The sequence below is a fragment of the Myotis yumanensis genome, unplaced genomic scaffold (genome assembly GCF_028538775.1).
Source record: "Myotis yumanensis isolate MYYU_CA2020_CCGP unplaced genomic scaffold, mMyoYum1.0.hap1 SCAF_13, whole genome shotgun sequence".
Classification (NCBI taxonomy): Eukaryota; Metazoa; Chordata; class Mammalia; order Chiroptera; family Vespertilionidae; genus Myotis; species Myotis yumanensis.
In genome coordinates, this window is record NW_027223764.1 from 53,591,488 (window position 1) to 53,663,151 (window position 71,664).

The 71,664-nt window shown below is 44.0% G+C and overlaps 2 protein-coding genes and 1 non-coding gene across 10 annotated transcripts; 1 reads left to right on the forward strand and 2 right to left on the reverse strand.

The window, feature by feature from the left end:
- Window positions 1-21,222: 21,222 nt before the first annotated feature.
- On the forward strand, window positions 21,223-21,326 carry LOC139022270 (U6 spliceosomal RNA). Its single transcript, XR_011473653.1, has one exon. It is a non-coding gene; the product is annotated as a U6 spliceosomal RNA (small nuclear RNA).
- A 3,806-nt stretch (window positions 21,327-25,132) lies between these two features.
- ZNF239 (zinc finger protein 239) lies at window positions 25,133-41,556 on the reverse strand. Its single transcript, XM_070433130.1, has 3 exons — window positions 41,431-41,556; window positions 32,739-32,915; window positions 25,133-27,863 (listed from the first exon to the last, which is right to left on the reverse strand). The coding sequence occupies exon 3, from the start codon at window positions 27,712-27,714 to the stop codon at window positions 26,371-26,373; it is 1,344 nt and encodes a 447-aa protein (XP_070289231.1). The 5' UTR covers window positions 27,715-27,863; window positions 32,739-32,915; window positions 41,431-41,556; the 3' UTR covers window positions 25,133-26,370.
- A 3,775-nt stretch (window positions 41,557-45,331) lies between these two features.
- On the reverse strand, window positions 45,332-50,699 carry ZNF32 (zinc finger protein 32). Of its 8 annotated transcripts, none has more exons than XM_070433142.1 (3): window positions 50,678-50,699; window positions 48,231-48,370; window positions 45,332-46,269 (listed from the first exon to the last, which is right to left on the reverse strand). In XM_070433142.1, exons 2-3 carry the CDS (start codon window positions 48,298-48,300, stop codon window positions 45,518-45,520), a joined length of 822 nt encoding a protein of 273 aa, XP_070289243.1. In that variant the 5' UTR covers window positions 48,301-48,370; window positions 50,678-50,699; the 3' UTR covers window positions 45,332-45,517. The 8 variants fall into 8 exon arrangements, with proteins under 8 accessions (XP_070289243.1, XP_070289241.1, XP_070289237.1 ...); XM_070433140.1 differs by lacking the exon at window positions 50,678-50,699 and adding an exon at window positions 50,498-50,670; XM_070433136.1 differs by lacking the exon at window positions 50,678-50,699 and adding an exon at window positions 50,498-50,670 and having other exon boundaries at window positions 48,231-50,186.
- Between the last annotated feature and the right edge of the window lie 20,965 nt (window positions 50,700-71,664).

Here is a 71,664-nt window from a genome sequence, read left to right on the forward strand (position 1 = left end):
TTTGATTATATTTCTGTTACTCCTTCCAGGGTCACTCAAGATGCAATAACCACCACGATCCCAGTTAAAAGCAAAAATTACCCTCCTCCCTGGCAGATAAATTGTGCATAAGTTTTAAAAAATAAAGTGATTTGGAATAATTTTAATCTATGGAAAAGTTGCAAAAATACAGGGAGCTCCTGTATACCCTTCACCATTTCTTCTATACTTAATGTCTATATAACCATGACATGTCTGTTAAACTATGAAATTCACATTGGCACAATACTGTTAAACTATAGACTTTAATCTGATTTTACCATTAATGTCCTACTGTTTAAAATTCAACACACTCAACATTATGTTTACCATACAATTTTTAAAATATTAAAAAAGAATATGTTACTGGTTTTTAGTGAGAGAGGGAGAGAGAAAAAAATACAAACCATTGTTGTTTGAGAGTAACATTGATTGGTTGCCTCCCATAGGAACCCACAACCTGGGTGTGTGCCCTGATCTGCAACCTTTTGGTGCAGGGGATGATGCTCACAGAGAGACACACCGGCCAGGGCAGCAAACAAGCTTTTTATACACCAAGGTGTTGCTCTAGTTTACTATTCACATTGCTTGCTTTGATCTATTAGGTGATGGGCGCTAAGATTTTATTTTGTGCATGGTTAGGTATAATTCAAATCTATAAATCCATCCACACTGGTGATGCCCACCAGACTACCCCGGACATAGCTACGGTCAAATAATGGTTACCGGTGGCTATAGTTGTCCAGGGGAGAGGGTGTTAAAGAGGGATGGCAGCACCTGCGCTTGTGTTGGTGATTTGGGGAGGATCCGAGGAAAGGCATCTGCCTGGTGCTGTGAGGAAGCGGGGCGGTTCCGTCAGTAACTAGTAAGTTGTATTTGGAAAGCAGGCACAATTTACCCGCCAGGGAGGAGGGTGATTTTTGCTTTTAACTGGGATCGTGGTGGTTATTGCATCTTGAGTGACCCTGGAAGGAGTCAGGTTGGCTGGGGAAGGGGTATTGGGTATCTTTTCTGATTGGGCTGTTCAGGCATGATTATTTCCTTCTCCCTCCACCCGTCAGAGGGACCTCGTGTCAGTATTTCATGACATTGCTTATGCTCCTGGGGCACCGGAGGCGGCGCCAACCGTGCCTCTCAGGGCTGCTTTTCTTCCTAGAGCTGCACCTGATCGTAATCGGGCTGGGAAGCAAAAGGAGGCGCCTACCAGCTTTGCTACTGAAATATGACAACTCCTGGTCCCTGATGCTGCTAACGCCTCACCAAGGGCGGGCAAGTTCAGTCTGTCTTTAGAGCAAAAACACAGGTGGCCTGCCCGGAGGTGGCAGGAACTCAGGACCCCGAACTGGTGCGTTTCCGCAGCGGTCACCCCCGCCGCCCCAGCACCTCGTCCCTCAGAACCACATGAGCCGAAGCCCAGACTCCCGGAGGGTCCGCGGGCGATGGGGGCGACTTCACGGTGCGGAGTGGCGACCCAAGGGCCGGAACACACCTCTGTCCGCCGCTCAAGCCACTGACGCCGTTGTCCGTCCCCCATCCCCTCTTCTCCTCGGCAGGAAACGGCTCTTCCTCCTCTCGCGCGGGTCTTCAGCCCGGCGTCCTTGGGGCTCGCCAGTCAGTATTTCAGGGACTCAGCGCTCCGGTTCGTCCGCCGCCCAATTCCCGTGGTTCTGCGGCCCGCCGCCCCCCTCCTCGCCCCGCCCCCGCCGCGGGCCCCGCCCCCAACTCCCGCTGTCCCGCTCACCCCGCTCCCTCCGCAGGGCCCGCCCCGCCCCCCACCCGCTGACCAATCCCCGGCTCCGCTTCGAGCGCGACAAAATGGCGACCAGGTGGTCCCGGTTCCCGGAAGCCCGCCGTGGAAGCCCCGCCCCTCTGCTTTTGCGTCCTTCCGGTTCCGTCGTGGAAATACGACTGCGTTGCGTCCTCCTGGAAAGCGGGGCAACCAGCAGGGTCCGCGCCGGCCGGCAGAAGCAGGGTGCGGGCGCGGGTTCCGGCGCTGCAGCTCCCGGGTGCCGGGCACTGGGCTCCCGGGTGCGGGTGCGGGCGCGGGGCCGCGCAGGGGCCAGCCCGCCTAGAGCAGCGGCTCCTGACGCGCCACGTGGGCAGATGGGCCGGACTCCGGGAAGCCCCGCCCGGGCCCGCAGCCGGGCGTTTCCAGACGTGAACAGCCTCCCTGCCTCGCGAACGGGTGCCAGGTCCTCACCGGCCGCTGGGGGCCCAGAGGCTGGTGCTGGACGGGCGAGGCCTGCGCGGGGACTCGAACCCCGAGCCAGGAGGGTTCTTGGCTTCCCTGGGGGAAGAATTCAAGCCCTGAGCCGCACACAGTGACAGTAGAAAAGCAGGTTTACCGAGCAGAGGATGAGCAAGAAACGCGCCCCTAGCGAAGCAGACACCCTCTCGAGAGACCCGGGCCTCCCGGAGCTGAGCTATTCCTGTTGGTAGTGTCTACGGGAAACCGCCGGGGTGGGGCCGTGGCGGGCGGGAGCCAGCGCTGGGGTTGTTCTAAGCTTCCCGAGGCGGCCATTTCGGCCGGAGGCTGTGTGGGGGCCCGCACCCTGGCCAGCCGAGTGGCGTGTCAAGGCTTGTAACCGGCGCCCGACTCGACTGTAGTTAATCTGTAGAGTCCCATCTCCCTCTGTGATCGCTCCTCGGAGGGCTCAGTCCCATCATCGCTGTTGAAGAGCGAAGGCTCGTTTTCTGTAACTGCTTTTGTCAACGTAAAAAACCATTGAAAGCTGTAAAGAATTTTTGTGAGTTTATTTGAGCCAAACTGTCGACATATGTCGGGAAGCAGAACCTCAACGAATTGAGATAGTGCTCCGGAGAATGGCAGGGTTACATCCGTATTTATACATGAAATTCATTGGTGACCGATTTAAGGAGGTGGGATTAAGCTAAACGGGGAAACCTCTAGGATAGGATAAAAAGTAAAATGATGGACACATACTTAGGTGGGCGCAGGAAAATTTAACATGATCTGCTGCATCTGTCCTGGGCCCAGCACACCTGGTTGTGCCCCAGGGGCTCCATAAAAAGGGAAGTCACAAGTTACCCAGATATCCCAAGGATATGTTATCTTAGATGCAAAAAGACAGATAGGCTCAGTTACGGTAAAGGTTGACCTTATCAGTGAAGATATCGGCTTAGAACGTAACTGCCCACCATAACTGCTTTTAGTTAAGGTTTAATTTCAGACCAACCTTTGTGGTTGTTACTTTAGGTCTCCGAGTCTGCAAAACTGCCATGCAGGCCTCCCCTGAGCTTGTCAGGTCAGCATGTGGCGCCTTTCGTCCACACTTTGAAGCGGAGAAAGGGTTGCAGTCCCTGCCTGTTTGGAAGAAACTCTCTGGGATGTTACAGGGTTGGGTTGTTACGGGGTTGGGGTTTTTCCGGGTTGGGGTGTTACGGGGTTGGGTGTTACCGGGTTGGGGTGCCTTGTGGCTGTGTCCAATAAGGAAGGCATGGCTGGGCCAGCCAACCCAGAAGGCAGGGTGCTTACAGGCATCAAACCCTGCCTCCCAGCACGATTCAGGGGACAGGATTCTAAAGGGGAGGGGGCTGGGGTGAGGAATGCAGCCAAGTGCAGGCCTGGGGTCCCTAGATGCCAGCTATTGTCCTTAGTCACCAGGCCATGAGATGATGGTGATGGGATGATGTGTTGACTCCTGGAGGGTGGGCCTGACCATGCTCATCGGTTCTGCTTGCTGGATTCACAGCTGAGTCACCTCCATCGTTTCCCACAGGCCTTGAAAAGAACACTTTAAGAAAAACAACCTGCCGTAACCGGTTTGGCTCAGTGGATAGAGCGTCGGCCTGCGGACTGAAAGGTCCCAGGTTCGATGCCAGTCAAGGGCATGTACCTTGGTTGCGGGCACATCTCCAGTGGGGAGTGTGCAGGAGGCAGCTGATCGATGTTTCTAACTCTCTCTCTCTCTTCCTCTCTGTAAAATGTCAATAAAATATATTTAAAAAAAAGAAAAACAACCTTCTATTCGCATCTGAGAAACTTAACCCCCTATTCACATGAGTATATGTGTTCTAAGGTTTAAAAAATGTGATTACTTTTCAGCTTAAGTCAGGTGTGCTACCTATCAGATTATAGGTCCCCCTATCAGAAGCCTGTTCTAGAGGCAGAGGAGGCTGGGGTGATGGGGTGGTTGAAAGTGGTTGGAAGCCTTCATGACCGTCATCTTAACATGGAACCTCTTCAGCTGTAGTCCCTGAGCCTTAGAGGGAGCCTCTAGGCCAGTGATGGTGAACCGTTTGAGCTTGGCGTGTCAGCATTTTGAAAAACCCTAACTTAACCTTGGTGCCGTGTCACATATAGAAATTTTTTGATATTTGCAACCATAGTAAAACAAAGATTTATATTTTTGATATTTATTTTATATATTTAAATAAATGCCATTTAACAAAGAAAAATCAACCAAAAAAATGAGTTTGCGTGTCACTTGTGACACACGTGTCATAGGTTCGCCATCACTGCTCTAGGCATTTAATTTACAAGCAGCAAACACATCAATGGCAGAGGCAGTAGAAGGCCAGGATATTTAAGTACTGATCAGAGCAAACCAGTTAGTCTGTGAGTCTTTAAGACTGTCAGTTCAGGAGATGTCCAGGTCAGCAATTTTCAACGCTTTCCTTCTCGTGGCAGACCAAAATTCTGTGGCACACCAAAAGTATATTTTTACTGATCTGACAAAAAAATTGGGTATCATTTTGATTCAGTCATATGATGTTGAACAGCGATTGTTATATTGGTTGTTATTCATTTATTTAAAATATATTTTTATTGATTTCAGAGAGGAAGGAAGAGGGAGAGAGAGATAGAAACATCAGTGATGAGAGAATCATTGACCAGCTGCCTCCTGCATGCCCCCTACCGGGGATGAAGCCCGAAACCCAGACATGTACCCTGACTGGAATCCAACTTGGGACCCTAAAGTCTACAGGTTCATGCTCTATCCACTGAGCCAAACAGGCTAGGGCCCTTATTTTTTATTTTTTAAATATATTTTATTGATTTTTTTTTTTTTTTTTTTTTTTTACAGAGAGGAAGGGAGAGGAATAGAGAGCAAGAAACATCGATGAGAGAGGAACACCAATCCGCTGCCTCCTGCACACCCCCCACTGGGGATGTGTCCACAACCAAGGTACATGCCCTTGACGGGAATCGAACCTGGGACCCTTCAGTCCACAGGCCGACGCTCTATCCACTGAGCCAAACTGGTCAGGGCAGGGCCGTTATTTTTTATTTGACAATCTAAGGGAAAAGAAAGAGGTGAGTGCTCCTGACTAAATAGGTATTGCATGCTTTAAAAATTCTTGTGGCACATGGTTAAAAATCTCTGCTGTAATTGAAAGGCTCAGAGCTTCATTTTTGCTGGAATGAAGGCAAGCAGTGACAATCCACAGAGTTCCCTGGTCAGAAGTCCCTAAGGAATGTCCTGACCCCAGCCAGCTCTCTGGGTGGCTTACACAGCGTCAGTCACTGGTACTGTCTAAGCATGAGCTATTGTGATGACTTCTCTAAAGTTTACATTATGTTGTCTAGCTGGGGTCTATAAGTGCAAGGCTTGAAAAGTAAACAAGCTAACCAGTTTTAGTTCTCAATAATTGCAAGGCAAAGAATGGGAGAAAAGTGAAACACTAGTTCAGAGGGCTGTAGCTGAACACTTGGATCCAGTCCAGACCACAGATGAGATTTTAAAGACAATTAACTGCTCTAGAATCTAATAACCACAATTGGACATTATGGTTTCTATTGAAACATTTTTTTCTCTAAAATCACCCTTATTTTATCAAAAGACTAGAGGCTCAATGCACAAAATTTGTGCAAGGGGCTTGGCCCTCGTAGCCCCATCTTTGTCCAGATGGCTCTTGTGCTGTTTGGTCTAATTAGCATATTAGCTCTTTATTATATAGGATAGCCAAGTTAACACTTAATTTATTGTATAAGTCCAGTTTCAATGAATTTGGTCTGTTATTTGTATAAGTATGACAAGGACAGTAATTTATCATATAGACTTTGCTGGAATTTCCTAAGGAATATTCAAATTGAATTTTACCCTTGCAGGGCTAAGAAGCCGAGCCACATGGTTGCCATCAGCATTTGCTTGCAATACCTATTGATTTGGGTGAATTTCTCAGGTACTCCAGATCCCCATAATGTCTTGAGTTTCTTCCTTTGCCATCTCTTGGGAAACCAACATTCATTCCAAACTTGGAAAGACTGCCACGGACCATGTAAATAAGGTATCAGGTAGTTTCTCCAAGGAACTTTTATTGGCTTCCAAAGTCAATCTTAATTCCTTAAAGCTTTCTGGTGACATCCAGAGTCTATGCATGCCCCTCACAAACATGACATTCAGTCAAAGTCTTGATAATAAACAATTTCCAGTTGTGTCCTGTTATAAAAACAACATAATCCTATTGAATTTATTGAAACAACCATATTGCCATGAAAATAATAATGCTCATTCAGAGTCTCCTAGAGGGATCAGGTAGGAAGAAAAATATAAGTGTTTTGCCCTGGCCAGCGTTGTTAAGTGGTTAGAGCAATGGCCTTCAAACCAGAGGGTCAAGGGTTCAATTCCGGTTAAGGGCATGTATCTGGGTTGCAGGTTCCCTGCCCTAGTTGGGGCATATGTAGGAAGCAACTGATTGATGTGACTCTCTCACATCAATGTTTTTCTCTTTCCTCTTTCCCCCTCTCCTCCCTTCCACTCTCTCTAAAATCAATGAAAAAAAAATCCAGTGGGAATTAAAAAAATAAAGTTTCAGTGTTTCTTACAAAGGTATAATTTACTTAATTGCCCAAGTCATAGGTAGTTTAAAAGAAAACAAGTTTTCTTATATTTGGAAAACAAAAGACTAAAAATTAGCAATATTTCCAACAAAAAGTTATAAAAATTATAATTATCCTCAGTTCATTTAGTCCCATATAACTAAGTCTTGTCTATTTTGATCCTTTGCCAGCAGTTCATGAATCCAGTTATTCCTTAGAGCTTTATAAGTTTTCATCCAGTTTAAAGGTATGATCTAAAAGTTTATTCTCTGAAAACTCTGTTTTAGAGTAAGTCAGAGTCCTTTTCCTGGATCTTTCTGAAAAATTCTTGCGAAAGCATCAGAGTAAAACAATGTCTGAGTAAAACAAAACTTAAAGTGACATGTTTATAGATCTGATTATAATGTAATTGACAATTTTTATTTTCTGTAATATAAAATGCAGGTTAGCAGAACTTCAGTTTTTAGGATTCAGAAAATTGTTTTCTTAAGTAATGAAGGACCTGATTAAGACAACAGATGATTATTTTTTTTTAAATATATATTTTATTGATTTTTTACAGAGAGGAAGGGAGAAGGATAGAGAGTTAGAAACATCGATGAGAAAGAAACATCAATCAGCTGATTCCTGCACACTCCCCACTGGGGATGTGCCCGCAACCAAGGTACATGCCCTTGACTGGAATCGAATCTGGGACCCTTGAGTCTGCAGGCCGACGCTCTATCCACTGAGCCAAACCGGTCAGGGCCTTACATTTTTTTATTCTTGTAATCTAATTGTAGGCTGTGTCAGGGCTTCACCTTTTATTAAAATACATTTTTATTGATTTCAGAGAGAAAGGGAGTCGGGGAGAGAGATAGGAACATCAACGATGAGAGAATCATTGATCGGCTGCCTCCTACCTGTGCCCCACTGGGGATTGACCTCGAAATCCCGGCGTGTGCCCTGATTGGGATCGATCCACAGGTCTACACTCACTACTGAGCTACACTGACTGGGCTTTATTTTTTTTCCCACCACATTTCAGGGATTTCCATATGAAGGAGTCCTGGACATTTATCTTTTATATTTTACTAGAGGCCTGGTGCACGAAATTCATACATGGGGGGCAGGGGGGAAAGGGTGTCCCTCAGCCCAGCTTGCACCCTCTCCAATCTGGGACCTCTCAGGGATGTCTGACTGCCAGTTTAGGCCTGATCCCCTAAACTGGCAGTCGGACATCCCTCTCACAATCCAGGACTGCTAGCTCCTAACAACTCGCCTGCCTGCCAGCCTGATTACCCCATAACTGCTCTCCTGCCAGCCCGATTGCCCCCAACTGCCCTACCCTGCTGGCCTGTTCACCCCCAACCGTCCTCCCCTGCCAGCCTGATCACCCACAACTGCCCTCCTGTGCAGGCCATCTTGTGCCGGCCATCTTGTAATGCCATCTTGTGATGATGTGGGGCGGTCATCTTGTGACGACATGGGGTGGCCATCTTTTGATGATGTGAGGGTGCGAGGGCCAGCTAGGCTTTTATTAGTATAGATGACCATTTTACCCACTTAAAAATTATATACTTGTTGAAGAGCCCATGTCTAGTTAGGGGATCAGCAAGACGGAAGTTTTTCCCAGGCAAGCAAAGTGTAGGTTCAAGACCTGTTATCCTCCCAGACCCCTTGTTTTCTTAAGAATGAAAGGAGTCCCCTAGCCAATTTAGCTCAGTGGATAGAGCATCGGCCCGCTGACTGAAGGGTCCTGAGTTTGATTCTGGTCAAGGGCACGTACCTTGATTGCAGGCTCAAGCCCCAACCCCAGTCGGGGTGTGTGTGGGAAGCAGCCAATCGATCTGTCTGTCTCACGTAAATGTTTCTCTCTCCCCTCTCACTCTCTCTAAGAATCAATGGAAAAATATCCTCGGGTGAGGATTAACAACAAAAAGAATGAAAGGAAGGAAATTGTAGCAAGAGGATTAAGGGAGGAAGAATGTGTGTAAGAATGAAAGGTTCTCTATAAATGAAGTATGCAGTACTGATGGCTAGGAATAAGATTTTTAAAAATATTTTTATTGATTTCACAGAGGAAGGAAGTGGGAGAGAGAGAGAGAGAGAGAAACATCAATGATGAGAGAGAATCATTGATTGGCTGCCTTCTGCTTGCCCCACACTGGGGATCAAGCCTGCAACCCAGGCATGTGCCCTGACCAGAATGGAACCCTGACCACCTGGTTCATAGGTTGACATTCAACCACTGAGTCACACCAGCTGGGCTGGAATAAGATTTTCACAAAAACAGCATTGAGACCTATACGGGCAATCCATCCCTTCTAATAAATGGAGCAAAGGCTTAATGTGTGATTTAGGGCAAAAAGCTTAGGTAGAGGAAAAACTGTCATTGGTACCAGAACCTTTGAGGGGAGAGTGTGGAGAGAGGCTGGTGGAAAATAAATAGGGAGTAGGGAACTATTCTGGCTGCTCTCCAAAGGAAGCTGAAAATAATGGAGGCCTTGGCCCTTAGCTTCTTCCTTACAAGTGCATCTTTAATAATAAAAGCATAATATGCTAATTAGACCGGACAGTCAAATGATCTTCTGGACGATCTTCCGGATGAAGCTGGGGCTGCGAGGCCTGAGGCCAGCCGCTCTAGCTGCGAGGGCCAAGTCCCTTGCACGAATTTCATGCATCGATCAGGTGTCTAGTATGGTGATAATAATAGAGGAGAAGATGGAGTTGATCCAGGCATTTCCAATGAGAGCAGTTTAAGGAATGGTGGAGAAAGCAGTCCAAAGGGCAAAACTCTTGGGGTTCTTCTGGGAAAGTAAAATATTGAACGTAGGGTCTGGCAAAGTTGGTGGGTCAGGCTTGGGTGCACTTACAGGGACAGTAGAACTTAGTCCAGCAGGTGGAGCAGGGGTGGAAGAAGTGCTGGGCAAGAGGGAAGAAGTTATGTCCAAAGGCGTAGAGCAGTGGTTCTCAACCTTTCTAATGCCGCAACCCTTTAATACAGTTCCTCATGTTGTGGTGACCCCCAACCATAAAATTATTTTCGTTGCTACTTCATAACTGTAATTTTGCTACTGTTATGAATCATAATGTAAATATCTGATATGCAGGATGTATTTTCATTGTTACAAATTGAACATAATTAAAGCATAGTGATTAATCACAAAAACAATATGTAATTATATATGTGTTTTCCGATGGTCTTAGGCGACCCCTGTGAAAGGGTTGTTTGACCCCCAGAGGGGTCGCGACCCACACGTTGAGAACCCCTGGCGTAGAGTAAGGGCTGTGGAAGTGTCCAGGATACAAAAGAAAGTTCTCTCTCTCTCTCTCTCTCTCTCTCTCTCTCAGTTCTGTAACTATAGGTAGAAAGATTTCAGGGAAGGGAAGATGTGTGTGCTTTTGCAGTGTTCCTGGTCCCACAGACATTGACTTGTGGGCAGGTGCCTAGTGCATATTTCCCCGGACTACGACTGACTTATTCTTTTTTAAAAATATTTATTGATTTGAGACAAATGAAAAGAGAGGAAGAAGGCTAGAGAAGGGACTTCTCCTTTATGTTGGAGGCCATTGATACATTTTTGTCGTCAGAGGTGATTGGGAAAGAAAGACAGGAGAGTGAGAGTTTAGGAGCACAATCAGGAAGGAGGAGGAGCTGTTTCCCTGGTAGCAAGAATTTTCTTTGACCAGAGGCTGTTTGTGGTCTGCACCTCTGGTCAGCCAAGCTGCATGTCAGGCAGCATGGAGTGGGCCCCTGACTTAACTTTGTTTGACTGTAGTAAATTTATGTAGTTCTTGTGACCTTCTCTTATATTAGGGTGACCGAGTTGCCGGATGTGAAGTAGAATGGGAGTGTGGAGACTCAGAGTCCAAGGTGAAGGGCAGAAGGGGTGGAAGGTCTGTGGCCGAGGGTCGCACACTCGAGACTGACCAGGGACTGACCATGGACTGGGCCTCCTGGGAGTGGGGACAGCAGTGTCACCGGAAAAGGACTGGGCCTGGAGCTGGCCTGTCTTGGGTTGGCCTGTAGTGTGTGGGTTCTTGACTTTGTGTGGGAAAGATTTCACAAAATAAGTCCAGATGATTTATTAAAGCTGGGGACAGTGAAACAAAAGAAGGGCTTAGCATAGAGGGAGACTGGAGAAACATTTGGCTGGGCTTCTTTGGCTCACTGAGAAGTAAAAATCCCAGGGACAGAAGTGAGCCAAGGCGGGGCTGCCGTCAGCTCATTGGAAAGTCAGAGGAAAGGGGGCCTTGGGGACAGGTGAGCCTGGACAAACTGTTGCTGCTTGCTGCTCCTCTGGTTGTAAGTCTCATGGGGACCCTTAGAGTTTAGGAGAAAGTTCACACCCAAGAAAGAAAAGGCATGGGCATAGTCCTGAGAGGGCCCACAGCTGGCATCCTTTGTCTTGAGGGCTTTTATTTTTCTTTTGTAGGCGGGAACCCTAGGGGACGTCTCTGGGAGGGTGACAGCAGAACATTCATGGGCTTTCTAGTTGTGTTTTTTAAATATGTTGATGCACCAAAATGAGTGCATAGAGCAGTGATGGCGAACCTTTTGAGCTTGGCGTGTCAGCATTTTGAAAAACCCTAACTTAACTCTGGTGCCGTGTCACATATAGAAATTTTTTGATATTTGCAACCATAGTAAAACAAAGACTTATATTTTTGATATTTATTTTATATATTTAAATGCCATTTAACAAAGAAAAATCAACCCAAAAAATGAGTTTGTGTGTCACCTGTGACACACGTGTCATAGGTTCGCCATCACTGGCATAGAGGGACCAGGATCATTTTTCTGGTCAGCTTTGCATCTATTTTGGATTTGTGTGGTTCAAATTGGATTTTGTGTTATTTAGTTCCATGACTTTATCTGTTTTTGTAATTGGCTGGCACTAATGGCAATAGTTGGGTCTCTGTTACTTATCTCTCAGACCAGGGTGATTTAAGCTCTTTACTCTCTGGTTAGGGAGGAGTTGTGTAAACCATTTACTCTCAAGTATTGCTGGAGGCCAGTCCATTCTTGCTGCTTGACACAGTCGCTGCAGGGAAGAAACATCTGCACAGCATATGTTTCAAGGTACCTGGCGTATATGGCATACTGTTCTTAATATGTTTGCTTCCCCTTTTTTTAGCGCTATGTGTTATAACCAGAACCACCTCCCTGAGAAAGGTTGTTTCCCCAGGTGGGGATTTTTCCCTGGAGTTAGGGATTAACAGGACTAAGGAAGAGAATAAATCAGTAAAACCCCCTAGTGTTATAGAAATACCATGTACTACTTATGAAGAACTTGGACTAAGACTGTTGGCAATAAATTTGGGACTTGTTGGACCCACATCCCCAGGGTTCTGCCCACCAGGGAAAGTACCAAAGCCTATACCCCTGGAGACCCACCGACACAGGGCAGTCCCAGGGAAGGCAAGCAGCGGGGCTGGGAGGACATAACCTTTACTGGGTAGGATAATCTTCTTCAGTCACTTCCTTGTAGCTTATCAGTAGAGTAATAGAATAGTGACCTTGGAATAGCCCTTATAATGGAACACAGAGATTAACCTAGATAAGATTAAAATCAACAGAACTAGATAGAGACAGGATTTTTGGCAAAGGTCAGATAAGAAACTATGGAAATGAAACAAGGAACTGTAGAAGGTTACCCAAAACATACCATGATGTGATTATAGAGGCATGCTTATAGGATCAAATGGTGTAAATATAGATGTAACAGGACAATAAAGAGGGAACCTGGCTATGCTGATCAACTGAACGCTGTCTCCATGTCATTCCTTCTTCGCCGACTCCGTCCACACCTTTGGGAACCCCTGGACCTGCTGGGGCTGGACCCCAACAAAGTATCCTTGGTTGGGAAAGACAAGATCTTGTGGTTAACTAGTTGGCTGTAAATTGCTTGGCTTGTTTGACCCTGTCTGTCTAACCAGTTTCAGTTTTCCTTTTCCCACTTGTCAAAAATTCTTCTAACAGCTGATTATACTACCTCAGCAGGCCTGAGATTTGGGATGGGGCGCGAGGAGTTGTAGTAGAGGGGAGCACGGAGTCAAGGGGAGCCAGAAGCAGCTGAATTTGAGGAATCCCTAAGGGCAGGGTTTCTGGATGGGTGGGTACTCCAGAGGTGTGAGGCTTCTGCACCAGCCTGCAGGGACACCTTCAGGGGTTTTGAGACTTGGTGGGAAAGAGGTTCTTTTTATTTTTAATTTGTCCTTCTATTTTAGTTTATTTTTTTTTAGGGCAGTACATTCACATATTTAGAGTCATAAACTTGCACAAGTCTTTATTACTCCCAAACTCTTTATTTCCTGCCCCCTGAGGAAATATTTTCAAACCTTTGAACTTTTCTCTGGAAGTTTTATTTTTTCCTTTTGTATCTGCATTTCCTCTATGTGTGCTTCCTTCATCAGCTTCGCTGTATTTGAATACGTTGATCTGAAATATTTCCTCACTGGTTTTCTTTGCCTCCTGGTCACACTTGGCTGCTGCATGTGTGCAGTCAGCCATTTGTTTTTCTTTCCCCTTTTCTGGTCATACCCTTGGCTACGTTTTGCACTGGCTGCTTTTTGACAACTCATCTGGGAATGAGGCTGAATTCAGCAGGTTTTGGGAGTAGGTCTAGGGCTTTGTCTCAGGCTCTCATATATTTTATTTATGACCAATATTTTTATGTGTAGTTATTCCCCCCCCCCCGGTTTTAAAAATAAGGAATATGACATATAAGAGGTATATTGTAAAACATCTCAAAGGTTTAAAGAATACTGCTCAACCCAAGACCTGTGTGTTCACCACTAATCTTTTTTTTAATTGACTGTATGGTTTTTATATTTTTATTTTTAAATATGTCTTTATTGATTTTACTGGAGAGAGAAGAAGGGAGAGGGAGAGAGAGACAGAAACATCGTTAAGAGAAACATCTTATTTTGGCTGCCTTCTGCATGCCCCCTACTGGGGATTGAACCTGGAAATCTGGGCATGTGCCCTGACAGGGAATCGAATCAGCAACCTTTGGTGCATACCTTTAATGCAGGGACGATGTGAAACCAACGGAGCCACACCAGCCAGGGCGTATTCACCACTAATCTTCAATAAACTATATATACCCTTAGCCTATAACTTTCTTTCCAAATCATCATAGCACCTTCCCCCAATCACTGTCTTGAATTTTATGCCTGTTACTTTCTTTTCTTTATAATTTGATTAAAATTGTATCCCAGAAAAAATGTATTGAATAGTTTTGCATGTCCTTGGGTTCTATATAAATTGTATACATACTATGTTTTCTTCAGTGCCTTTCTTTTTTTAAAAAATATTTTTATTGATTTCAGAGAGGAAGGGAGAGGAATAGATAGATAGAAACATCAATGATAAGAGAGAATCATTGATCGGTTGCCTCCTGCACATCCCCCACTAGGGATCGAGCCAGCAACCCAGGCATGTGCACCGGCCGGAATCGAACCTGAGACCTTTTAGTCTGCAGGCCAATGCTCTATCCACAGAGCCAAACTGGCTAGGGCTGTTAAACGATGTTTAGATTGTTTTCAGTTTTGGATATTACAGACAGTGGTGCTTTGAACCAGCACTTGTCTTCTGGGGCACAGGTGCCAGACTACCTTTGGGGTCTGTGATGGAATCCCTTGGTCATAAGATTTGTCCACATTCAACTTCATGACATAAGGACACATTCCCAACAGTTGAACCCATTTAACTCTATAACCCTAGGGGGATTGGTAGATTACATAGTATGTAAATATTTAACTTTATTTAACTCCAAACTTTTCCAGAGTGTCTCTACATTTTGCATTTCATTAGCAAGGTATGAGGGTTCCCATTGCTTTACATCTTCCCTAGCACTTGATATGGTCAATTTAAAATAAGTATTTTAGCCATTCTATAGAGGTATATGGCCACATCCTATATAATAAAAGCCCAGCAACCGAATGGCGGAATGACCAGAATGACTGGTCAACCAGTTGCTGTGATGCACACTGACCACCAGGGGGCAGACGCTTAATGCAGGAGCTACCCCCTAGTGGTCAGTGCGCTCCCACAGCAGGAGCAGCCACTCAGAGGGTGGGTCCACAGCCTCTCGACTGACTGGGATGAGGGGCACTCCCACAGCATTGATCCCCGCAGGCCATGGCCCCTATAGTGCACGAATCCCATGCACCAGGCCTCTAGTATACATATATTTTTTAATTGATCTTAGAGGAAGAGAGGGAGGGAGAGAGTGAAACACTGATGTGAAAGTAAAACATGGAACAGTTGCTTCACCCATGCGCCCTGACTGGGGATTGAACCCACAGCCTGGGTATGTGCCCTGACTGAGAATCAAACCTTCACCTTTTGGTGTTTAGGGATGCTCCAATCAATGGAGCCACATCAGCCAGGGCACCAGTGTTTTTTCATGGCTTCAATATTGAATTTCACTAATGGCAAATGTTGATTATCTCTCATGAGCTTATTTGTCATCCTATATCCTTTTGTAAAGTATATGGTTAAGTGTTTTGCCCACTCTAAAAGTTGGTTTCATTCCAGTTGAGTTTTTTTTTTATCTTTAAGTTCTTTATTAGTTAAGGTATTACAAATGTGTACTCATCCCCCCCATTAACCCCCATCCTCCCCGCCCCCCCACTCATGCTCTCATCCCCCTGTTGTCCATGTCCATTGGTTTGGCTTATATGTATGCATACAAGTCCTTTGGTTGATCTCTTCCCCTTGCCCCCTCCCTCCCCTACTTTCCCTCTGAGGATTAATAGTCTGATCGCTGTTTCTCTGTCTTTGGATCTGTCCCTGTTCATCAGTCTATGTTGTTCTCTATTTTCCACAAATGAGTGAGATCATGTGGTATTTATCTTTCTCTGACTGGCTTATTTCACTTAGCATAATGCTCTCCAGTTCCATCCATGCTGTTGCAAAAGGCAAGAGTTCCTTCTTTTTTACCACAGCGTAGTATTCCATTGTGTAGATGTACCACAGTTTTTTAATCCACTCATCTGCTGATGTGCACTTAGGCTGTTTCCAAATCTTAGCTATGGTGAATTGTGCTGCTATGAACATAGGGGTGCATTATATCCTTTCTGATTGGTGTTTCTGGTTTCTTGGGATATATTCCTAGAAGTGGGATCACTGGGTCAAATGGGAGTTCCATTTCCAGTTTTTTGAGGAAGCTCCATACTGTTCCCCACAGTGGCTGCACCAGTCTGCATTCCCACCAGCAATGCACAAGTGTTCCTTTTTCTCCACATCCTCTCCAGCACTTGTTGTTTGTTGATTTGTTGATGATAGCCATTCTGACAGGTGTGAGATGATACCGCATTGTCATTTTGATTTGCATCTCTTGTATAATTAGTGACTTTGAGCATGTTTTCATATGTCTTTCAGCCTTCTGTATGTTCTCTTTCAAAAAGTGTCTATCTAGGTCCGTTGCCCATTTTTTGATTGGATTGTTTATCTTCCTATTGTTTTTATTTTTTTTTTTATTTTTATTTTTATTTATTTTTATTGCTTAAAGCATTACAAAGGGTATTACATATGTGTCCTTTTTTCCCCCCCACCCTTGACAAGCCCCTGCCCTCCCTTACCCCCCAGTGTCTTATGTCCATTAGTTATGGTTATATGGATGCTATCTTCCTATTGTTAAGTTTCATGAGTTCCCTGTAAATGTTGGAGATTAAACCCTTATCGGTGATATCATTGGCAAATATGTTCTCCCATGCAGTGGGTCTTCTTGTTGTTTTGTTGATGGTTTCCTTTGCTGTGCAAAAGCTTTTTATTTTGATGTAGTCCCATTTGTTTATTTTCTCTTTAGTTTCCATTGCCCTAGGAGCAATATCAGAGAAGAAATTCCTTCGGCATATGTTTGCAATTTTGCTGCCTATGGATTACTCTAGTATTTTTATGGTTTCCCATCTTATGTTTAAGTCTTTTATCCATTTTGAGTTTATTTTTGTGTATGGTGTGAGTTGGTGGTCTAGTTTCATCTTTTTGCATGTATCTGTCCAATTTTCCCAACACCATTTATTTGAGGAGACTGTCTTTACTCCATTGTATGCTCTTGCCTCCTTTGTCGAGTATTAATTTGGCATAGTGGTTTGGGTCGATTTTTGGGTTCTCTATTCTATTCCATTGCTCTATATGTCTGTTCTTGTGCCAGTACCAAGCTGTTTTAAGAACAGTGGCTTTGTAATACAGTTTGATATCTGGTATTGAGATTCCACCTACTTTGTTCTTCTTTCTCAGGATTGCTGCAGCTATTTGAGGTCTTTTTTTATTCCAGATGAATTTTTGGAACGTTCGTTCTAGATCTGTGAAATATGCCATTGGTAATTTAATGGGGATTGCATTGAATCTATAGATTGCTTTGGGTAGTATTGGTTTCATTCCAGTTGAGTTTTAAAAATAATTTTTTAAAATTGATTTCAGAGAGGAAGGGAGAGGGAGAGAGAGAGATAAAAACATCAGCGATGAGAGAATCATTGATCGGCTGCCTCCTGCTTGCCCCCCCACTGGGGATCGTGCCCACAACCCAGACATGTGCCCTTGACTGGAATCGAACCCGGGACCCTTCAGTCTGATGCTTTATCCACTGAGCAAAACCGGCTAGGGCTCCAGTTGAGTTTTGACAGCTTTTTTCTAAATATAGGTCAGATATGTGATTTGCAAAATTTTCTTCCAGCTTGTAGTTTATCTTAACAGTATTGCAGAGCAAAAGTTTTAATTTTGATGAAGTTTGTCAACTTTTTATTTTATGGATTTTGCCTTTGGTGTTATCTAAGAACTCTTTGCACAACACTAGATCTTGAAAATTTTCATCTGTATTTTCTCGTAAAGATTTTACACTTTGACATGTTACATACAGATATAAGATTTATTTTTAGTGTTTTTTTTTTTTTAATGAGGTGTGAGGTTTAGGATCAAGGGTTTCTTCCTCCAAATGGCTATATAATTTTTCCAGCACTATTTGTTGACACTACTACTTTGTCCCAGTGTTAAAAATTGGCTTTGTTCCAGTGTTAAAAATTAGATGGCTATTTTCGTGTGTGTCTGGATCTGGACTCTGTTCCATTGATTTATATGTGTATCCTTTCATCAATACTGCACTGTATTCATTGTAACTCTTTTTAAAAAAATATATTTTATTGATTTTTTACAGAGAGGAAGGGAGAGGGATAGAGAGTTAGAAACATCAATGAGAGAGAAACATCGATCAGCTGCCTCCTGCACACCCCCCACTGGGGATGTGCCCGCAACCAAGGTACAAACCCTTGACTGGAATCAAACCTGGGACCTTTCAGTCCGCAGGCCGACGCTCTATCCACTGAGCCAAACCAGTCAGGGCTTCATTGTAACTCTTATGCTGATTCCTAAAATTGGGTAGTATGAGTTCAACTTTATTCACCTTTTTCAAATTTTTTGGCTATTCTAGCCCCTTTGCCTTTCCATAGAAATTTTACAATACATTTGTCTATAGTATAGACTCTATACATATAAAAATATTGGTGAGATTTTTGTATATTGATCTTGTAGTCTATGACTGTGCTTAATGTATTAGTTCTAGGAACTTTGGGGGCATGTTTCTTAGGATTTTCTATATAGCATATCATGCCATCAGCAAAAGGAATAGTTTTAATTCTTCTGTTTTAATTTGTATGCTTTAAATTTTTTTCTTGCCTTATTTCACTGAATTGAACCTAAAATAAGATGTTGAATTAGAGTGGTGAAGTGAACATCCTTACCTTGTTCCTGATCTTGGAGAGAAGCATGCACTGTTTCACTAAGTATGGATTGTAGATGCTCTTTATCAAGTTGAGATGGTTCCCCTCTATTTCTAACTTATTGAGAGTTTCTATCATGAATGTGTGGTGTTGTATTTCATTGAATGCTTTTTCTGTGTCAGTTCATATAATTATTATATAAAGTATTTCCTCGTTAGCCTGTTGATATGCTACATTACATTGATTGATTTGCAAATGTTGAAGTAGCCTTGCATATTCCAATCTCTACTTGGTCATGATGTATAATTATTTTTCAATAGTATTGGTTCTATTTGCTAACATTTTGAGAAGGATTTACATCTATATTTATGAGGAATACTGACCTCACTAAATGAATTGGGGGAAATGTTCCCTCTTCCATTTTTTGGACGAGTTTGTATAAAATTGGTTTTAACTCTTCTGTAAATATTTGCTATAATTTTTTAGGGAAACCATCTGGGTCTGGAGATTTTGGGGGGAGTCTTAATTACAAATTCAATTCCTTTAGTAAGTATAGGGCTGTTCAAATAATCTGTTTCATGTTGGGTGAGCTGTGGTAGTAGGCTTTTGAGGGATTGGTACATTTTATCTCAGTTCTCAAGCTTATGTGAGTAGAGTCTGTATAGTTTTCCCATATTGCCCTTTGTAATTGTTTTGCCCAAACTGGAATCTTTTCAGTCACTATTTCTTCAGATACTTTCTAGCTCCACATTCTTTATTCTTCCCTTCTGGGACCCTCATGACATGAAAGGTCGATCGTTTGTTGCAGTCCCACAGACCCTGAGGCTCTGTTCATTTTCTTGCTGCTATGTTTTCTCTGTCTTTCACATTGGGTAATTTCTATTATTTAACATTTAAGTTTACTGATACACCCCCCTCCCGCCCCCATTCTGATTTTGAGCCCATCTAGTGAGCCTTTTATTTTGGTAATTACATTTTTCAGTTCTAGAATTTCTTTTTTTAATTTTAAAGAGCAAATTTTATTTTATTTATTTTTTAAAAAAATATATTTTTATTGATTTTTTACAGACAGGAAGGGTGAGGGATAGAAAGTTAGAAACATTGATCAGCTGCCTCCCGCGCACCCCCCACTGGGGACGTGCCCGCAACCAAGGTACATGCCCTTGACCAGAACCGAACCTGGGACCCTTCAGTCCGCAGGCCGACACTCCACCCACTGAGCCAAACCAGTCAGGGCTAAAGAGCAAATTTTAATAATACTTAATAAGCAAGATCTTTCACAAGAATTTTAGATATGAATCCTTATTATTTCAGTTAACGTCAAAAGTTGTTTCAGATTATGCTTTCCAAGTTAAGAATAATATACCAAATAGGACAATCAGTAAATTTTTACTGGCTAAGAATAATTTCTGCTCAAGGTTTTTATTGAGTTGTAAATAAGGAAACTAAAAATAATAGGGAAATGTAAACTGTGGCAACACTTTAAGCCTCTACTTATTATAAGGGGTGTAAAAAAAAGGAATGTAATCACTTTGAATTCCAATTACAGCAGAACCCTTTATTTTACTGGTTTTGGATATGGGGTCTTTTGAGAAAAAATATTCTACAGCAAAATTTTATTAACTAAACCATATTCCACACATCATGATACTGTGTGCCACATAGCCATTTTAGATGTTGGAGAGAGAACTGGGGAAAAAGTGTGCAATTCCCAAGCGTAGAGTTACCGGTATCCTGAATGAAAACTGGAAATGAGTATATGCCTTATAAATTGTAGGCACAGACATTTCTGTAACAGTATGGGAAATTTGAAATCATTATCAGGATTAAAAAGTGTTGCAAAAATATTTCAAAACCAAAATCAAGTTTTGCTTACTCGCTTTTAAAATTAATTATTGTTTATTAACTTAAGAGAAATTCTTTGAAGAATATGAAATTGGTGCCCCTATTTCACCACCTCATTTCGGCTATGCTGTGTTATACTGAGAATGGTGGCAATCCTTCCCCCATCTCTACAGCTCTGCCATCTAGTGGCAGTTTTTTAACCTGCAAAAGATACACTTGACTCTGCTCTGGTAACAATAACAGATTTTGATGGTTTGTCATATAGTCATTTTGTCAAGTCATTTGCAAATGCATTTGGTACACTCCATACCACTAGTCAAATATTGACTGCTTATTTATCAACAAAAAAAGTCAAAACATGCCCTAACTGGTTTGGCTCAGTGGATAGAGCGTCGGCCTGAGGACTGAAAGGTCCCAGGTTCGATTCTGGTCAAAGGCATGTACCTTGGTTGTGGGCACATCCCCAGTAAGAGGTGTGCAGGAGGCAGCTGATTGATGTTTCTCTCTCATCGATGTTTCTAACTCTCTATCCCTCTCCCTTCCTCTCTAAAAAATCAATAAAAATATATTTAAAAAAAAGTCAAAACATAAAAATAAACCTCTTATGTGTTCCACTAACTACTTTGCAGTGAATTTCTGAATTCCCCATTTACTCCATCCTATCCACTAATGTTATATAGATAGTGATGTACCAAGGAAAAGTAAGAATTGCAAACTTCTATAAGCAGTGGTGAAATATCATCCTCAATTGAAGACGATGATCTGGATCACTATGCGAGGTCTCCACTCCTGTCTCCTTACAAGTTCTTGGATGTGGCCTACCAAAACATCTAGCAGCATGTTTTTTGGAAACAACAAAATGAACTCCTGTGCTCGCTTCGGCAGCACATATACTAAAATTGGAATGCCACAGAGGTTAGCATGGCCCCTGCACAAGGATGACATGCAAATTTGTGAAGCATTCCATATTAAACAAAAAACTGATGAATACCTTTCTATCAAGTTGTAAATAAAACAGCAAGTATTAGTTTCAATATGCATCTTAACTTTATTTTTTTAATATATTTTTATTGATTTCAGAGAGGAAGGGAGAGGGAGAGATAGAATAATGAGAGAGAATCATTGATTGGCTGCCTCCTGCACACACCCCACTGGAATAGAGCTGGCAACCTGGGCCTGTGGCCTGACTGGGAATCAAATGCTGACCTCCTGGTTCCTAGGTTGATGCTCAACCACCAAGCCACACCGGCTAGGCGTGTCTTTTAAATCTTTTGGAACTTGGTTTCTAGCCCCAAACTGTCAACTTGAAAAGAATTTGTATCATGCTGTTGTTGGGTGGAGTGTTCTAGAAACATCAGTTAGTTAATTGAAAATCTTATATATCTTTACTGATTTTCTATCCATTTGTGCTATGGATTACTTAGGTATTGAAATACATAATTGAAAATTTGTCTATGTTAATTATAATTTTACTCATTTTTATTTTATGAATGTTGAACCTCTGTTATATTTGCTTTGCTGTTGGATTATCAAATGCCAAGATACAGAAGTCTCTCCCTTGGGGCCAATTTCCCCATCTCTTGCTGGAGGGTAAGTCCCTGGTTGACAGTGCACAGGGATTGGGGAAGAGGGAATGTGTGTATGGGATGAGAGAACTGCTTTCCCTCCCTATCTCCCATTCTATTAGGCATTCCTGAGCCTGCAGCCAAACTGGTTCCTTCAACTCCTTATCTTCATAGGCAAGCAGTATCAATGGTGTCTGCTTCTGTCTGATACAATAGTTATCCTCCTTCCGTCTTCAAGTTTTTGTTGAGATCTTGTTTGCTTATGGTCTTTTCCCTCTTTATTGCTGTGGTTTTATAAATTAAAATATTATTCCCTAGCATTTTAATTGTGGTCCAGGGGACCAGACATGTTTAATAAAAGCACATTTCCTAGTCTTTTCTCTGCTAGCCATTTTGCTTACCTGACCAAACCATGACATTTCTGTAGCCCTTGCTGATCAGTTGCCACACACTTCCTATATGTTAGCTTTTCCCAGTTCTCTCTCTCTCTCTCTCTCTCTTTAAAGTTCTATCTCTTATACCTACTTGGTATCACCTACTCTCAGGTACCAACCCAATGCCAGTTTTACTCTGGCGACCACGTTTCTTTGGACTTTCCCTTGCTTTCATTACCTGGGGTTCAGCCTTGCACTCCAGCTGTTATGAACCCTTCTCTCCAATAAAAATACAATGAGGAAGGCTATGGAGCTGCAAAAGTGAACTTCTATGTTTCTGGCTGTCAGTGTGGGGCACTGGGAAGGAAGAATTAAAAAGAATCTAATTTGGAACTGTCACTACAAGTAGTAATCACATAATCACCAGTATCTTGAACTGAAGACATTATACAATCCATAAAGAAAGCAAAGCCCCAGCTGGTTTGGCTCAGTAGATAGAGCATTGGCCTGTGGACTGAAGAGTCTCAGGTTTGATTCCGATCAAGGGCATGTACCTTGGTTGCGGGCACATCCTCAGTAGGGGGTGTGCAGGAGGCAGCTGATTGTGGTGTTTCTCTCTCATCGATGTTTCTAGTTCTCTATCTCCCTTCCTCTCTGTAAAAAATCAATAAAATATATTAAAAAAAAGAATTTTAAGAATTGTAAATGCTTGTCTCACGTACTCAATAAATAATAAATTGTAACCTAGATCCTTTGCTAAAGTAGTGAATTACCAATTGAACATAATGATTACTGAGACTGATACAGTTGTAATTAACTAGTTATTAATAACTGGAAAGGAGCAAATGGAAGGCCAAATATTATGGGCATGCCATTTGTGCAGCTTTGCCAGGAAGCTGCAGTTTAACACTCTCCAGGACTGTTCCCCGCAGATCTTGGGGGAAGGAACTGGACAAAGGAAAAATAGAGGCATGCCCGGTAAAGTGTGGGTGACACAGGGAAAGTACTTGTCTGTGTGGCCACTGCAAGCACGGGAAGGTTTGAGATAATCTCTTAAACAAAGCATTTTGCTCTCTTGCCTTTTGGTTCATGCACCTGTCTCTTGCATTCCTGACTGCAGGACTCTCATGCTCCTGCATTTGACCACGTGGTCCATGGCCAGGCCATGTGATCCCCACACACAATGGACAAATGGACTGCAACTAGCTTAATGCTAAACTGGAACGGAAACTCTGGCTTTGCTTCTAGCTCTGCTGAATCCCCAACTGCACCTCTTCCAGGATTCGATTAAGGGAAATGGGACTTCGAATCCCAGGGATGTAATTCCATGCAAATAAAGCTTTCTACCACATCTCATCTTCCTGTGGGGGCTTCCAAAAATGCTTATTCCAATGGCACCCCAAGAACCCCATTCCCACTACCAATGGAGAGAACCCATCCACTCATTTCTCCGATAACAAAACTACCCAAAGGTCCTGTTCAAAATAAACAAGAACTAGGGCAACCCTTGAACTCTGAAAAGGAATGAGTTTTCAGCAATTCTAATAAAAAATCAACCAGTTTTCCCCTCACAATCCATGGTGTCTTAAGATCTGATGAAATGTGACATATCCCATTGTTTTTTTTTTTTATGCATGTTTCTTTTTTTATATTTCAGTTTCTCTAAACTTCCTTCCCATAATTAGTGACATGCTCTCCAAGGACTAATCACATTTCAATTGTATTAAGAAAGGTAATGCTTGCCCTAACCGGTTTGGCTTAGTGGATAGAGCGTCGGCCTGCGGACTGAAGAGTCCCAGGTTCGATTCCAGTCAAGGGCATGTACCTTGGTTGCGGGCACATCCCCAGTCGGAGGCATGCAGGAGGCAGCTGATCGATGTTTCTCTCTCATCATCGATGTTTCTGACTCTCTATCCCTCTCCCTTCCTCTCTGTAAAAAATCAATAAAATATATTTAAAAAAAAAGAAAGGTAATGCTTAAAAGAGACAGTAAAAACATAGTTAAAAACATTGGTAACTTATGTGTAAGAGGAAATCTGGAAAAACAGGCTATTTTATACCCACTTAAGACTTTGGGTATAAAAGCTTAGTTATTACCCTAATCATTCCATATGGACTGCTATGGGTTGGAGTCAAATATTCTGGGCTGTCTCTTTAAGTAGGGTAAATATCTTAATCTGTCAACCTCCTTCATCCTCAATAGAGATTAGCTATGTTTCCCCTAAATTAATGTATACCTCCCCTGCTATCTACATCCAATTAACTGTTAGGTTGCCTTTGGCTGGATATATCAGTTATAAGCTCACCTCTCAGGCTAGTTAGTAAACAAAGCATGCATATTTTCCCTGATATTTTTCACATATGAATACTAATCACTGGAGAAAAACAGATCTGGATCATTGGGCAGCCTCCAGAACACTGCTAGAGGATTCATTAACCACCATTTAGAAATTCAGGGCTGCAATGAAGAGCTCATTGTATAGTAAATTCCAATTTAGTTTTGTATATACAATCATTGATTGCCTCCTACACACCCCACACTGGGGATTAAGCCCGAAACCAGGGATGTGCCCTGACCAGGAATGAAACTGTGACCACCTGGTTCATAGGTTGACACTCAACCACTGAGCCACGCTGGCTAGACCTGAATATGGTTTAAAAATTTTAATATAGCTACTTTCATATGGAATACTTTTAGCCAAATATAATTTATAAATACGAGATGTCTATAGTGAGGTCTAAAGAGGCCAGAGATGCTGTAAAAACAAATGACTTTTTTTAGTAAATCAAATATTAAAAGAAGAGATAAGCCCAGAGATAAATATCAGAAACTCTCCTGACTCTTTTATCTTGCTTGGTATACAGTGGTTCTCAACTTTCTGGCCCTTTAAATACAGTTCCTCATGTTGTGACCCAACCATAAAATTATTTTCATTGCTACTTCATAACTGTAATGTTGCTACTGTTATGAATCGTAATGTAAATATCTGATATGCAGGATGGTCTTAGGCAACCCCTGTGAAAGGGTCGTTTGACCGCCAGGTTGAGAACCGCTGGTATAGAACATGGGTGGTCAAGAAAATTAAGAAAACAGAGAGGGAATTGTTGAGAGAGAAACTGAATTCATTCAAGTAGGTTTCAATTTAATTTGCAATGTTTCAACATAGTGTATATAACCTACCTGGCTCTAGTTTGGGGAATCATATGAGGTGGTGAGATCTAGAAGAACCCAATAGACTAGCTACACCCATAAAAAACAACTATGGTAGTTATGTTATCGAGCTGTTGCTTTGTGGGGAGCTGGGGCTCAACATCCTCTAAAGTGGTGTATGGGTTGTACTACACAAGGAGCTCTTCTCCATCTTCTTGTTGTGTGGCCACAGACTGTGGTATGTTTTTGCAATAAACAAAACAAATTTCTATGTTGATTTTATCTCCAACTACCCCATGGCTTAAAACCAGTATGTTATACAATTATAGTTTATTCATGGCTACTCAGGCTGGAAAGAAATATGAAAAACACAAGACACATGATTTGAAGAGAAATCAGTGTTACGTTTTCTCAGAGATTGTGAACAAAGGGAAACATGTTGAACTTGGATAAATGTAATGTCCTTGCAGTTATAAATTCGGGTATCTATATATATAAAAGGCTAATATGCAAAGTGTCCCCCCAGGAGTTCAATCACTCGCTATGATGTGTGCTGACCACCAGGGGGCAGCGCAGAATGAAGGAAGGCCCTGGCTAGCAGCCATCAGCCAGGGAATGAAGGTCATGATCGGCCCTGATTGCTGGCCAGGTCTAGGGACCCTATACATGCACAAATTTCATGCACTGGGCCTCTAGTGTAGTTCTAACAACACTGGCTGAGCTAGTGTACAGCTGTTTTCACTCCACCTATCTAAGGAACTAGAACAAGGAATTCATTGTATAATATAACAAAGTTCTTGGCACTTAAATACTTCAAATGAATGAGGGAAATCTTAATAACTCATCTTTCTTCATAGAATATAGAGGACAGAGTGATGTTAAAAATATTTAAGTCTTTAGAGTACAAGCATATAATTGAAGAGTTTGTTAACAGGGATCTTTCCTGTGAACTCGCTGGTGGATGTGGAGGTTGGAGCTCTGGCTGAAGCCCTTCCCACACTTGCTGCACTCATAGGGCTTTTCTCCAGTATGTACTCTCTGGTGGATGAGGAGTTTGGAGCTCTGGCTAAACCCCTTCCCACACTTGCCGCAGTGATAAGGCTTTTCCCCAGTGTGAACTCTGAGATGGATGCGGAGATCTGAGCTCTGGCTGAAGCCCTTCCCACACTCATAGCACTGGTAAGGCTTCTCCCCTGTGTGTATGCACCGGTGAATGTGAAGGTTCGAACTTTGACTGAAGCCCTTGCCACACTCTCCACATTTGTAGGGCCTCTCTCCTGTGTGGACTCGCTGGTGGATGTGCAGGTTAGAGCGCTGACTGAAGCTCATTCCACACTCCCCACACTCATAGGGCTTCTCACCAGTATGCACTCGCTGATGGATATGCAATTTAGAGCTCTGACTAAAGCCCTTCCCACACTTATCACATTTATAAGGTTTCTCGCCTGTATGAACTGCATGATGAATAAGCAGACTTGAACTCCTTGTGAAGCCCTTCCCACACTTGTCACACTTATAAGGTTTCTCATCAGTGTGGATGGCTCGATGGATGAGGAGACTTGAGCTCCTCATGAAACCCTTCCCACAATGCTCACATTTGTAGGGCTTTTCTTTTGTGTGGTCTCTCTGATGAAGTAGTAGTTCTGAGCTCTCCCTGAAGTCCTTACCACACCAACTGCATTGGTATTGTTTCTCTGCACTGTGCATTTTCTCACATGGATGACTATCTGAGCTGGTATTAGGTATTTTGCCAGAGTCATAATGGTTACAGGGATGCTTCTCTGTAGGAGCTCTCTGATGACTGACCACCTGTGATTTCCAACCATAAATGTTATTACAGTTACAGTCAAAGGGATCCAAGGATTCTTTCAATTGGCTCTTCTGGCAAATAGCTTCACCACTGAACAATGGTGAGACCAGTTCTATTACATCAGACACAAGTTTAATATGAAGGGTCTCTGAACAGTGGTCTATGGGTGGACTTTTCCCTCCTAATACTTTTTTCTCAGTACTTTCTTCTGTTACAAACAGACTTTTTCTCTCCTGAGGATCCTGGGGCTCATTCTTACAAAACGTCACTGAGGAGTCCTGTGTGGCCACTTTGCTCGGAACTTTCAAAGACAAATACTCTTCACTTTCCATGGCACTTAAATACTTGTTGACATCACCACCTTGAAGGGCCACGCCACTGCTCTTGTTGCTGGAAGCGTGAGAAGATGCTTCTCCCCACTTTTGACAAAGGGAAAGATCTAGCTCAGGGCTCCTGTACATTTCTCCTTGAAGATTCACAATTTAATCCTTACTCCCAGTTATGGTACTGGCCATCTCTTCCAAAATTAGCCAGCAGAAAAGCTCTTCATGTAAAAGATCCCCAAGTCCTTTCTCTTGAAGATTCTCCACAGAATTTTCATTCAAGTCTCCTAGGGAACAAAGAAAATTCAGTGATAAAAACAAACAATGGATAGATTTCAAGATTTCAGAAGTGGAGTGTTTAAGTCTTAAAGCCTTAATAACTAGGAAATAGTTCAGTCTTGTCCTTATAGTCATGTACTTTGGATTAATGTCAGAGAAAAGACTTTGTACACAAAATATAAATCTTGTCACTTTTATGCATAGCCAATAAAAGTATTCCTCTCAGTGGAAAGAGCACTGGCCTGTGGACTGAAGGGTCCCAGGTTCGATTCCGGTCAAGGGCACATGCCCGGGTTGTGGGCTCAATCCTCAGTAGGGGGCGTGCAGGAGGCAGCCTATCAAAGATTCTCTCTCATCATTGATGTTTCTATCTATCTCTCCCTCTCCCTTCTTCTCTGAAATCAATAAAAGAAAAAAAAATATATATTTAAGAAAAAAAAGTATTCCTCTCCTAACTCTGCAGAAGGCTATGAATCCCACATCCTTGCCACAAATTACATTTTGGTTCACTTTACTTCATTTTATTTTAAGTAAATTTGCATTGAATTGGTAATCCACTTTAATAGATGCTGGGGATACAAGAAAGTAAACAAGCTAGAGCCTACTGGGAAGAAAGACAAATATATCAACAATGATAGCACTATATCAATGCTAAAGTGCGTCCTGGAGAGGAAAGCAGGAGCCAGAATAAAGAGCTTGGTGTGTACTACTGAGGATTTAGGGCTAAAACCTTTAAAGATTTATAGCTACTATTAAAGGATTTCAATTGGGAATGAAAGATTGACTTGCTCATCAGAAATGAGCAAGACTTTAGGTAGAGAGACAACTGCTGTAGCAAATTAAAAATGGTAAGGATGACAGTTATGGAGAGAGAGGGAGAGGGACATTCTAAATCATATGATGAGTAACTAGAAGGGAAAGGAGGCAGCAAGCATGATCCCAAGTTCCTTGCTTGAGTGACTAGGTTTAGGGGTACTATGTAATAAGATAGGGAATGCAAAAGGAAAAGGCTGGAGTGGAGAAGGACAGAGACAAGCTTTAAATCTGATGTTTAATTTGTGGTGCTGGTGGAATCTTCTTACTGTTCAGTAAGCAGTGAGATATATGGATCTGGGACTTCTGAGGGAGAACTGTGCTAAAAATACAAATTTTTAGACTTACTAGTATATGTTGGTAAAACAATTAGAGTGAAAATCCTAATATTACAATGAAATAACAAAAAAGAAATCTATAAAAGACTTAAAAAAAGTAAGAGTTGTCATCACCAGAATAAAATGTTGAGAAACTTCCCAGATGATAAAGAGCAGATGAATTGGGAATGATGGAGAAACTAGAAAACTAGAAACTAGAAAAAAAAATTGAACAGTTCAAGCTATGTACAGGAGATGATTTCTGAAGGAATAAGAGATCTTCTCAAGAAGTCCTAGAAATTCAAATAATTCAAATTCCAAAGTCAGAATCAACGACTATAAAATAAGAGAGGTTTATCCTGGAAATTCAGGTTTTTAAATTCCTGTTAGACATTTCTGATGGTTAGACTAGTTGTTGCTATTATCAGCATCATACTCCCAACCATCCTTTTCCCAACAAAAAATGAAATATTGGGTAGCTACCAGAAGTAGCCCCATACGAAGTCTTAAGAACAAAGTAAATGATCTGCTAAAGAAAGACTCCTAATAGTATTAGTTGGGCTGAAAAGAAGCAGAAGTGGAGGTAATGCTGAACCTGCACAATGGCAGGGCTGGTTAAGGTACAAAAAGAAGCAATTGACTCCAGGACAGAGCCTCAAGGTAACCCCTGAAGTGAGGTTTCTGACAAGGGAGATATCTCAGAGCTGGAGATCAAAGCATGGATGCCTCAGATAACTTACTTGTCTGAAAAGGCACCCTGAAAAAGGAGTCTAGACCACTCACCATCTGGATTCCGATATCCATTTCAAGCCCAGTTAGAAGAGCTGTTCCTTGCTAGTAGAGCCTGCATGCACCAAAGAGGGTTGGGCATCAGCTGAGGATGCATACCTCAGTATCATACTGTCCACAAAAAAGACTTTGTGGGGAAAATGGGACAATAAAAAATGTAAGCAGACTTACATTTTTTAGAAACTAATTAGTAGAATTAGTAGAAACTAATTTTCATAAAGACTGGCACAAATTCAAGAAATAGTGAACAGATCACACCTGCCAGAATGGCTGCCATCAATAAATCAACAAAAAACAAGCGCTGAAAAGGATGTGGAGAAAAGGAAACCCTAGTGCACTGTTGGTGGGAATGCAGACTGGTGCAGCCACTGTGAAAAACAGTATGGAGTTTCCTCAAAAAATTAAAAGTGGAACTGCTTTCTTATACACGTCTGAGTATATATCCTAAGAATCCAGAAACACCCATGAGAAAGACTATCTGCACCCCTCTCTTCATAGCAGCATTATTTACAATAGCCAAGATCTGGAAATAGCCCAAGTGCCCATCAGCAGATGAGTGGATAAAAAAGCTGTGGTACATTGACACAATGGAATACTATGGGACTATAAAAAAAAGGAAATCTTACCCTTTGTGACAGCATGGGTGGACCTAGAGAACATTATGCTAAGTGAAATAAGCCAGTCAGAGAAAGACAAGTACCATATTATTTCACTTATATGTGGAATCTAATGAACAAAATAAACTAACAAACAATAAAAACAGACCCATAGATACAGAGACTAGACCAGGGGTGGGCAAACTTTTTGACTTGAGGGCCACAATGGGTTCTTAAACTGGACCGGAGGGCTGGAACAAAAGCATGGATGGAGTGTTTGTGTGAACTAATATAAATTCAAAGTAAACATCATTACATAAAAGGGTACGGTCTTTTTTTTTTTTTTTTTAGTTTTATTCATTTCAAGTGGGCCGGATCCGGCCTGCGGGCTGTAGTTTGCCCACGGCTGGACTAGACTGACGGCTGTCAGAAGGGAGGGATTGAGGGGTAGGGTGACAAAGGTGAAGGGGGTGAGCAAACTCCTCCTACCCCAAACCCAGAGACAGAAAACAGCATGGTGATTACCAGAAAGAAAAGGGGATTGGGGAACATTGAATAGGGTAAAGGGGAAGTAAATGGTGATTGAAGGAGATTTGACTTGGAGTGGTGAATACATAATACAATATATAGATGATCTATTATAGAACTGTAAACCTGAAACCTATATAATTTTATTAACCAATGTTGTCCCAATAAATTCAATAAAAATTAAGAAGTCTTGATCAGTATATATTTTAATGGCCACATGTTTTTCTCTTACCAGTATATGACCCTCTTTAATTTCTATAACCAACCCCCTCTGATATATTTGGTGAGTAATTATTTCACTGTATTAAATAATTCTATAATGACTGTTCACAATTTTCAGTTGAAGTTATTGATTAATTCCTAAGGGTAGATACCTAAAAATGAATTATTTCATCAGAAATGTTTCAGGCTCTTTGCTGCAAGCAGTCAAAAGTTTTTTGAGAAAACCTGTATCAGCTATACTCCTATCTATCTCTAGACAGATGTTGTCTTATATTCAGAAGGGGAGATGGATGACTCTCTGATGTGTAAGAAAAGAAGCAAAGGGAACTAGATATTGCAGGGCAGTGGGGTTTTTAATGAAAATCAAGTCCAAGCAAAGATGGTGCAAGACCAAGGTGGTGAAAACGTGGGAGAAGACGGAGTACAGATAAGAAGGTCAGCGTGAATGAGAAAGACCACAACTTTCTGAAAAGCTAGAAGGGAGAGTAAGTGAATAGATACAGGTAGATCAGTTTGTGGAAAGTATCCTTGAAGCCTCAGCTTTCTCCACAGACCGGAGAACTTCAAAGAGAACTCCTTAAACATTTAAAAAGGGACTCCTCTTAGTTTCCTCAAAAAATTAAAAATGGATCTGCCATTTGACCCAGTGATCCCACTTCTAGGTATATATCCTAAAAAACCCAAAACACCAATCAGAAAGAATGTATGCACCCCTAAGTTCATAGCATCATAATTTACAATAGCCAAGATCTGGAAATAGCCCAAGTGCCCATTAGTCGATGAGTGGATAAAAAAGCTGTGGTACATTTATACCATGGAATATTATGCAGCTGTAAAAAAAGAAGGATCTCTTATCCTTTGAGACAGCCTGGAGGGACCTGGAGAGTATTATGCTAAGTGAAATAAACCCACCAGAGAAAGGTAAGTATCACATGATCTCACTCATATTAACTGATGAACAAAATAGACCCAGAGACATAGAAACATAGAACAGACTGTGGAATCTCAGAGAGAAGGTGGGGGAGGGTGGGTAGGTGGGAAGAGATCAGCCAAAGAACGCGTATGCATATATGCATAACCCATGGACACAGACAATAGGGTAGTGAAGGGCCGGGGGTGGGGTTGGGGTCGGGCTAGAAGGGGTCAATGGGGGAAAAAAGAGGACATGTAATACTTTCAACAATAAAGATTTAATTAAAAAAATAAAATATAAAAAGGGACTCCTCTTTCATGGATTTGTAACTTGCCATGATGCCTTGCTGATTCCTTTGGAGTCATTCTTCATTATGTAATTAACTTCAACTTTGTGCAACTGGAAGATCATATCTGGGAAATACACAGGGGTTGGGTAACTGTGCAGAAAGCAAATCAGTACCAAATTCTGCCATATCAGGGATGGATCAGGTATGATTTCTCAGATGACTCAGTAAAGCTACAGTTCTCCAGTTCTTACCAAGTAAAGTTCTTTAGCTGCTTAGAATAATCAGAAACATCCTTTTGTGTCAAAAAGAAATTAGGACACTCTGATTCCTGAACTACAACTCCTGGGGCCCCATCACTATTTAAAATTGAAGAAACAAAGACTCCAATGGGCAGGTGTCCAGGTTCATGTTCTTACCCATTGAGACCAAGTGGCTGTAGGGCTGTGGCATCTCAGCTCTGTGCAGCTTCCTGTGAGCAGGGTCCAGGAGACCCCACTCCTCCTCAGTGAAGTCCACAGAGAAATCCTCGAATGTTACTGGCTCCTAAAACAGTAAGCGCTCCTCCTTTACTGACAACGATTTGCACAAATGCCCTGGAAGGAAGGTGAGGTTGGAGCACTTGAAAAGGTGAGAAGGGTATAGAAGCGTGCAATTCAGGGATCTGAGGGATTCAAATCAAGTTTTGTTGGAAACTCTTTCCTTTCTCATCTACTTCACTACTTCCTTCGAAACCCTTCCTCTCCTGCCCACAATTCACTCAGGCTCAAGCCATCCAGCTGCTTAATCTTTCCATGTCACTGTCATCTCATGGTCATTGCTGAGTTGTCCTTTCCACCCATTCCTATTATTATCCTGACGATTCCCACACACATGAGAACAATTTACCCAACACCCTAACCTGACATTTTTAACCTCTATAGTCCCAATGATCTGTCTCTTTTCACACTCAATTACCATAATCAGGGCCATTTCACTACTTGGACCACTCTGCTTTTGAAATATTAATATCTTGATAGCTATACTTTTAAAACATCTTCTAATTCTTTATGTTCTTCCTTTTCTATCACACCTGCTTAATCAAGATCATCATCCTTTAACCTTTTGCCTTTTCCTCTCAGCCACAGTATACTTAAGATCACAAATTTTTCCATAGTCATATCAATCCTATGTCCTTTCTTCTTCTAAACCAAGTACTTGAACATTATTGGAAAAAATAAAACAGCACATATACATACAACCATAACACACTCTCTAGGTATTTGCAAACTTATCTCTATCTTCTTCCTCAACTCTGGGCTCCCACTTTCTGCCTAACATCTACACTTGGGTATCTAAAAGGCCCTTAAAACTTAGTAAGCCTCAGCAGACCTCTTCCTCTCAATATCCATCCATATCTGCTCTTCTCGGCTGCCACTCCTTGCTTGCTGGCCAGTGGCCTGGCCTCAGCTCCCGCTGGACGAGTCCAGGTCATGCAGGCTCTAGGCGGTGGGTGGGCCTCATGGCACACCTTGAGAGTTCGAGCACCTGATGAAGTGCTTCGTGACCATCAGCTGCAACTGGTCACATGGCTCGGTGGATGTGAGCTTGGTCCACTCGAGCTTCATCTTGCCGTGCCTGGAGATCTTCAAGTCCCAAGGGGGCGGCAATGGCTGGGTGTCGAGCTGCTTCGTCAAGAATGGTGTGCTTGTGGAAGGGAGGGTGGGGGAGCACAGGGCGCTGTGCTGTAGTTCCGGCATGAGCCCCAGGGACCTGGACCCCAACCCGTGATGCAGGACTCCAGGTCTTCGTCCTACCCACAAATAGGACCCAGTAAGGACCCTGACCCTATCCATCCTACACACAACCAGGACCTGGACCATAGCCCCTGGGCGCGTTCCTATGACCCACCCGACCCCCAAACATCACCTGGCTGGATCACAAACTATGAACCCAATCTCCTTGCTGGGGCCCCATTCACAACCAGGGCACAGACTGTAGCCCTCCATCCTCACCTCCCCAAAGCTGGAGGCTTAGGCTCCTGTGCATGTGGGTGCAGGTTTGATTGGTTCCTCTGTGTGTTCTGGGAGTTTGCATATATTTTTCATAACCAGCTTGTAGATAGTCCTGAACAGAAATGTTAAACTCTGGTTGGTGGAACTGCCTAAAACCAAAATCTGCATTTTTTCAACAGAGAAAAAAACCAAAATCTGCTCTTTCCTAGTTGTGCCCATTTTAGTAAATGTCACATGACCCACCCAATTACTCAAGCCCACATCCTAGAAGTCATTTTGATTCTTTTCTCTCTTCCTCACATTTTATCAATCACCAAGTCCTATCAACTCCACCTCTAAAACATACCTGAATCTACCCACTTCTATCTTGCACTATTAGCATTGCGAGTCACAGCTCTCCTTAACTCTCCACCTCCTGATATGTATCTCTTGCTCCCCCACACAATGAATTTCCCACATGATAGCCAGGGTGATCTTTTTTAAAAAAAATATATTTTTATTGATTTCAGAGACGAAGGGAGAGGGAGAGATAGAAACATCAATGATGAGAGAGAATTACCCATCAGTTGCCTCCTGCACACCCTCTACTGGGGATCACGCCCTCAACCAAGGTACATGCCCTTGACTGGAATCGAACCCGGGACCTCAGTCTGCATGCCGACGCTCCTCCACTGAGCCAAACGAGCTAGGGCCAGGGTGATCTTTTAAAACATACACCATGTCAGGCATGAAATCCTCCAAAAACTTTTCAATGGACATCGAGTAAAATCACCTCTTCCTTCTGGTCTGCCAGGCTTTACAGACTGAGGTCTTGTCAATTCTCCAGCTTAGAGTCACTCTTCCCTCCTGTGTGTCACTAGGCTGATCCTAGACCACATCAAACATCCCAACTTAGGGAATCTGCAATATTGTCCTCTCTGCTCAGAATGTTTTTTCCCACATCTTTCACATGCCTGGTTCCTTATTCAGGTCTCAGCTGAACTGCCATCTCCTCTGAGAAGCATTTCCTTGACCATAATCCACAGTCGCACAAAAAATCAAACAAATAAAAAAACACCTGTTCTAGGTAGTTTTGCATAGCATCTTTTCCACAAGCATTTTTATTGCAAACATTATCCCTGTTAACTCACTGGCTGTAAGGCAGTTCTGCTATACAAACCAAACAGCCCTAACCGGTTTAGCTCAGTGGATAGAATGTGGGCCCGCTGACTGAAGGGTCCGAGGTTTGAATCTGGTCAAGGGCATGTACCTTGGTTGTGGGCATGATCCCCAGTAGGGGGTGTGCAGGAGGCAGCAGATCAGTGTTTCTCTCTCATCAATGTTTCTAACTCTCTATCCCTCTCCCCTCCTCTCTGTAAAAAATCAATAAAAATAAAACCACACAAAACAAAACTGGTTGACAGTTCAATTTTTTTGGTTTATTTGATTTCATTTCTCTATTGATAAATCAATTAACTGCTGTAGAAAAGATAAAAGAACTGGTTAACTGTTTTTGTTTGTTTTCACTTCTCCACAACAAATCAACAACCTTCAGCAGACTTAATGTATTTAAGCAAGTTGTCAGTTTGATTTCATTTCTTAATTGACAAAATTCTCAGTTACTCCCATTTTTGCATTATATGTGAATCTGAGCTAGTCGCCATAATGGTCTGTACAGTGACAAGTAGACATGGTGGTACTCTTAAAGCAGAGAGCATTTCTTCCCAATAACAATGATTGGGCCCAACAGTTTATTTCTTATTTTTTGAAATTGATTTTTAGAGAGAGAGAGAGAGAAGAAGGGGGAGGGAGAGAAACATCGATTTGTTGTTCTACTTATTTATGAGTTCACTGATTGATTTCTGTATGTGCCCTGACCAGGGATCAAACCCACAACTTGGTGTACCAGGACAACGCTCTAACCAACTGAGCTATCCGGCCAGGGCCATGATTTCTTTTTAAAACACATTACAATGGTCTTGTTGAGGGCTCAGAGTTAAACCCACATTTCTCACAGCATAAAAACAATGCTAAGGTACAATCCACAAAATAAAATCAGTTATTTGAGCAGTATTCCCATGAACCTACACATATTTTAAAATGTATTTGAATATTTTGCATTTCAAATACATCTTTTAAGTTTTATGCCCTTTTTAGTGCCACTTTTATTTTTTTGTGATTTTTATTTTAATGGAAAAATTGCCATTACTAATTGCTAATTACTTAGGCATGAAAATGCTTGTGGCAAAGATGTCTATATCAAAAATACCAGATATGCCCCCAAACTATCACTTCTCCCTGTATTCTTATGCCTTATCTCATTTTCTTACTCATTTGTTTTCTTATTTACTGTCTGTCTCTCCCCATTAAGATGTAAGTTCCCTAAGAACAGAGAGGCTGTCTGATTTGTTCATAGCTGTGTCCTGAAGGCCTCACACGGGCCTGGCACCTAAGAGGAGTTAACTTTACAGTGAATCTGGCTCCTTAGGGTTTCTTCAATGGACATTTTCAAACTGCCTCTGGTAAGTTTCTCATGTGTCACAGACTGATGGTTTGTAAAATACAATAAAAAAGATATAAAATACCAACACCAATTTTTAAAAGTATTAGATTTAACAGATATAAAGGTTTCAAACACTCAATCTCTGTCCTTATGTTAGGGTAGGCAGCTGGCCAGTTACTGACAAAAGAGAAGGGAGCTAAACTGGCTGAGTCTGATCGACTAGGAAGCTACAGGTTCCAGACACTCCAGGGGATGATAGCTGCATCACCTCCCCCTCCCCAAGGGGATTAACATCCCTTCCTCCCCCGACCCCTGAGTAGGGAGGAAGAACTGCCCTCCAATCTCCCCAGGGACCAGTCAGGGGCTCCCCCGGATTACTAGGGGCAGGGAGAAACAGTAAAGGGGAAATTCCTTTGCTGAGGCATGTGCAGTAGAAGCCAAAATGGCAAACATAAAGGGGAGGTGTCTAGTCTGGGAAAAGGATCAGACAGAATAAGGGCGTGGAACCCCAGAAGATCCAGGAAAGGGACTGGTTAGGGGAGGGTCCAGCACAAGCCCGTGAAGAATTAGGAAGGCGATTGTTTAGTTTGAAAGAAAGCCTATTCTCTCCCAAACCCAAGGGGAAGCGTAACAAAGGCCAGCAGTTCATTGTTTGTGCATTGGAGTGCTCTCTCCCCTATTGGCAGCTGCGGGTGAGCTGGAACTCGGCACTGGGTCGTGGCCCGGCACCATTGAGCACTGGCGGCAGATGTGCAGATGGGGAAATGAGACACAGGCAAGTGCAGCCGGGAACAAAGACTGCGCTGGACTACTTGGAGCCCAGGGTGACGGCACTGCAGTTCTGGGTCCTGAGCCCTCCTGGTGGGCACTTGTGCTCACCAGGCCCAGGACTTCTTTTGCAGGGAGATGGACCTGAGCCACCTGGGGGCAGTCCTTTATTTCACTCCAATAAATCTGACACTACACTCAAGTCCTCCTGTGCATGGGTCCCTGAAATGCATTTCTTGCGACACCGTGAAAGAATCCTGTTTCCACCGGCAACACTTATATCTTTGTATACCGGTAACCAACTGTGGGCTGCCAGCAGTCTACAGGCCACATGCTGAAAAGCAGAGGGCAGAATATACACAAAACGACCGAGAGCTAAGTGAAGCCCAAAGGAGCAACTCAACTCTGAGCGAGGGACATGCCCGGTAACCTTCAGAAGGGTCACATCTTAGGACTGAGGCTGAAGGGGTACCACCTACTCCTTCCTCAGGAGATTGAGGACAACCAGCCCTTCCCTCCTACCCCCCAGGAATGACCTGACTACTAGTCACCAGTGGAGAAGGTGGTAGTGAGGCAAACGGCAGTTTGTCCTCAAGGTCACAGGTCTCCACTGTGTCTGAGGAAGGGCCAGAGCAGCCTGCAAGTCCCTGCAAAAAGGTGGGACAAAGAAGAAATGGAAGTGGAGGTGTTGCCCAAGAGGGACATAAATGTACCCTTTCTCACAACAGGGCCAGGTGAATATCAAGCCATTGGATTTGCCACTTTTTCAACCAGACTTCTTGACCTCAAGAGAAAAAGGTTTCTTTCTGTCCAACGCTAACTTCTTCCTATGCATTTCAGATCAAATCCCTGCTTCCCTTCTGAGATTCAAGTCCATCAGTTATCTTTTCCCCTTTTATATTTTATTCATTTTCCACCCCGTTGTCTGGGTTGTCTAAGACACCCTCCCTACCTCAACAATATTCAGGTAACTTCAGATCTTGTCAGTGCTGTCTCCTAAATCTCCCTCCAACGTGTTACCTATTCTTTACTCTCACTGCCACTGTCCTAGGTAAGGCCTTCATTTCTTACCTAGACCACAAGAATTCCTTACCAAGTCTTCAAATACAAGTTCTGACATTTTTCAATTCATAGATTAGATAGATTTAGTAATTTTTAAAAATCCCACAAAGTGGTGGAGAGAATTTTGTGCTGAGAATGAAAAGGTTGTGTTGGTGGACTATAAACTTTGTAGCACGTTGAAAATTCGAAGATGAGAAATGGTATGACAGTGGACCAAATGAAAGGAATCAGAGGAAGAAAATAGTGGTCCTGCTAAAGAAGACAAAGTTGGAACTAAAAGACCCTGGATAATGAACAGTCTCCCCGGTATCAGTGGAGAGCATGGGTCACCCAGGTGGACCTCGTGCTTACTCTGGGAAAGTGGACTCAGTATCCTGAGGGCCAACCCAGGTGGAAGGTCACAGGACTAGTAGTTTCCTGTCCCTCCCACCACCCCACCGCCCACCAAAAATGCCGAACTCCCCCAAACTACACACATCACATGGCTTTTTACTTTCTTTCCAGAGCCCATCCTAGCTGGGTCCAACAATTTACTTCGGAGGGGCAGGACACAGTAATGCAGGAGGTGGCCAGGAGCTGTAGTCACACTGGATTACCTGTAGTCATCTAAACGTCACACTCTAGTCTAGAATAGCCGTTTACACCTTGCTTCTGCTCTGACTTCTATTTCTCTCACCCATTTCGGAATTACTTTCAGTTTCAGGACAATCAACAACCTCCTTTCTGAAGCATGAGGATGAGTTAGGTGCGTCCTCCTCCAACATCTCGTAGTATCTTTCATATACATCTACATAGCTATTAAGACTGTCTCCCAAATTGGTTATAAGATTTTAAAGGATAGGAGCCACGCTCAACTAATCTTTAAATTCTCAACAACTAGCACAACGAGCTCAGAATCTAAATGGTATTTATAAATTTACATTCAATTTAAAAGAATAATCAAATGCTACAAGTAAACCGCGAGCGCATCAAATTCAACACTCACATTTTCAGATGAGAAAACTAAGGTTCATAATGGTGAAGTGATTTACCCAAGTCACAGAGGAAGGGATGGTTAAATGGCAACTGCTGCCTCTCAGCAGACTCAGAACAATGCCTGGTAAATAAAAACATTCTGCAAGTATTGGTGGGATGAAGTCCCTTCTTTAAATTCAGTTATTAATATACACCAGAACCTCAAAATTTATTACACTAGCAATCCACAATTTCATCAGCAGTGAAAAAATAATCTTCACTTGGAAACAGGTAAAAGAGAAGGAAGGAAAATATAGACACACTGGGTCTTCCTACTCATGCTAAGCTCCCTTGAAGTCCTCAATCACTTTGCAAGGCACAGTGATGGCATGCTCTCAGTACCTTGAGGCCGTTTACTGTCCTTTAAACAAACCAATTAAAAAAATTTTTTAAAAATTAATTTCAGAGATGAAGGGAGAGAGATTCAGAGAGATAGAAATCAATGATGAGAGATAATAATTGACCAGCTGCCTCCTGCAGGCCCCACACTGGGGATCGAGCCTGCAAAACAGGCATGTGACCTGACCGGGAATCAAACCCCGACCTCCTGGTTCATAGGTCGATGCTCAACCACTGAACCATACCAGCCGGGCCAAATCAATTGTTATAGGAGTTCTCGGTCACTTCCTATGTATGTGAGGATTGTGTTTGCTAAGCAAAAAGATGGTCTTGGTTAAGAACCAATTATTTTTTCCTTAAAATTCAGCCTGATTTATATTTTGTTCACATAGTTTCTGGTGTCATGACCTGTTCAGTTATAGTGAAAAAACGACCTGGAGTTAGAAAGCATGGGGCTACCCTCCTGCTCTGCTAGGTCTCTGCCACCAGGACCTGGTGCTTCCTTCCGGCTCCCTCAGAATCAGCGGTCTCCTCGGTTAAGTGATGGCACCAAGGCAGAGGGGCTGGCCGACTCTGCCATCGAAAGCATTCTACGATTCTAAGTGCCAATCTTGAGGTAACTTTCTAGAAATGGTTTTATGGAGATAAATGAAAAATCATTTTTTTTAAAAAAGTGCTAATTGGTAATTTAACAATTTATTGTACCACTTAAACATGTAGATATGTTGGTAAGCAATCGGAGCATAAAAGATGGACCTTTTACCTGTCTTAGAGAAGCTCACATCGAGCAAGTAGAGAAATATCTGACAATAAATGCAACAAATTAATGGATGTACAAAGATCGAGGAGACAAAAAAAAGTGAAATTTCTCTTTTTAGTAGGTCTGGGAGTGGTGGCACCTAGGAACCTTAACTCTTAAAAAACACTACAAATAATTTTAATACACAGCCTGGTTGACGAGCATTTCTGGGAGTGAGTGGGTTTTCCTGCGACCACTTAGCAAAGAACTGACCACGCAATAGCTTTGAATGACTCAATATGAGTGAAGTGTCTACAGGAAAAGGCAGGCTTTATCAGAGATGACCAAGCAAAGATGCTGTGTGGAGTCTTCAAATACAAGAGCTGAGCCCAGTGCTCTGGGGAGGGAGCCAAGTTCAGGAAGAGGGCAGCTCAGTGAAAACTGGTGTGTAATTTAAAGGCAGCGGAGACCTGTGCAGCAACTGATGGCTGGATGCCTTAGTCCATGCCCTTAGGATATCAATGTTGCTACACCCATAAAATACCGTATGTCTCACACTGGAGTCCGACAATAAAGGGAAAAATGACACAGAACAAAGACAGGACCTGACATCTGATGTCCATTAATGCTGATGTCCTTCCTGGGTCCCAGGAAAGAAAGGTTACTTGCGTTCTCAGGGAGACAGCATTTTCAGAGGAGAAACCCCAACTCACCTGGAACTTGGTCATTCCCTCCTCGCAGCACAGTCCTGGGAAGCTGAGCTAGCAAAAGAGAAACAACCATGAAAGTCAAGTCCCCCAGCTCCTGCTCCTGCAGGAAACCCTCTCGAGGCGCCTGTCCTGTCTCCCCGCGCGGCCCCCCTCACTCTCTCCACTGGGCTTTGGGTCATCAGACCAAGGCGCCCCCCCCCCCCCCCCTCCCGGTACATCCAGCTGCCCCTAGCAGCTCCAGGATGTGTCCACTTTCCGCCCTCAAGTTCTAGTTGGAGCAGTAGGGGCTCTCGGGTTGGAGGTATCATCTCTCGTGATGAATTTTGGATGCCCGCGACGCCTTCCTCAACCTGACTCATTTTGGGAGTGCAGGGCTCAGATGAAGACCTTTAATGAGGACAGTGTTGTGGGGACAGAAACCTCGGCCCCTCACGGGAGCCCTGCTCGATTGCCTCGTGTCCACTTGAAACCTCCTTGAAAGAAGGCCAGTCACCGGGCAGAAAAGGCCAACCACGAAGCCCCCAGGAGCGCGGGTGAGAGCAGGGCCCCTCGGAGCCGCAGCGGCGTCGCAGCGCCCGGTGGCTGGTGCGCCGCGGACCGCACCTCCCGGATCGCGCGCCCTCCCCCAACAGAGAGGCCCCACGGCCCGCCGCCTCTCTGCGGGCGGTGCCAGCTGCGAGCCGCCACCCGCCGCTCACCTCCCACGTGAATCCAGTGCCTGGAAGCGGCGTCTCCGCCCGCGGGGGCTCTGAACTACAAGTCCCAGAAAGCCGCGGGCGGGCCACAGACACTTCCGTTGTACACTTGCGATGCCCGTCCCCTGCTACCCCGGCTTTCCGGGCACTGAGTGGAGGTGCCTGGGTTCCTGCTTCCAGGGGACTGCTTTTAGCTGTTCTTTGAGAGTTCATTTACGTTATTATTTATTTTTAAATTACAAAACGGGTAAGAATTATTTTAGAAATGCCCATTAAAGCGTTTTTCACATTTTGTTAGGGGGAAAAGAACGTAAATATCACCCGTAATTTCGTCTTTACCTGTAAAAATATTCTGAACCGAATAAATGCCATTCGGCATCTTCATCTGCCTCTTGAAGTTCATTAGTTTAGCAAACATTTGAGGCCTCACTGTGTTCTAGGAACTGTTAAAGACGCTTAAAGAAAAATCACTCTGGATGTTAAATAGTGGAAGAAACAAGCAATACATAATTTTGATAAAGAAGTGGTATAGTGTGCCATAAGGTGACGTGTGTTATGGAGAAAGTAGAGCTGAGTCGGGGATTGAGGGATGGTAGTGCAATTTTAAATAGGAACTTTTGGAGCCAAGACTTTGAGGAAATGAAGGAATCAGTCATGTGCCATTCAGCAGTCACAAGTCTTTCCAGGATTTTTTAGTTATAGGAGGGAGGACTTGGGAGAAATGGGGCTATTCCATTTGGCTGAAACCAGAAGTCCCTGTTTTAAATTTTGACCTATTCATATGATGGTCGTTGGCGCCAATTCAATGCCAACTGGATTCCGGATTCCCCAACTTGGGGTGCGTGAGGAAAGAAACTATTCAGTGCAAAACAGCTCAATTGTGATAAAGCACAACTGTGAAAACACTGGGGCTGTGCAGCATCCCTGGGGCCAGGTGGCTCTGGGACCAGTCTTTCTGTGAATGGACAGCTCTACCCTACTCCTTGATGGTCTGTTCTGCTCCTTGCCAGCCTGCTTTGCTAAGCTGGGGATTTTTGCTGGGGCTCTGGTGCAGGCTAAGTCCAGCTGCTGCTTTTCCTGGCCAGGGACCTCCTGGTGGGAGCTGTGAAGTGATTTGTGGTTGGTTGCTGCCTGTGCTGGGCTTGGAAGTACTGGGAGAGGCTGTGCTATGATCTGATGCTGGCTCCCGTCTGTGCCGGACTCGGGGCTGCTTAGCAAGAGGCCCTGGGCGTGCTGAGGCCAACTGCTGCTTGTCGGGCTTTGTGGATTTGGGGGAGATTGTAGGAATGTCTGTAGCCTGGGGCAAGGCTGGCTGCTCGTGTGGAAAAGCCGCTGAAGTTGGTTCAGGCTTGTATGTGATTTGGGTGGGGCAGTGTCTGCAAATCACCAGTGTTAACTAGGTTGATGGAGATGCAGATTTGGTGCCTGCCTTCACCTGCAGGTGGATGTGGGGAGCTCTCCACAAAGGAATAATGGTGTCTTCCAGCACTTCCTCTGCACCTCCCAGGCTGTGTGTGGGGCTGCTCAACAGTGGACAGTGGTGCCTAACAGCCCTTCTGTCCTGGAGAGAGCTGCCCCTCTAGCCCTCCCCTGAAGCCAGATGATTCAGTTCCTCCATGTATGTCCCTGGTACTTTGCTGGTCCTTTACTGGAGCTTAGGGCTTGTGTTTATGAATGAGTGTTTGCTCTGACCCTTTAAGACAGTGGTTCTCAACCTTCCTAATGCTGTGACCCTTTAATACAGTTCCTCATGTTGTGATGACCCCCAATTTCATTGTTACAAATTGAACATAATTAAAGCATAGTGATTAATCACAAAACAATATGTAATTATATGTTTTCCAATGGTCTTAGGCGACCCCTGTGAAAGGGTCGTTCGATCCCCAAAGGGGTCGCGACCCACAGGTTGAGAACCGCTGCTTCAAGAGAAAACTCGAATCTACAGCAGCCCTCTGTCTTACCAGAATAGAATCCCTGCTGACTTTTCACAGAAATTGTGGGGACTCCTCTTCCTGGACCTAGTGCTCTGGACTGGGAAGCCCAGTGTGGGGTTGGAACCCCTTGCTCCTCAGGGTGGACCTCCATAGCTGAGATATCCCTCCTAATCGTTAACCTCCACAGGTGGCTTTGGGATCAGCCTGTTTCACGTCTCCACCCCTCCCTCCAGTCTTGAAGTTGCTTCTTTCTACTCTTAGAGGAATTCTGTCGAGCTAATCTTCAGGTGGTTCTCAAGAGTGGTTGTTCTATAATTTAGTTGTAATTTTGATGTGATCGTGAGTAATGTTTCCCTATCCTGTCATCATGACCGGAAATCCTCATTATTCATTATTTTAATGACACAAATATTCACCATGAAATTCATATAGGTGGCTAAGATTAATAAAAAAGGAAATTCCTCCCCAAAGCCAATTTCTTTCCTCTAATAACATTCAATTCTCATCTACTAAAAAATATCTATATATTAGAGTGGATTATCCTTCCAAGTTTCTTCATTTGTGTTTCTGTGTGTGTGTAGGAGGAAGAGGATAGTATTGTTGGAGGGCTGGACCTTCACAATTGACTACAAATCTGGGCTCAGTAATAAGGACAGCTGTATCCTTTCTAGGTGATTTCAACCCTGAGATACTACTATTGTCAAAAAGGGAGTGGATGGCATTGTGTCTCCTAGGGGAGGAGTCATTTTAATAGAGGGCATGATAATAGTCTTAAGATTCTCAAAAAATTTCAGTTTTCTGCTCTTTGGGTATAAGCAAATTATTTCTATCTTTGTTAGCCCTGGAGAATTGAAGTGAATCAGTACACAGACTTCAAATATTTGCAGGGGGAGAAAGGAACCTTCTTTTGTAAGGAAAGGTTAGGGCTTCTGCTGTGGACATGGGTGATTAGACTTGGTTTTTGAGGAAGGGTATTATCACCCAGTTAATACAGTGTTCGATAAGAGTATTATTAAAGTAGTTAGATTTGCCTCATGATTTCTGCCCAGTAGTCTTAAATGCAAAACAAGATTAATTTGAATATACAGGGAAGAAAAGAACCTTGGGATTGACAAAGGCTATTTATTTATTTTTTAAAGGCTGATAGTATCAACTAAAAACTTGAAATTTGTATCTGCCACACACAGAACAATCTCCAAGTGTGCACTACATTAATGGAAGTACCTTGGGAAATTAGGTCAAAATAAACTGACAGAAACTATGAAACAAACATGATAATGATAATAAACAAGACATTTATTTTTCATACTTATTTGGAAGAAATGGGAAAAGTCAGTTTGCCCAACCTAATGATAGTCTTTCTGAAAGAGTCTCCATTCACTCCATAGAATTGAGTAGGTGGCTTGATCTCAGAAGATTTTGTAGTTAATTAATAAAGAGAATTCCTGTTGAAGAATGTGGTCAAAGGGTGAGTCTTTGTGAGCAGCTTCGCTGGTGCACAGCCAGACTCCCTCTCTGAGTGAAGCTTTTCCCACATTGGCCACATAGATATGGTGTCTCTCCTGTGTGGATTTTGCCATGCAGGATGCAATTTCCTCTGGTATGGAAACTCTTTCTGCACTGTACACAGGCATATGGTTTCAGGCCTGTGTGGACCCTGATGTGGACAATTAAGCTTCCTTTCTGACTGAAGGCTTTTCCACACTGATCACATCTATAGGGCTTCTCGCCACTGTGAACTCTTCTATGAACAGCAAGGTTACTCTGATTCCTGAAACTTCTCTGACAAATTGCACACTCGTAGGGTTTCTGTCCAGTGTGGAGTCTTTCATGAACAGCCAGACTACCTCGTTGACTAAAACTTTTCCCACACTCCTTGCACTGATAAGGCTTCTCTCCTGTGTGTATTCGCTGATGTGTAACAAGATTGCCTTTGGCCCTGAAGCTTTTTCCACAATGGGTACACTCAAAGGGCTTTTGACCAGTGTGGATTCTCTCATGTAACGTTAGGCTACCCTTTTGCCTGAAGGATTTCCCACATTCCTGGCACTCATAGACCCTCTGTCTCACACCAGGTGAATCTTCCTGTAGTGCCTTAAAATCTGGGGATTTTTGTTCCAGCTTCTCTCTTCTCAAAGAATTCTGGAAGTCCCAGCTTGAGGATCCTGTGGCCTCAGTGTGATCATATTTGTGGTGGGCTTCTGTCATCACATCTGGTAAAATGAGAGGGAAGCCAGGTAAGATGCACTAATATGCTGAGTGAGAAGAATAGGAAAGAAAGAAACAATGCTTTGTTGAGTGCTTATTATGTGCCAGACATTACACAGTGAACTTTGCATAGATAATTTAATACTGAAAACAATCCTGTGAGATGCTACAGACAAGGATATGAAAGCATAGAGAGGTTGTCAAAGATTATGCATTTAGGTTAGCATAGAGCTGAGATTCAAACACAGGCATAATCCACTGCCTCTGTATTTTGTTTAATTTAGCCTCCCAAATAATCTTGTGATACAGGATCACATAGAGCCCCAAATCCAAATTTTATCTGACTTCAAACAGGTGAGGATCCAGGTTGGGCAGGGCCTAAAGCTTTAAAATTTTGGAGGCACTTCATTAGGAAAAAGTACAAAAGTGGGAACAGGGCCTTGAAGAGACCATGCAAGAGAGGAATCCTGAAACTTAGATTTCATTAGCTTTCATGAAAAATCCACTTCTGCACTAGTCTGCTTTCCTGACAGTGAAGTAAACTCCATGATGTCAGAAAATATGTAGTAGAATCCTTGGTACTTTTAAAAAATATATATATTTATTGATTTTTGAGAGAGAGAGAGAGAGAGAGAGAGAGAGAGAGAGAAAAGAAGGGAGAGGGATAGAGAGAGAAACCTGTATGAGAGAGAAACATCGTCATCAATCGGCTGCCTCCTGTACCCCCCCGCCTCCACAGGGGATCGAGCCCACAACCCAAGCATGTGCCCTGATGGGGAATCAAACTGGAAGCCTCTTGGTTCCTGGCTCTATGCTCAACTTTTGAGCTACACCGGCAGGGCAGAATCCTTGGTACTTTACACTTATTGTCTCTAATCCCTGCAACTCGGCAGGGTAGAGCCTGTTGTCCTGTTTCATAGATGAAGACCCTGCAGTTCAATGAAGTTAAATAATTTGTCGATACTCCAGTTTGAGCCAGAACAACTACAGTATCTGATCCAAGGAATTTTTCCCTTTAAAATTTATGCTACTTCAGTATACTAAGCTATGGTGGAATTGAAATTAGTTTTGGTTTAGAAGTTATTCTCAAACAATTCCTATGTAGCTGTTGACAGTATTTTCCAATATTGCCCTGTATCTTAGTCTTCTACTGCCCTTTAAATATGGGTCCAATTTATCACTACCCTGGCTTAACAGTTTCCTTGGAGTCATCCTAGGGCAGTGGATCTCAATCTTCTAGCCCTTTATTTTTTTTTATTTTTTAATATATTTTATTGATTTTTTTACAGAGAGGAAGGGAGAGATAGAGAGTTAGAAACATCGATCAGCTGCCTCCTGCACATCTCCTACTGGGGATATGCCCGCAACCAAGGTACATGCCCTGACTGGAATCAAACCTGGGACCTTTCAGTCCGCAGGCCAACGCTCTATCCACTGAGCCAAACCGGTTTCGGCAACCTTCTAGCCCTTTAAATATAGTTCCTCATGTTGTGACCCAACCATAAAATTATTTTCGTTGCTACTTCATAACTGTAATGTTGCTATTGTTATGAATCGTAATGTAAATATCTGATATGCAGGATGGTCTTAGGCGACCCCTGTGAAAGGGTCGTTTGACTGCCAAAGGGGTCGCGACCCACAGGTTGAGAACCACTGTCCTAGGGAGCTTTTTCTCATTGTTCCTCTGCCTTACCCTTCCTTACTCAGTGACTGCAATGATGATTTAAAGCTGCTCATTCATTTTCTGAGAGATTACCTCAAGTTTATCTCCATAGCAGGATTGTTTTCTGCTGTTTCTACTGTTATTTCTAACTCGAACTTGCAGGCTTTTCCTATAACCCCCAGAAATGGTGAGCTACACCCAGGAATGTCTCCTCTGCGTCCTCAGCCTGCCAACCAGTGCCGAGGACAGGGCCACTCCATATGGGGAGCTGAGGGCATCCCAGTGATCAACTGACTCACTCACTGAAGAATGCTACATTCTGGGCATATCGTCCATGACAGTCCAGCAGGGTAGCTGTTGGAAATCCAAACATGTCCACTCCTGCTGTATGACCTTAATCACCACCTCTTCATATGCTGCTTCCATAGGCTGTTCTTGAGCACCTGAGGAGGAAAACACCGAAGAAACAAAAACAAAATAGAACAAAAACAGGAGAGGGCAGGAGAATTGATGAGTGAAAAGATTAAAGTCAGGAGCTTGTTTGGGGTACGAGTAAATGGAAGACTCTGGATGGACTGATGTAATGTTAGTCACTTATAATGTAACAGCAAAATGGCCTTAAATGTACCACAACCACACACAAAGGAGCCCAGGGGGAAGCAGGTGGAAAAGGAGAGAACATGTACACACTTATCTCTCTCCTCCTGCCAATTCTAAGATAATGGGCACTCCTGTTTGTTCCTTCGCCTTAGTATGTGATTAAAATCTTCTAACTTCTTCCCCTATCTAACCATCTGCTATTTGGATAGCCTCCAGAATATAAAAAACTCAATATTCAGACTTCATGATTGGTTCTACAATAGAAATGGCTGTGGTCCTCCTCTCCAGTTTCCCCTAAGTTATAAGGACAGAATACGATATTTCATATGTTACCTTTAAACAATTCTTAGGAGGCTCCAGATCCAGACCTTCCCCTCTCCTACTCTTCAAGATATGAGGGAAGTGTACGTACTTGTCAGTACTTGGACAAGGAAGATCTACTTTGGATTCCAAAACCTAGCCCAAGGCACTCCAACTAGGGTGAGTAACTTGCCCAAATTCTCAGAGCCAGTAAGGAGTCAAGGTCGAAGAAAGATTCAAATCCAAGATTTTCAGTATACAAAGCCTATGCCTTTAGACTAGACAATTCTCTAGTTCCTCATCATTAAAGAGCTGGTGGGAATTTTTATAACATGGAACAGAATGGAACAGGGCTTGGCCAGACTTTACTACTCATCTAGATCCTAGGAATTCTCTTGCCCCATGTTATCTTTTTCTATTTTTTCGCTTTGGAATATTCTCTTCTTACCAGGATCCTGATTGCCACATTCTTACACTTTATACAGTGGTTCTGGTGTATAACTTTTGTTTCCCTCCAATATGTCTCATCAAAATGCTGGCCACCCGATTTAATGACATGGAAGTGTGATGCTGCAGTTCTTTGCTTTGTTAACTGAAGCACGTGGTCTTCTTGTCAACTGCACATTCTGCTACTTGTTATGGTGACTGAAGAGGCATTTCAAACTCTTATTTGGAGGACTCACCTCCAACTGGGAATACAAGCTGCAAGTTTCCTGTCCGATCAGAGTGTCAGGATACTACAGGACATTAATTTGGAAGTTCCAGGTGTCACTGCTCAACAACTGCACATTCACCAAGAGTCAGTGGAAAGCACCTGGCACCTGCTGCCTGAGGTTGGACTCTGTCCCTGCGGAATCCAGCACAGAGTTTGGTCGGAACAAGTGGGTAGAACTTACAGCTCTGCCTCTTCACAGACTGTGAGCTCTTCAACAAGTAATAAACTCAGCTGCATCTCAGGAACTTCCTTGATTAATAAAGGGAAACTCTTATTTTTCTCCCTACATCACATGTCTGAGGAATTAATTTCCTGCAGAATTTGGAGAAAGTGGCTTTGTCATAGAAAATATTGCTTTTCCAAGCAGAATGGCTATCTACCCTTTGGAAAAGTTCAGAATTGGGCCATGAGAGACTTGGATTTCTGACTTGGCTCCCCACTCCCCCTTGTGACCTTGGGCAAGTAACCAAACAATCCTACCTCTATTTCCTCACTTATTAAATAGGTTACTAACAGTTTCCTATCAGGTAATTCCTGGGAGAATAAAAGAACCGAATGTGACAATACCTGTGATTTAAGGCCTGAAGTTGACAGCCCTCAAGGAGAGGATGAGAGGAGGGGGTGACTGCTGTCTCTGGGACCTCCTGGGGCATAGTTTCAGCATTAGAGATTCTGGGTGGGGTGATTATTTTCTCCACACGACTGAGTCCACTTAGTCCTGTCTCCCATTGACCCTCCCTAGAGAGTCTGCAAGTTTCCTGTCCATCCGAACCCTCACGCAGGCCCAGGGTACACCTGTCTATGACCGCCCCCTCCCGCGACTCCGGGATGAGGGGCCTTCCACACGCCCTGCCCTGCACAGCGGTGGTCGGAGGGACCCCTGCTCCTAGGGGCTGACTCTCCCTCCCTCCTCAGCACCCCCATGCATGCCCTGCATGCCGGCCCTCAACCCCACCTCCGGTCCAGCTGGACGCTTCCTGCAGCCGCAGACTTCTCCCCTTGCGGCTGGCCTCCTTTGCAGCGGGGCAGGCTTGCCCTGCTCAGGGTCGTGGGGGCAGCAGGGGGCCCCGGGGGCCGCCTGCCAGCGTGGCCCTGGCTCACCTGGGTGCCCTGACCTGCCAGCAGCCTCACTCACCACAGCCGTGCAAGCCCACGGACAGACAAAGGCCAGCGCCGGTCCGCAGCAGCGCGCCTGCGAACAAACCAGACTACAACTCCCAGGAGGCTCTGCGTCAACCAGCCCTCCAGGCCCTGGGCCTCCGCGGCTAACTTTTTCAGAGCACTGTGGGAAATGTAGTTCTGGGGGGAGCCAGGCCTCTGCCAGAGGTGGGGACTTGTCCTCAGACTAGAGCCAGGGGGAATGGACAACCTGGTGAAGCTGTCTGCTGAGGAATATAAGGTTCTTGCAGGGCACGGTGGAAGGGAACAAAGTGTTGGGGAGAAGTTGATTGATAAAGCCTTGGGTATTTAAGGGTTATGTGTTGAGTGCTGTGTTAGATAGGACAAGGGTCTCAAGGTCTGGGCAGTTTTTACTAAATGTTATTCCTGCTAAATGTAAAAGGCTAAGCCTCCCTTTGGGAGATAGAGCTTTGGATAAGAATCCCCTGTCTCCTTTATTTCTGCAAGTAAATAAGACTACCTTGCGACAACCGTGGCTTGATCTTGAACAGAGCATCCCAGGAGGTGAACCTGAGTTCGGTAACAAATTTGGTGGCTTCAGATGGGCCTCTTAAAAGGACTCCCTCTCCACCTGGTGTGGATGCTTAGCGAAGCAGCTGGCAGGTGCCTGGGTCTCTGCTGGACCGAGGACCTGTTCTGTGGGAGACTCCCACGTGGTGCTGAGCATCCAAAGGGCTTCCTGGCCTGCCTCTCAGGGAAGCCGAGTGGCCACCTGAACCTGTTTCATTCAGCACTTTACTAGTAGAAGGGAGGTGGGTAGGCCAGCCCTAGTGGCTGCTTTAATTAACATATCTCATTTTGGGTGTAGGGTTGTTGGAGAGTTAATTTCATTTTTGGTTCGTGCTTGGTTTCTGGTTGGTTGGGCAGGAACTGTCTCTGAGAAGATAGATTCAGAGCCCAACTTAGGTCTAACTCTGGGGAGTCAAGGAATGCCTGTGGAGCAGTCCAAGACATTCTCGGGTGACAGTCTCTGGTCCGGTTGTCTGTCCTGCAGAAGTTGGATTTTGTTCTTTGTGTGACCTTATTTGTCTTATATGTAAATGTACTGGACATTTACAAATGAGCAAGTAGAATCAACCACATACATGTATTTTGAGTAATAAAAGCCAAAAGGTTGGGCTTCCTAGTGACAGGGTGTGGGAGGAAGGTGGAAATGACACAGGGAAATGAATTGTTTTTGGTAAGATTTTAGAGTGGTCTTAAGAAGTAATTTACTGGTTTCATGTCCATTCATTCGCAGGATGGTTTTGAGATCACTGACTCTGGGCAAGTGCACAGTCATGCATCCCCTGTCAGAGCCCAGGCAAGTCCAGAAGGCTCATGAGACCTCAGCTTCTTTTCTGAGCAACAGCCCATTAGCTCCCCCGCTTCAAAGCTATGGGGTGGCTGGGGTGGGGCAGGTTGAGGTGAGAGAACTTGCTCTCTGCATCCACAGGCCGGATGAGGTGCTTCTAAACTGTGTCCCATCTCTGGGGAGTGACCCCCGTTCAGCCCTATGGCTTTGGCATCTGCGGTCAGTGGAATTGGCTGACCTGGGCACTTGCCCTGCTGTGGAAGCAGCAAGGTGAGCAGCCCAGTGTTTGTCGAAGGCTGAGGCAGCTACAGATGTTTAGGAACAGAATACTGCACTGCTGAGGTGTGAGTTGGAAGGGAGACAGGTGCAGGGAGGCCATAGCACACAGAACCTTTTTAGCATATTGGGTCTGAATTCTGGCATGTGAGCCAGTCTGGTAAACCAGGCATGCTGGGCTGTCCTCTACCTCTTACGGTCCCTCCAGCCTGGGATCAGGAAGGGGGGGGAAGCCTTAGGATGCCTTCTCAGCCCATCTTCTCTCAGAGTCCAGAAGCCAGAGGGCTGAGAGGAGCTGGGATCTGTAACTGTAGTAGGGGGTGACTCTGCTAGTGTGGGTGTCTGGCCCAGAGGGAAGAAGTGAGACAGGCAGTGCCTCATGTGAGCAGCCCCTCCTGGCATCATCGACTCTCCTTACCTTCTCCTGTTTGATTACAACCTGTGCCCACAGCTGTTTCTTTTCTCCACTTTCAGTCTTGAGCTCCTGATGTTTCCAAACTGGGGACAAGAGGTGGAGGAGGCAGCCTGTGAATGATAGGAACTGTGGGTTATGTAGACCTCATCTCAAGGTTCATCCCAATGCCTACTGGGCAGTGAGTTTGGGGGAAAAGAGGTAGAGAGTGACCGGTGGTGTTGCCCTGTATCCTGATTTTTAGGAGGGCTTTATTCTCCAAGCTGCAGCTGTGCAGCTGGCTAACTAGGGGATGAGGCCTAATAGGATGTCTGATCATCGAGGGCCTTGTGTTGGGGCCAGATTAGCGTGGCCTCATGTTTGGCCTTATCCTCTTTCTACACACACACACACACACACACACACACACATACCAAACACACACACACACACACACCAAACACACACACACACCAAACACACACACACACACACACACACACCAAACACACACACACACACACACACACACACCAAACACACACACACACACACACACACACACCCCAAACACACACCCACACCAAACACACACACACACACACACAGAGCTTGTATTCCCTGGGAGTGCCTCCTGCCATCACAGGGGATTAATGGGGGTGGGGGGTTGTGGTGCCTCCAAGAGAATGGATGCAGAGGGCGATGTCAGGACTTCCTCCCAAGCTGTTCTCCCTCCCCAGGCCAAGGTGCAGCTCTTCACTAGGCCACATGGCAAGCATCACTGTGCTTGAGAAACCATGGACACTGGCTCTATATTGTGTAGATCTGTATCCACGGGGCTCCCCCTTTCTGCAGAGTCACTTCCTGCCCAGATCCTACCTGTCCTTGAAAGTCCTGGATAGACCCAGCAGCTCAATAAGTGATTCCTGAACAAAAATCATGGCTTGGTGTCCTGAATCATATGGAAGATGATTCAAATACGACAGCACCTTCCCTCTTCTCTCCCTTGCTGCCATCTTTGTTCTTAGGGAGGCTGTCACTCTGGTCCACCTTACTCATTAGATTCCCCACCAGAGTGTGAGTTTATGAGTGGCAGGGTCTCGGTCTCCTTGTCTTTCCCCCTGCTTCTGCCTCATCTCCGATGGCACATATCTCCTGTTAGGGTAGTGCTCTCTCTCCCTTTTTAAAAAATATATTTTTATTGATTTCAGAGAGGAAGGGAGAGAGAGAGAGAGATAGAAACATCAGTGATGAGAATCATTGATCAGCTGCCTCTTGCATGCTGCCTGCTGGGATCGAGCCTACAACCCGAGCATGTGCCCTCGACCAGAATGGAACCTGGGACCCGTCAGTCCACAGGCCGACGCTCTATCCACTGAGCCAAAACAGCCAGGGCAAGTAGTGCTCTCTTTATGCACTCCTGTTCTCAGGAAACCCAGAAGCTAGGGGACCCCAAGACTTTCATAAGTCAGGCAGCCAGAGATTTTCACTCCTTCAACTCAAAGAGGCGCTCACTTCATCCATGTTCAGCAGGAAGCAGTTACAAAAGTATGACCCTTGTCCCCATTCCCTCAAGGACAAGGAGTGAAAAATCTCAGGGGGACATTGTTAGGTAGGACTAAGGTTTCAATGCCTGGGCAGTTCTTACTACATGTTATTCTTGCTAATTTTTTTAAAAAAAATATATTTTATTGATTTTTCACAGAGAGGAAGGGAGAGAGATAGAGTTAGAAACATTGATGAGTGAGAAACATCAATCAGCTGCCTCTTGCACATCCCCCACCGGGGATATGCCCGCAACCCAGGTACATGCCCCTGACCGGAATCGAACCTGGGACCTCTCAGTCCGCAGGCCGACGCTCTATCCACTGAGCCAAACTGGTTTCGGCTCTTGCTAATTTTTAAAGGCCAGGCCTCCCTTCAGGAGACAGCTTTGGATATCAATCCCCTCTCCTTTATGTGTTGCAAGTAAATAAAACTATTTTGTGACACTCATATTTTGTTCTTGAATAGAGCACCTTGAGTGGCAAGCTCCTTGAATTCAGTAATAGCTGTATGAGCAAAGACTCTGTGTTCTGTAATTAGGGTTCTGAACCAAGGAGCAAATATTTTAAGCAGAGACAGGGAGAAGATAATTTGAAACAACAAAGAAGAATGCTGAGGGGCTGGGAGGAAGATACTTCAATCTGGTGAAGAGCTCTTTTTTTCTGTTCCTTTATCATACCAGGTAAAGGTAGGAGAGCAGGCTTTGCCCTTGCCTTGAGTTCACATGTTGGCTGCACCACTGACTATCTTCGGGACTCTGGATGGGCTTCTTACCTGGCAGGGAGCCCAGAATAGTGAGGTGACAGGGCCAGGGGCCAGGGGCCAGGTGAGAGCTTCTTGGGAGGGCCAGGGTATAGACCAGATGAACCTTATTCTGTTCCCTCAGAGCAAAGCAGGTATATGAGTGAACCAAGAAAAAATTGTTCTGCACATACCCCATGAATTAGGGAGAGAAACAGTATTTTCTAAGATTTCTCATTTTTTTTCTGAGTTGCTTTGCTGTCTTGATTATTCATGGTATTTGATGAATTCCTTCCCTGTCTAGGTATCTATATATGAGAGGCAGTTTCCTAGCAGATTAATATGAAAAGGTCATCGTATTATTTTCCAGTAGGTGGCACTGAATCACAAGTTTTTAACTCTTACACTTTTTTGGCTTCTCAAATCTTTGCTTGGTTGTGTTCCCTTGGTAGGCAGTTTCTCTCCTATGTTCTGGCCATGACAATTTCAGGGGACCAACCTTGTAGGGAAATGCGGTGGGCAATGGGGCTTTAAATCTGTGAAATCTCCATGCTGTCCCTCACAGCCCAGTGCTGCCATCAGTGTAGCAAAGATGTGTGGGGTGGGCTGGAGGAACCTGGATGGCTTTTTTGTTGTTTTGGCCTTATGGTAATAGGGACTTTGGATCATTGCTGACTTCCCCCTATGCCCTGATTGAAGGCCCCATTGCTCAGGGGAAAAAGTGATTTTGTAGAACCAGTTCTCAGGTGCGCCGATAATGTGCTCTCAGCAGCCTGACACCAGGGTGAATAAGGGTGATCTCTGGAGGGCCACAGGGTGGCCAGGCTCTGTGGCTTTTTTCTTTGTTTGAAATTCGCCTTACAACTGCGGCTGCACCTCTGAGCTGTGTCCTTCCTTGCCCAGGTCTCTGGGCTCAGCTTCAGGTCAGACTGCCCACCTCCTACAGAAATGTCCACTGAATCTCTTTGCTCCTCTGGCTGAAGGGAGTGCAGCCACAGTCTGAATCCTCCCCTCTCCAGGCTGAGCCCCGCCATGGGCTCTTAGGTGTAGGCCTGCATCCCTGGCTTGTCTCAGCTTTTCTTCCTTCTCAACTCCCACGTGCCCACCTTTAGATGTTTCAATGCATGGATCTCTCAGGCATGTTTGTGTGTTGATCAGGGAATCCTTTGTTGAGTTATAGCTGTTCAACTTGTTGAAACTTCAGGAGGAGGACCACGGGGATTGCTCATGCTGCCATTCTTCTGACATCACCCATCACTTTAAATATCTCAGGCCAGTCTCTCCTGGCCTGAAATGTTTCTGTCGAGAAATCAGCTGACAGTCTTATGGGAGTTCCCTTGTAGGTAATTAACTGTCTTTCTCTTGCTGCTTTTAAGATTCTTTCTTTGTCTTTAACCTTTGTCATTTAAATTATGGTGTGTCTTTGTGTGGGCCTTTTTGGGTTCATCTTGTTTGGGACTCTATGTGCTTCCTGGACTTGTGTATCTTTTTCCTTCACCAGGTTAGGGAAATTTATAGTCATTATTTTTTCAAATGGGTTCTCAATCCCTTGCTCTCTATTCTTCTTCTTCTGGTACCCATATGATGCGGATGTTGTTATGCTTTATGTTGTTCCAAAGGTTGCTTAAAGTATCCTAGTTTTAAAAAATTCTTTTTTTGCCCTAGCAAAAATAGATTTTGCTCAGTGGACAGAGTGTTGACCTGTGGACAAAAGGATCCCAGGTTCGATTCCAGTCAAGGGCACATGCACATGCCCAGGTTGCAGGCTCGATCCCCAGTAGGGGGTGTGCAGGAGGCAGCCAATCAATGATTCTCTCTCATCATTGATGTTTCTATCTCTCTCTCCCTCTCCTTTCCTCTCTGAAATCAATAAAAATATTAAAAATATTCCTTTTACTGCTCTGATTGGGTGTTTTGTTTTTTTTTACCTTGTCTTCCAAATTACTGATTTGATCCTCTGCTTTTTCCAAACTACTACTCATTTCTTCAGAGTATCCTCCATTTCAAAATTGTATTATTCATTTATGACTGGTTGCTTTTTATGGTTTCTGTGTAAGGCTCAGTCACTGAAAGAACCTCTGGTGGAACTCAAGTTGCATGAGGTAGGTTCCCAGTGAGTCACCAGGTAAAGGTGAGTGGTGTTCACCAGATTGATATAGGTTCAAACTTGGTGCCAGTGCTGGGTTTGAGGCCCCTTAGTATATTGAGTCTAGCTGCCATCCATTGGGTGCTCACACAACTTTTTGGTTGGGTGGTATCTCAAGGAGTCATTAGGGTGAGGCCAGCAGAGTCTATCAGACCCAACCAGACCAATATTTGGCTATGTCAAGGACAGGCTCTGCATTGCTCTAGTGTGTGAGGGAAACATGGCCCCTGTGCTAGAGCCATACAACTCAGTTTGTCCCAGATTCTGCCAGGAGGAGCCTGAGTTCAGTAGGGTGGGGACTCTGGGAGTGGGAGGACAGGGCTATTGGATCTCCCATGAGGGGGAAGTGTTGGTCAGGCTTTGATGAAATTGGGGGTTTGGCCCTGCCTCAAAGCCATGCAACTCAGTCACTGGTATCCCTTGAGTCTGCCTAGACCTCTACACCCTGGCCAAGACAGCTGACTCTTCAGGGTGGGGCTGTGCAGGGTGGAGTGGGAGGCAGTTCAGAGGATGGGGCTAATGCTTTCCCCCAGGCTTATGCCATATGAAGGAGGGTGCTGCGCCCAAGAAAGATGGTGTCTCTCTCCCCAGGACCATAAACACCAGACAGAGTCTTGTCAAGTGACTCTAGTCTGGTTTGCCCTCCTTTTGCCAGAGCCCAGGGTGAATGGCTGCAAATGATTTTGTGCATTGGCTTTTTAAGAGGATGCCATTGTCTCTAACGGACTCCTGTTTCTCCCTGATGGGCTGAACCCCCACTGGCTTTCACAACCAGATGTTATGTGAATGCTTCTTCCTGGCTCTGGTGCTCTGGGCTGCGGAGCCCAGAGTGGGGGTTGACATGGAGACCCCCTGCTTCTCAGGGGGAAATATCCCTTCAGAACCTTAGCCTATTCGTGGGAGCCAGGCAGCCCTTTTTGTGGGCTGATGTGGCTTCTGTAAATCCTTGTTTGTAAGACTTCTTTTCAGCTAGCCTCAGTCAGTTATTCAGGTTGATTGCTCTATATTTTAGTTGTAATTCCAGTTTGGTCTTGGGAGGAAGTGAGTATACCTTCCACCTCCTCTGTCACCATCTCGGATCCTCCTTTATCTCCATCCTCTTGATGATGAGAGCAAGATCTTGCCCTAGTGCATCTGTGAACCCTCTTCATTACTGAGCAGTGGCATACATGTAGCAGGTTTTTGAAGAATATTTAGTAAATGAATAAATGGATATTTGTTTAATAATCCTAATGCCTCCCATATTCATTCTATCTTCTTTTAACAGGTTTTTTTATTTTTTAGATTTTTTAAATTAAAAAATTTAAATTTCTTTTGATATTCAATATTACATTAGTTTCAGGTGTACAGCATAGTGGCTATACATTATGTAACTTACAAAGTGATCCTCCTAAGTCTAGTACCACTATACATAGTTATTACAATATTATTGACTATATTTCTTATGCTGTGACTGTTTTGTAACTGCTAATTTGTACTTCTTATCCCTTCACCTTTTCACTCAGACCCCAACCCTCTCTCCCATATTCATTCTAATTCCCAGAATTGCCAAAACATACACATTGGAAAAGAAGCAATGAAGCGGTCATTAGTCATTGACATGCTTGTGTATGTAGAATATCCTATGGACTATAAAAATAAAAGCATTAGAATATTATTTTGGTAAGATTATAGGACACAAACTCAATAAGCAATTAATTGTATTCCTATACAATGGCAACAAGGGATTAGAAAATGTAATAAAAGTACTTTTTTATAATAGCATAAAAAATGTCAAATATATAGGAAGAAATTTAGCAAAATACATATAAGATTTCTATGCTAAAAGCTACAAAATATTGTTGAAGAAATTAAGGCAGTCCTAAACAAGAGGAGAGGTCTGTCATATTTATTGAGTATAAGATTCAATATAGTTAAGATGGCATTTTTTTCAAAATAAATGTGTAGACTCAATGGAATTCTAATTTAAGCCCTGGCAAGAATTTTTTTTTTTTTTAATATATATTTTATTGATTTTTTACAGAGAGGAAGGGAGAGAGATAGAGAGTTAGAAACATCGATGAGAGAGAAACATCGACCAGCTGCCTCCTGCACATCTCCCACTGGAGATGTGCCCGCAACCCAGGTACATGCCCTTGACCGGAATCGAACCTGGGACCCTTCAGTCCGCAGGCCGACGCTCTATCCACTGAGCCAAACCGGTTTTGGCAAGAATTTTTTTTGTAGACATAGACATGCTGATTCTAAAATTTATAGAGAAAGGCAAAGGATTAGAATAGCTAATAAAAATTTTAAAAACAGAAACAGCCTTGGCCGGTATGACTCTGTTGGTTGGAGCGTCGTCCTGTACATCCTCGTGGCGACATCTTTACCTGGCCTCACTGGAGTCTGGCCAAGTGCGTTCCTTTGATGTAGTTGCTAGCATTCCAGTTTCAAGACTCTGAGGAGATCCACTTGGGTTATCTAACTTCCAAATCCCACTTAGGTTCTGGGAACTTAGGGATAGTCTTGCATGTTTTTCAGGTGGGGGAGAGATGGGACTGCCATGGGTCCTCTGATACCTAGACACACCCATATGTACTACTCCCCTGAGGCCCAACGATACAGGCCTCTCTGAGTCTTGCTGCTGGTTCTCCCAGGCTATTATCTGGCCCCAGTTCTAGGTCAGACTCTCAGATTTCAAGTTAGAGTGCACTGTCTGTCCATCATTCACCCCAACCCCCTGCACTCAGCCCAGGGAGGGCCGGAGCAAATGTGGGGCAGCAGGATGGGCCTAACCTCGTTTCCTCTCTCAACAGTTCCTTTCCCTGCCCAGCTTGGATGGCATGTGTGTGTGTGCGGGTTAACACACTTTTTGTTAACCCTCACTTGGAGATATTTTTTTCATTGATTTCTAGAGAGAGTGGAAGGGAGTGGGGAGAGAGCGAGAGGGAGAGAAACATCGATTGGTTGCCTCCCACATGTGCTTCAACTGGGGCCAGGGATCAAACCTGCAACCTAGGTATGTGCCCTTGACGAGGAATTGAACCCGAGACCCTGTGGTTTATGGGCCAGTGCTCTAACCACTAAGCAACGGCAGCCAGGGCAATTACATAAGTTCTTTATATACAAAGAAGATACATCCTTAGCTCTCCTTTCACATATATGGTGCCTTGCAGACGAGGATGGTGGTGAGGGGTAGATAACAAGCCTTGTATTTTTCTACTTTATCACCTTTTAAATCTTTGGTCTCAGGCTAGATGGTACTTTTGAAATTAAAAACCAAGTATGTATCTTCTTTATGTTCTGACTCCCATTCCGAAAGCACTGGGCAAGTCTGTCTAGCTGTGTGGGAAGGGGAAGGGGGCTGCTGGTATCATGATCCCTATTTATACTCCTTCCTCTGCATTTCCTGGGGGATTATCAGGTCAAGGCCCCAAGGCCTGACCACAACCTGGAGTGCAGGGCCGTTATGGTCAACCATCAGGGAAGTGGTGGAGTCTTGGACAGGACCTGGAACTTGGGGGGGATTGGGGTCTCTGAGCAGATGGAACAAATATACCCTCAAATGTCTGAGTTCTGAACAAATTGAGAAATATCTCACAGGAATGGCAGATGGAGTCCAGAGCATGGCCTAGAGATGGTGGTGATCACTCTGACCACGAGGAGGCTGTCTGAAGTGAGCTGAGCAGTTGGCCAGGGGCCCCTAGGACAAGCATGGGGCCCACTTCTAAGTTATTCTGTTATATTTCCCTTGGCTCATTCCCAGGTCTTTAGGAAATTCCCACAAAAAGTAATACTCTGACTATGGTGAGGTGTTGGGGTAAGAACGATTTTGTGCCTGTGGCTTAGTGAGCAGCATGGGACACAGCGCCCACTTCCTGAGGACAGACTCATGTCTGCTTGGAGGCCAGGGGCAGCTGTGTCCTCCGGCCCGACTGGTAGGGCTGCCGGTGGTAGGAGATGGAGAGCACCGAGAGAGGAGCGGAGGAGCGTCTGAGGGTCTCGCTCTCGAGGCCCCTGAGATACTTGCAGGAAGTGCTGGCAGGTTAGCCAATGGAGGTGCTCATCTTCCTTGTTTGGGTCACAGTGGATTTGGACATTGGTCTGTGTCTTGTGTGCTGGGGTCATTGCTAAGTGCCCTTCACAACACACCAGGCCCAGAGGAACCCCATGTTCTCAGATAGAAGCTTCAACATGGAAGTTTAGTCATGGGATGTAGATGAGGAGAAAGTGGTTTTTAAGTTTATAAGATTAATCTACCTCAGGTGCCTTGTCAGATTGTGGGAGACAGTGTCGGATGAGTCATAACACTCAGCCCTTCCCAGGCAGCGCTCCCCACACAGCGCCCTTGGTGCCTGGCTGCCCTGAGCAGCTGTCATAACACTGGAGTCTGCAGCTCTGCTTCGGACAGTTCTGTTGCCAGATCTGGGTCTGATGTTTGCGTTTTGTGCTGCCCCCACTCTAGGCCTGAAAGGGGGCTCTCTGCACCTCAGTTTCCTGAGTTCCAGCTGATGTGCCTGTTGGGTTTCCCGAGTCTTCGCTGCGCCCTCGCCTGTGTTGCTGCAGAAACTCTTGACCTGGACTATCACCTCGCCTGAGGGCGGGAAATGTCAGGAGACGGGCAAGGCAAGCGGGTCAGCCCTGGTTCTTCCTTCCCAGCTTCCCTGGGGTACATAGTTAAGGCTTTGGTTTTAAATTAGAGAAGGTTGACCTTGTGGTCTCTGCAAATATCCCTTGGTCTCAGTCTCTGACCCTTCTCCTGTTTTATTTGGACACCCGGGGGCTCATTGCTAGGTCCTGAGAGACTGGAGCCATGTTGACTCTTTGTGCCTGGTAGCTTTTCTATTACACTTTAGTACGTAGAACCAGCCCCTTTCCTTCCACCTCCTGTTCTCACTGCAGCCTTGCAGCCACAGGCTTGCCCATGTGTGAAGTGTTCATTCTACTGTCACTAACCTCTGTGAGACAGCACTGTCTTGCACTGCTGTTCTTATCCAAGGACAAAGAAACTAAGGCAAAGGAGGCAGGGAGGCAGGTGCTGGCCCAAGGTCACACAGTCTGTGGAAAAGCTTAACTGCATTCAGGTTCTCCTTGCCGAATGAATAGGACCCCAGTGCTATGTGGACCCACTGCAGCTGAGAAGGGCTGTCATGCTAATGGCCTCCACTCTTCTCTGTCTCTCTAGGGTCCAGTGGAGGCAAGTGGGACCCTCACTTACCTGAGAAGACTTTCTGTTTGCAGAACACCTTCAGTGGAGGGCAGAGCACCAGTCTCACCTAATTCAGTGGAGGGCGGAGAGAAGCGGTAACAAGGTAGACATGCTGGAAAGTATGCCCGGATGAATCAAAGTGTAGCTTAAATAGAGCCCCTACCTTACACCCAGGAGATCTCATCTTAAATGACCACTTTGAACTAAAACTAGCCCAAACCCTGGGTAAGAACAGCGATGACCCTTCGTCCTTCCCTTCTCCATTCTGCTTCCCTTTCTCCAAATTCTCGGAAGTTGTGGAAGGGAGATCTTTTTGTCATTAGCATGACATCTTCTGGTACTCCTTGGAGTTAGTTGCTTTTCCTCCTATATTTCCTGAACCGGGATCACTGCTTAAATTAAACCAATGATCATCGCAAAACTCCAAGGAAATGCTATTCAAATGCATTGTCCTGGTAGATCTATTTATTACTATAACAACTTTCCAGTAGATGGCAGGAAAGTATCACGAAGAGCAGGTGCCTTATTCTAATTTGTGGGGCTTATCTGTGAGTCATCAGTGGGCCCAGACCTGGCACATCTGACTTACAGCACTCACTGCTGAGTTGGGGCCACTGCAGGAAGATGACCATGGTAAGCTTGACCTTGAGCCTCTGTGCTCAACCTGGCTGCACCGGAGGGAGCAGGGTGCAGGGTCCTCCCCTCCAGTGCACCAGCAGGAGGGCCTGGCCCTCGGTCCTGCCCTGGTAGCTACAAGGACCCTTCCAAGACACATAGTTTAGTCCAGGAGTCCTCACTATGGCTGGCAGGCCAAATCCAGCCACTGCCTCTTTTTGTTTGCCCAGCAAAGTGAGAATGGATTTTACATTTTAAAATGGTGGAAAAAATAGAAAGAAAATATTTTGTGGCATGTAAAAATTATATAAAATTCAAATTTCAGTGTTCACAAATAAAGCTTTATTGGAACACAACCATGATAATTTGCTTATTCATTCATATATTGACAATGGCTGCTTCTACCCTCATAGAGCAGAGCTGAGAAGCTGTGATGAACACAGTGTGATGGCAAAGCCTAAAATATTTACTATCTGGCCCTTTACACAAAAATGTTACCAACCCCTGGTTAGTCCTTTGGGACTTCCACAGGCACCAAACTATCACGATATTTTCTGGGTACACGCAGGATCAAGATGGAGTAGGGAGAGCTGGGGCTGGTGTGCGTCGGTCTTTGAGAACACTAGAAAGTGTGGGTATGGGCTCTCCTCTCCAGCCTATCGCACTATATCCAGAGGGTGCAATGCCTTGGTGGGAAACATCTCCCCTCAGCTCCAGGCCTGGCTGCGGTCTGTGCAGCCTTAATCATGAGGATGTTTTTGTTTCAGTATCCCCATCTGTCCATGCACCAACTATGACCCCTGGACCTAGCAGAATGCTTCCAGATTTTTAAATGCCTTTGTGACAGTTTGAGCATCTATCTCAATCCAAGCTGATTTCCACCAGTGTGTAAGGGAAATGCTTCATGATTGTCTGGATAACTGGGGGAGGTTGTGCCTAGACAAGAGTTTGCTATTGGGCTGTGGAAATTGCTTTCATTGAATTGTCTGTCGAAGGTGTTTCAATGAAACAGACAATTCAATGAAAGCAATTTCCACAGCCCAATGCTTGACTTCCTGGGCCACATTCTGTTAAAAAGGACATGCTTATGATATTTAGTCAAATATCCACCACCTTCCAGGATGTCCCGTTATCCCTGCATCTCTACAAAAGATGTCCAGCTTTTGGTTTTATAAAATGAAGAGTGGTTAGGGGCAATCAGGCAGGCAGGCAGAATGGTTGGAGTAATCAGGCAGGCAGGCAGAGTGGTTAGGGGCAATCAGGCAGGCAGGTGAGTGATTAAGGGCGATCAGACAGGCAAGCAAGCAGTTAGGGGCAATCAGGCAGGCAGGCGAGTGGTTAGGGGTGATCAGGCAGGCAGGCAGGCAGGCAGGCAAGTGGTTAGGAGCCAGCAGTCCTGGATTGCGAGAGGAATGTCCGACTGCCAGTTTAGGACCGGCAGTTGGATATCCCCCGAGGGGTCCCGGATTGTGAGAGGGTGCAGGCTGGGCTGAGGGGACCCCCCCCCATGCATGAATTTCATGCACCGGGCCTCTAATAATAAAAATAAAAAGAAAAAAATGCAAAAAGTCCAGAATGTACTTCCTCCTCTGCTGTCATTTGGTGCAAGACACTGCCACTTCCTTCCTAAGGTGATTGTGAGAGCTTTCTAACAGAGCTCCTTCTTCACCTTCACTCTATTGCAGACTCCTCACACGGCACCTAGAACGATCCTTTACAATGTCAGAGCTCATGGTCCTCTTCTGTGCAAAATTCTGCAGTGCCTCTCAACACACTGTGAACAGAGGCTGAAGTCCTTGCAATTGTCTGCCAATCCCTCCAAAGTCTGACCCCCCTCCCTCTGACCTATCCACTTTCCCTTATTCCTATCCATCCCCACGGTCTCCTTGCTATTCCTCTGCGACATCAGCTGGGTGAGTTCCTGTGTCTGGGATATGACTCCCCCAGGTATTCGCCTAGCTTTTGCTCAGCTGTCAGATTCTTCAACAGGTCCAGCTTGACTCTGTAATACTGAAACCTGTCGTCCCCTCCATTTGTGCTGCTCTGTATCATCTCTGACATGCTATATGATTTTTTAAAATTTAAATTTTATTTTTTGATTATATTTTACACTTAATATTATTTTGTATTGGTGCTTAGACAATCATATACTTTATAAAGTGTTCCTCTTAATATTTCCAGTACCCACTTGGCACCATACATGCTTATTACAATACTAGAGGCCTGGTGCATGGATTCATGCACTGATGAGATCCCTTGGCCTGGCCTGTGGGGATCGGGCTGAAACCAGCTCTCTGACATCCCCCGAGGGGCCCTGGATTGCGAGAGGGCAGTTCTCGGGTGAAGCACCCCGGAATCGGGCTCCCTCCTTTCTGGTTCCAGGTGTGTTACCCGAGAACTGCAGCTGCCAAGTCACCGCAGGGCGGCCACCACAGGAGTTTGGCAGCTCCTGCGTTGAGCTCCTGCTCCCTGGTGGTCAGTGTATGTCATAGCTACTGGTCAGACCATCTGCCCCTTGGTGGTCATTCCATGTCATAGCTACCAGTCAGACGGTCGAATGGTTGGATGATCACTTAGGCTTTTATATATATGGACTAGAGGCCCAGTGCACGAATTCGTGCATGGGTGGGGTTGCCCGGCCTGGCTGGCAATCGGGGCTGATTGGGGTCACCGAAGGTTGGCCAGCTGGAGGGAGGGGCCGTGAGAGGTTGGCTGGCCAAGGGGGGAGGGTCTGCAGGAGGTTGGCTGGCCAGGGAGAGTGGCTGCAGGAGGTTGGCCAGCCAGGGGGAGGGGCCATGGGAGGGTTGGCTGCCCTGATTGGGGCCACTGGAGGTTGGCTGTGAGAGCGCACTGACCACCAGGGGGCAGCTCCTGCACTGAGCGTCTGCCCCCTGGTGGTCAGTGTGTGTCATAGCGACTGGTCGTTTTGTCGTTCAGTTGCTTAGGCTTTTATATATGTAGATTGCTGTATTGTGACTATTTTGTAACTATAAATTTTTTAATTCCTTCACCTTTTTCATCCAGTTTCCCCAATCCCCCCAGCCTTTGGCAACCATCAATCTGTTCTCTGTATCTATGAGTATGTTTCAATTTTGTTTGTTCATTCATTTTGTTCTTTAAATTACCCACATAAATGAAATCATATGGTATTTGTCTTTCACTGACTTATTTCACTTAGCATAAGACCCTCTATTTTCATCCATGCTGTCACAAATCGTAAGATTTTTTAAAATATATTTTTTTATTGATTTCAGAGAGGAAGGGAGAGGGAGGGAAAGAGACAGAAACTTCAACGATGAGAGAGAATCATTGTTCCACTTCCTCCTGCATGCCCCCCACTGGGGATCAAGCCCACACTCAGGTATGTGAACCTGACCAGAATCAAACCCAGGACCCTTTAGTCTGCAGGCCGATGCTCTAGCCACTGAGCCAAACCAGCTAGGGCACAAATGGTAAGATTTTATTCTTATATATGGCCAAGTAATATTCTATTGTATATACGTATGTTCCGTCAATTTTCCCCACCATTGATAGAGAGAGAGAGAGAGAGAGAGAGAGAGAGAAACATTGATGTGAGAGAGACACATCGATTGGTTGTCTCCTGCATGTGACCTGACCATGGCCGAGGATCGAACCTGCAACCCTGGTACATGCCCTTGACCAGGGATCGAACCTGTGACCCTTCAGTGCGTGGGGCAATGCTTTAGCCACTGAGCAACACCAGCCAGGGCTATATCACCACTTTTTTATCCACTGGTCTATTGATGGGCACTTGGGTTGCTTCCATATCTTAGCTATTGTAAATAATGTTGCAATAAACATAGGGAGCATATATTCTTTCAGTTTAGTGTTATGAGTTTCTTTGAATATATATCCAGAAGTGAAATTAATGGGTCATAAGGCGGTTCCACTTTTAAGTTCTTTTGGTAACCCCATACTGTTCCCATAGTGGCTGCACCAGTCTTCATTCCCACCAATAGTGCACTAGGGTTCTCTTTTCTTCATATCCTCATCAGCACTTGTTTGTGAATTTATTGATGACTAGAGGCCCGATGCACGAAATTCTTGCAAAGGGCTTGGCCCTTACAGCCTGGCTGCCTCGTGGCGTGGCCCTGGCTGCCTCATGGCCCCATGGCCCTGCCCACTGGTCATTTCAGAAGGTCGTCTGGAAGGTCATCCCACCGTCCAGTCTAATTAGCATATTAGCTCTTTATTATATAGGATAGCCATTCTGTCAGGTGTGAGGTGGTATCTCATTGTGGTTTAATTTGCATTTTCTGATGATTAGTGACATTGAGCATCTTTTCATATGTCTATTGGCCATCTATATGTCCTCTTTGGAGAAGTAACTATTTAGGTCCTTTGCCCATTTTTAAGTTGGATTATTTGTTTTTTTGGGTTCAGTTGTATGAGTTCTTTATACATTTTGGATATTAACTCCTTTCTATGTGATTTGCTTGTTTATTATCCACTACTTAATCTGATGAGGATGTAAACCCCATAAGGTCAGGCATATTTGGTTCATGATGTACCCTAAGTGCTTAGAATAATATCTGGCACAGAGCAGGTGCTCAATACATATTTTTTCATAGGTAATATTTTATTTTTAATTTAAAAAATTTTCAATTACAGTTGACATTCAATATTACATTAGTTTCAGATGTACAACATAGAAGTTAGATATTTATATAACTTACAATGTAATCCCCTAATAAGTCCAGTACCCACCTGGCATCATACTCAATACATTTTTTTGAATGAATAAATAAACAAATCTTTGAGGGGTGAGCCTTCCCAAGTACTTAAGCCTGTGCTGGAATTATAGGTACTCCTTCCACTAACAAATTACCTCAAAAAGGTTGGGTATTGTTTTAAGAGGCCTCCTGGTCAGGATCTTTTTTTAAGTGAGGTACATAGTCTTACTATCCTTGTTGAACTGAAGAGAAAACCTAGGCAGCCCTCAGACTTGAACCCAGGGTGGTTGGCGCCAGAGTGCCTGCTCTTGACGCTCCACATCACCACCTTTCCTTCAGTGCACCAGAACCTGAGCTTGTCTTCTCTCCAGACAAGGTCATGTCTGGCCTCTAACTCAATTTGGCTTTTTTCTTAGCTACACCATCTCCGTATCCCCACTTTTCTGGGAGGGAGCACACATAATTTTTCACTTTGTAGGTGTGAAAACTGAGGCCCAGCCATTTTTAGTAACTGGACTCTAACCAAGGAATTCCAGACGCCATGGTTGAATATGCATGCTCTGCTGGCTTCCATTCTGCTCCTCGTTCTCCTCAATAAATCAGATAAAGGTATGGAGTGTGTGCCAATTAGATCAACAACAGTAGAAACTGGGGTGGGAAGTGGGTAAGGAAAGCTCACTAGAAGGTGACTGGGATAAAGTATTCAGAATCGTGGGGGATAGTGGAGGGGCCGAGTGTTTTTAGCCTTGAAAACTCTTTTAATATTTGAATGTCTATGTCAGTGATGGCGAACCTATGACACGCGTGTCAGAGGTGACACGCGAACTCATTTTTTGGTTGATTTTTCTTTGTTAAATGGCATTTAAATATATAAAATAAATATCAAAAATATAAGTCTTTGTTTTACTATGGTTGCAAATATCAAAAAATTTCTATATGTGACACGGCACCAGAGTTAAGTTAGGGTTTTTCAAAATGCTGACACGCCGAGCTCAAAAGGTTCGCCATCACTGGTCTATGTGGAGGCGTTCAAGGTGTCATGGAGTCCCAGAGAGATGCCGTTAGAGGGAGGCAGACAAATGTCTCTGAACTTTAGTTTTCCGATCAGTGCAATAACACCCATTAAGACCCACTCTGCAGAGTTATGCTAGAAAGCCATGTATGAAAGGCACCCAGCAAAGCTCTTCACACCCCGTAAGTGCACGGCACCACGAATGTGGTTGTGAGTGAATTGTGATTACAAGACAAGAAAACTACGTTGGCAACTTGATGAGGATGGTTTAAAGATTAAGTGAGAGGAGGTGTACCATCATCCCACCCTTAGCTGTTTTCAATACAGGCACGACAGCCATGTCGACTGCACTATTTTGGACAATTTCATTTACTTTGGTAAATAGATTGTAAGTACTATTTTTTTTTACATAGGACACCATGTAGCTAGGATAATTGAAATGGAAATATTCGTTGTACATACATTGTGTATATATTCTCTGGCTTACATGTAATCAGTAAATATTCCATGACTTATGTGTCTTCAGAAACATGTGGAAAGATGAACAAAAACTAATCACGACATTACAGCATGACGGGCTCAGGGAATCTCGGAAATGGGAAGGACATTGGAAATGGGCACAGAATGAACTTCAGTGTCTAGAGGGAGGGTTTAGAAGTCTCCCTGGACCCCCTTTCTGGCTGTCTACAGCCGTCTCCCTTCCTGCTAGAGTGTCACATTTGGCACCCACGCCTGGAAATCTAACAAAACCTTTCAGTTAAATTCCATAATGAGTCCCTCGTGCCAACCTGATGTTAATTTGCTTCCTATTGTTGCACCTTCAGTGGTTTCCCATTCCCTTTAAGAGAGACTCGGAAGAAATTCATAATCTGGCACCAAGGTACCTAAGGCTGTTACTTCCCTTCACACGACCTTCCCCCCAGCATTGGCCTAAGTGTGAGCCTGGGTTTCTGAGTCGGGGTCTGCAGTGCTTTGGCTGCGGAGCCCAGGGCCTGGAGGATCAGCAGGGCCACGGCCTTACCCTCTGTGCTCTAGGATTCCGCTCTGATTTCTTTTCACACTGCATTGCAGTGGATGTTGTATGAGCTAGGAGGGAAAGTCAGTGTTAGGGAACAACCGCAAGCCTCCGTGAATCCAGCCAGATTAGAGCGTTTGTGTGTAGCTGGATTCAGTAACCAGCATGTCCCAATCTTGGACAATCCTTTTAGTGAGGGAGGCACCCTGTGCTGGTTCCTTTGATCTTCACATGAGAGCCTCCCTCGTAGCTAAAACCCAGCTCACGATTCTTCCCAGGTCACCTGCCCGCCTGTCTGAGCAGCCTGTTGGCATACACCTGTCATCTCCCTCAAAGTTCAGCTGGCACAATGTGCTCCTATAGAATTAAAAATGTCCAGTAGTAGTTAAAATTAATGTTAAAATATATTTTATTTAACCGAATATATTCAAAATATTACTTCAACACATAATATTAAAAATGATCAGAAATATTTTGATTTCTTTTTTCTGCCCCAAGTCTTAGAAATCTGGTGTCTTTTATACTCATAGGACACATCTCAGTTCAGGCTTCCTCCATTTCAAGTGTTCAGTTAGTGGTCACTCTATTGACACAGTAGGTCTACAGACAGAAAAACGGGTGTTAGCTCTATAGCCACATGAAGCTGAGTTTGAATCTAGTGCCATGGATAGAATGTCTGGCCTTCACTTTGTAAACCACAGTTTTTAGGTAAGTGGTGATATTAGCTGTTACCTCATAAGGCTGTTGTGAAGATAAATGAGATAATATATGTTCTGGCACAGTGAAAACACTTAAGTACTAATTGCTGTCATTATTTTAGCTAGATTTAAAATTTTAGCATTTATGTGCAAGATCAGTGCTGTTATATTTTCTTGAATCAACTTCATTCCATGAGCATCTGTGGGTGATGAAACGTGAACTTGCTTTGAGGGCTTTAGTTGGATGTATGTTCTTAAAACACACTTCCATGAAGTTGGTTTTAAAATTTTGTTTCTTTTGAGCATTTTATTATGGAAATATTCAAACAGCAAAGTTGAAAGAATTATAGTGAACACTGCAGACACACCATCTAGAGCAAAATGCACTTTTTACTCTACTTGCTTTATTAAATGCCTACTCATCTTCCTATCCTTTTATCCATCTATATGTAATCTTACTTATTTTTATAATTATCGGGGCCAATATTCATACTGAAAAAGTTAAAACACTAATTAAGATGCATTAATCATGTCTGTTTTTGCACATCTTTCAGAAAATTGCCAGAATAGTGACAAAAAATGTGAAAGGATTTACATGACTCCAATTATTCAACTAATATAATTGATCTATTATAATATTTAGTAAAGAGGGTACATGTTCTATTCCAACACCCATGGAAATTTTATGACCATTATTATAAAAATAAGAAAACATACATGCTATATCTTCTGAAGGCAGTGACTAAAAAAAGAGTCTTTCCAAACCAATCCACTTTGAAAATGAAAAAAAACCCCAGAAAACTAAATCCATTCTAAATAAGGCTTAACTATAGAGAATATCAACTAAAAAGTACAGACTCTTTAGAAATGAGTATTACCAATAGCGTGATATAGTATGTCTAAGTGCAACTCAGCAGACCGTTCCTGCTTTTAAGTATATTTTAGGAAGTACTTGTTAAAAAACAACAGAAAAGCACAAATTAATGAAGATTGACAAGTGAAAGAAAAAAGATGATTATTTGAAAATATCAAAATAATTCAACCTTTTGACAGTAGTCAAGAGAAAAGTAGAAGACAATATTAGGACTGAGAATAAGAAACTCAGTGTGGTTCGTGAAAGGTAAGACATTTTAGAAAGAAGAAATCCCCTTTAAATGTATTTAAACAATCTAGATAGGAAGAACAAATGCTGGGAAACTACGATCTAAGAAGGGTCCAAAAAAGTCCCAATAACTATGGAAAAAATGGAAAAATGGACTAAAATGTACTTCTAAAAGAATCACCATCATGCAAGGAAATGATACTTTCTGTTATTTATATTGTTC

Bases quoted from the DNA above. Each gene is read 5' to 3' on its own strand.
- ZNF239 (XM_070433130.1), bottom strand. From the start codon at position 27,714: ATGTACAGGAGCCCTGAGCTAGATCTTTCCCTTTGTCAAAAGTGGGGA.
- ZNF32 (XM_070433142.1), bottom strand. From the start codon at position 48,300: ATGTTTGGATTTCCAACAGCTACCCTGCTGGACTGTCATGGACGATAT. The intron at 46,270-48,230 runs GTGAGTGAGTCA...TCATTTTACCAG, and splicing joins CCAGAATGTAGCATTCTTCA to ATGTGATGACAGAAGCCCAC.